At 44.7% G+C, this 71,709-nt stretch overlaps 3 protein-coding genes across 6 annotated transcripts; 1 reads left to right on the top strand and 2 right to left on the bottom strand.

The window, feature by feature from the left end:
* Window positions 1-20,728: 20,728 nt before the first annotated feature.
* On the bottom strand, window positions 20,729-30,463 carry LOC103632725 (MADS-box transcription factor 1-like). Of its 3 annotated transcripts, none has more exons than XM_035960289.1 (8): window positions 30,030-30,463; window positions 24,590-24,662; window positions 22,082-22,143; window positions 21,877-21,976; window positions 21,752-21,793; window positions 21,607-21,648; window positions 21,235-21,377; window positions 20,729-20,972 (listed from the first exon to the last, which is right to left on the bottom strand). In XM_035960289.1, exons 1-8 carry the CDS (start codon window positions 30,212-30,214, stop codon window positions 20,888-20,890), a joined length of 732 nt encoding a protein of 243 aa, XP_035816182.1. In that variant the 5' UTR covers window positions 30,215-30,463; the 3' UTR covers window positions 20,729-20,887. The 3 variants fall into 3 exon arrangements, with proteins under 3 accessions (XP_035816182.1, XP_008652692.1, NP_001288437.1); XM_008654470.4 differs by having other exon boundaries at window positions 21,235-21,371; window positions 21,568-21,648; NM_001301508.2 differs by having other exon boundaries at window positions 20,738-20,972; window positions 21,235-21,371; window positions 30,030-30,306.
* Window positions 30,464-34,022: 3,559 nt separating this feature from the next.
* LOC103632740 (probable methionine--tRNA ligase) lies at window positions 34,023-47,872 on the bottom strand. 2 transcript variants are annotated; one of them, XM_020545578.3, is made up of 17 exons: window positions 46,135-47,872; window positions 44,521-46,035; window positions 39,278-39,431; window positions 39,044-39,196; window positions 38,521-38,751; window positions 38,306-38,449; window positions 37,795-37,885; window positions 36,830-36,936; window positions 36,624-36,738; window positions 36,395-36,513; window positions 36,218-36,283; window positions 36,008-36,136; window positions 35,776-35,919; window positions 35,571-35,697; window positions 34,764-34,993; window positions 34,576-34,677; window positions 34,023-34,447 (listed from the first exon to the last, which is right to left on the bottom strand). In XM_020545578.3, the coding sequence occupies exons 3-17, from the start codon at window positions 39,314-39,316 to the stop codon at window positions 34,217-34,219; spliced, it is 2,028 nt and encodes a 675-aa protein (XP_020401167.1). In that variant the 5' UTR covers window positions 39,317-39,431; window positions 44,521-46,035; window positions 46,135-47,872; the 3' UTR covers window positions 34,023-34,216. The 2 variants fall into 2 exon arrangements, with proteins under 2 accessions (XP_020401167.1, NP_001338602.1); NM_001351673.1 differs by having other exon boundaries at window positions 34,039-34,447; window positions 45,891-46,035; window positions 46,135-46,308.
* Window positions 47,873-50,354: 2,482 nt separating this feature from the next.
* On the top strand, window positions 50,355-55,010 carry LOC100285243 (uncharacterized). The gene is given in 10 exon segments (NM_001158137.3): window positions 50,355-50,512; window positions 52,000-52,085; window positions 52,495-52,560; window positions 52,649-52,819; window positions 52,946-53,116; window positions 53,201-53,356; window positions 53,439-53,585; window positions 53,686-53,757; window positions 53,856-54,499; window positions 54,697-55,010. Coding segments are annotated over 9 exon segments (1,536 nt in total). The 5' UTR covers window positions 50,355-50,406; the 3' UTR covers window positions 54,417-54,499; window positions 54,697-55,010.
* The last annotated feature ends 16,699 nt before the right edge of the window (window positions 55,011-71,709 follow it).

Raw genomic sequence — 71,709 nt, forward strand, 5'->3', positions numbered from 1 at the left:
AAATTAAAAGGAACGAGATGCTTTCTTGTGAATTGTCTACATGCCATGACTCTATTTCTAGCTTAAAGAGCATAAATGATGATTTGAATGCTAAGTTAGAAATAGCCAATAGGTCAACATCTTGTGTAGAACATGTTGCAATTTGCAATAGGTGTAAAGATTTTAATATTGATGGTTGTAGTGAACACCTAGTTTCAATTTCTAAATTGAATGATGAAGTGGCTAGTCTTAATGCCCAACTTAAGACTAGCAAAAATGATTTTGATAAACTAAAATTTGCAAGGGATGCCTACACGGTTGGTAGACACCCCTCAAATTAAGGATGGTCTTGGCTTCAAGAGGGAAGTCAAGAACTTAACAAGCCATAAGGCTTCCATCTCCATCAAAGAGAAAGGGAAGGCCCCTATGGCAAATAGTATTCAAAAGAACCATGCTTTCTTATACCATGATAGGAGATATTCTAGGAATGTTCATCGTGATAGGAGTTGCAATGATGTCGTTTCACATGCTTATGATTCAAATGCAATGTTTGCTTCTAGTTCTTCTATGCATGATAGAAATTTGACTAGGAAAAATGTTGTTCATCATATGCCTAGAAGAAATATTGTTCATGCTCTTAGGAAAGTAATAAATGAACCTTCTACAATTTATGATGCTTGCAATGCTTCCTTTGCTATTTGTAGAAAGGATAAGAAGGTAATTGCTAGGAAATTAGGGGCCAAATGTAAGGGAGACAAGACTTGCATTTGGGTCCCTAAGACTATTGTAACTAACCTTGTAGGACCCAACATGAGTTGGGTACCTAAGACCCAAGCCTAAATTTTCCTTGCAGGTTTATGCATCTGGGGGCCCAAGCTGGATTATCGACAGCGGATGCACAAACCACATGACGAGGGAAAAGAGGATGTTCTCTTCCTACGTCAAGAACAAGGATCCCTAAGATTCAATCATATTCGGTGATGGGAACCAAGGCAAGGTGAAAGGGTTAGGAAAAATTGCTATTTCATTCGAGCACTCTATTTCTAATGTGTTCTTAGTTGAGTCGTTTGGATATAACTTGTTGTCTGTGAGTCAACTTTGTAATATGGGATATAACTGTTTATTCACAAATGTAGATGTGTCTGTCTTTAGAAGAAGTGATGGTTCATTAGCTTTTAAGGGTGTACTAGACGGCAAACTTTATTTAGTTGATTTTGCAAAAGAGGAGGTTGGTCTAGATGCATGCTTAATTGCTAAGACTAGCATGGGCTGGCTGTGGCATCGCCGTTTAGCACATGTGGGGATGAAGAACCTTCACAAGCTTCTAAAGGGAGAACACGTAATAGGTCTAACAAATGTTACTTTCGAAAAAGATAGACCTTGTGCAGCTTGTCAAGCAGGTAAACAGGTGGGAAGCTCTCATCATGCCAAAAATGTGATGACAACGTCAAGACCCCTGGAGTTACTTCATATGGACCTCTTCGGACCCATCGCCTATCTAAGTATAGGAGGAAGTAAGTATGGTCTTGTTATAGTTGATGATTTTTCCCGCTTCACTTGGGTATTCTTTTTGCAGGATAAAACTGAAACCCAAGGGACCCTCAAGCGCTTCCTAAGGAGAGCTCAAAATGAGTTTGAACTCAAGGTGAAGAAGATAAGGAGCGACAATGGGTCCGAATTCAAGAACCTTCAAGTGGAGGAGTACCTTGAGGAGGAAGGAATCAAGCACGAGTTCTCTGCTCCCTACACACCACAGCAAAATGGTGTGGTAGATAGGAAGAACAGGACGCTTATAGACATGGCGAGGATGATGCTTGGAGAGTTCAAGACCCCCAAGCGTTTTTGGTCGGAAGCCGTGAACACGGCTTGCCACGCCATCAACCGGGTCTATCTTCATCGCCTCCTCAAGAAAACTTCATATGAGCTTCTAACTGGTAACAGACCCAATGTGTCTTACTTTCGTGTATTTGGGAGCAAATGTTACATTCTAGTGAAGAAAGGTAGAAATTCTAAGTTTGCTCCCAAAGTTGTAGAAGGGTTTTTGTTAGGTTATGACTCAAATACAAAGGCGTATAGGGTCTTCAACAAATCATCGGGTTTGGTTGAAGTCTCTAGCGATGTTGTATTTGATGAGACTAATGGCTCTCCAAGAGACCAAGTTGTTGATCTTGATGATGTAGATGAAGAAGACATTCCAACGGCCGCAATGCGCACCATGGCGATTGGAGATGTGAGGCCACTGGAACAAAAGGAGCAAGATCAACCTTCTTCCTCAACAACGGTGCATCCCCCAACTCAAGACGATGAACAGGTTCATCAAGAAGAGGCGTGTAATCAAGGGGGAGCACAAAATGTTCATATGATAGAGGAAGAAGCGCAACCGGCACCTCCAACCCAAGTTCGAGCGACAATTCAAAGGAATCATCCCGTCGACCAAATATTGGGTGACATAAGCAAGGGAGTAACTACTCGTTCTAGATTAGTTAATTTTTGTGAGCATTACTCCTTTGTCTCTTCTATTGAGCCTTTCAGGGTAGAAGAGGCCTTGCTAGATCCGGACTGGGTGTTGGCCATGCAAGAGGAGCTCAACAACTTCAAGAGAAATGAAGTTTGGACACTGGTGCCTCGTCCCAAGCAAAACGTTGTGGGAACCAAGTGGGTGTTCGACAACAAACAAGACGAGCACGGAGTGGTGACAAGGAACAAGGCACGACTTGTGGCAAAAGGTTATGCCCAAGTCGCAGGTTTGGACTTTGAGGAGACTTTTGCTCCTGTGGCTAGGCTAGAGTCAATTCGCATATTGTTAGCCTATGCTACTCACCATTCTTTCAAGTTGTTCCAAATGGACGTGAAGAGCGCTTTCCTCAACGGGCCAATCAAGGAGGAGGTGTACGTGGAGCAACCCCCTGGCTTTGAGGATGAACGGTACCCCGACCACGTGTGTAAGCTCTCTAAGGCGCTCTATGGACTTAAGCAAGCCCCAAGAGCATGGTATGAATGCCTTAGAGACTTTTTAATTGCTAATGCTTTTAAGGTTGGGAAAGCCGATCCAACTCTATTTACTAAGACTTGTGATGGTGACCTTTTTGTGTGCCAAATTTATGTTGATGACATAATATTTGGTTCTACTAACCAAAAGTCTTGTGAAGAGTTTAGCAGGGTGATGACACAAAAGTTTGAAATGTCAATGATGGGCGAGTTAAGCTACTTCCTTGGGTTCCAAGTGAAACAACTCAAGGATGGGACCTTCATTTCCCAAACGAAGTACACGCAAGACTTGATCAAGCGGTTTGGGATGAAGGACGCCAAGCCCGCAAAGACTCCAATGGGAACCGACGGACACACCGACCTCAACAAAGGAGGTAAGTCTGTTGATCAAAAGGCATACCGGTCTACGATAGGGTTTTTACTTTATTTATGTGCTAGTAGACCGGATATCATGCTTAGTGTATGCATGTGTGCTAGATTTCAATCCGATCCAAGGGAGTGTCACTTAGTGGCCATGAAGCGAATTCTTATATATATAGTTGCTACGCCTTGCTTCGGGATCTGGTATGCAAAGGGGTCTACCTTTGACTTGATTGGATATTCAGACTCCGACTATGCTGGATGTAAGGTCGATAGGAAGAGTACATCGGGGACATGCCAATTCTTAGAAAGGTCCCTGGTGTCGTGGAGTTCTAAGAAACAAACTTCTGTTGCCCTATCCACTGCTGAGGCCGAGTATGTTGCCGCAGGACAGTGTTGCGCGCAACTACTTTGGATGAGGCAAACCCTCCGGGACTTTGGCTACAATCTGAGCAAAGTCCCACTCCTATGTGATAATGAGAGTGCTATCTGCATGGCGGATAATCCTGTTGAACACAGCCGCACAAAGCACATAGACATCCGGCATCACTTTTTGAGAGACCACCAGCAAAAAGGAGATATCGAAGTGTTTCATGTTAGCACCGAGAACCAGCTAGCCGATATCTTTACCAAGCCTCTAGATGAGTCGACCTTTTGCAAGCTGCGTAGTGAGCTAAATGTCTTAGATTCGCGGAACCTAGATTGATTTATAGCATACATGTGTTTTATGCCTTGATCATGTTCCTTAAGCATTTTGTTGTTTATTTATGGTGCTCAAGTTGTACAAGCACTCCCTGGACCTTACAAGTCCATTTGCAAGTGATGCACAAATTTAGGGGGAGATGTGCTACAACTTGACCCTTTGAGACTAACTGTGTGCTTGAGTTTGCTTAATTTAGTCTCAAAGGAGGTTTGAAAGGGAAAAGGTGGACTTGGACCATGCAAGACTTCCACTGCACTCCGATGAAAGAGTAACTTATTCCAAGTTCATCTTTGTACTCTTATTGCCTTTTTACTCTTAGTTGAAGATTTTGGTGAGACAATGGGGTTAAAGGGCCCAAATTGATTCCGTTTTGGTGCTTGATGCCAAAGGGGGAGAAAATAAGGCCAAAGCAAGAAATGGATCAGCTACCACTTGAGAATTTTGAAAATAGTAGAATAGAGCTTTTGCTTTGTCAAAATCCTCTTATTGTCTCTTTTTGTCAAAAGTTGGTCTCTTGTGGGGAGAATGTTTGATTATGAAAAAAGGGGAGTTTATGAATCTTTGATCAATTTCTCGTAGAATACCTCTCTTTATGTCTCTTCAAGTGAATTTGACTTAGAGATAGGAAATTGAGTTTGATTTGCAAAAACAAACCAAGTGGTGGCAAAGAATGATCCATATATGCCAAATTTGAATCAAAACAATCTTGAGTTCTTATTTGAATTGATTTTGCACTTGTTCTACTTGCTTTGTGTTGTGTTGGCATAAATCACCAAAAAGGGGGAGATTGAAAGGGAAATGTGCCCTTGGGCCATTTCTAAGTATTTTGGTGATTTAGTGTCCAACACAAGTGCCTAAGTGTTAAATGGTGGACAAACTACAAATCAAGTATAAAGGTATGTTTCTAAGACTTAGTATATTGTTTTGGAGACTAATGTATTATGTCTAAGTGCTGGAAACAGGAAAAATCAAGTTGGAATTAAAGATGGCTTTGTTCAGCCGAAGTCAGCTCAGTCTGGGTGCACCGGACTGTCCGGTGGTGCACCGGACTGTCCGGTGGTGCACCGGACTGTGTCCGGTGCGCCAGGCTGACTCAGGCGAACTTGCTGCTCTCGGGAAATCGTCGGCGGCGTATGGCTATAATTCACCGGACTGTCCGGTGTGCACCGGACTATCCGGTGAGCCAACGGTCGGCCGCGTAATCCGTGCGCGACGTGTGGCCGAGCCAACGGCTAGAAGGGGGCACCGGACTGTCCAGTGTGCACCGGACAGTGTCCGGTGCGCCAACGGCTCCAAAGCGCCAACGGTCGGCTTCGCCAAAGAAGGAAAGAAATCCGCACCAGACAGTGTCCGGTGCGCCAGGCGACAGAAGGCAAGAATTGCCTTCGTGGAATGCTCTCAACGGCTCCTAGCTGCCTTGGGGCTATAAAAGGGACCCCTAGGCGCATGGAGGAGTATACCAAGCATTCTCTAAGCATTCCTAAGCACCAAGACCTCGATTCCGCGCATTTGATTCTTTGTGATAGCAACTAGAGCTCCATTTGAGTTGTGAACTCGTCGGGTTGTGTTGTGAGCTCTTGTTGTGACTTGTGTGCGTGTTGGTACTCTGATTTCGTATCTTGTGTGCATTGCTCATCCATCCCTTACTTCGTGCTTCTTTGTGAACATCAAAGTGTAAGGGCGAGAGGCTCCAAGTTGTGGAGATTCCTCGCAAGTGGGATATAGTAAAGTGAAAGCAAAACACCGTGGTATTCAAGTGGGTCTTTGGACCGCTTGAAAGGGGTTGATTGCAACCCTCGTCCATTGGGACGCCACAACGTGGAGTAGGCAAGTGTTGGACTTGGCCAAACCACGGGATAAACCATTGTGCCATCTCTGCGTTGATCTCTTTGTGGTTATCGTGTTGTGCAAGCTCTCCTCTCTAGCCACTTGGCTTAATTGTGCTAACTCCTAATCAAGTTTTGTGGATTAAGTTTCAAGTTTTTACAGGATCACCTATTCACACCCCCCCTCTAGGTGCTCTCAGCAAGTTGATCTTGATGAGCTAGATGATGAAGAGGCTCCGTGTGTCACGCTAAGGAACATATACATTAGGGATGTGTGTCCTAAGGAATCCGAAGAGCCTCCACAAGCACAAGATCAATCGTCATCTTCCAAACAAGCATCTCCACCAACTCAAGATGAGGATCAAGCTCAAGATGATGAAAATGAAGATCAAGAAGAGCCACCTCAAGAGGAGGACAATGATCAAGGGGGTGATGCCAATGATCAAGACAAGGAAGATGATGAGGGTCCATGACCGCCTCACCCAAGAGTCCATCAAGCGATACAACAAGATCACCCCGTGAACTCCATCCTCGGCGATATTCATAAGAGGGTAACCACTCGATCTCGTGTCACACATTTTTGTGAGCATTACCCTTTTGTGTCTTCTATTGAGCCATACCGGGTGGAAGACACATTGAGAGATTCGGATTGGGTGTTGGCAATGCAAGAGGAGCTCAACATCTTCACGAGGAATGAGGTATGGCATCTTGTTCCACGTCCTAACCAAAATGTTGTAGGAACCAAATGGGTATTCCGCAATAAGCAAGATGAGCATGGTGTGGTGACAAGGAACAAAGCTTGACTTGTGGCCAAGGGATATTCACAAGTCGAAGGTTTGAATTTCGGTGAAACCTATGCACCCGTAGCTAGACTTGAGTCAATTCGTATATTACTTGCCTATGCTACTTACCATGGCTTTAAGCTTTAGCAAATGGACATGAAAAGTTCTTCCTCAATGGACCAATCAAGGAAGAGGTCTATGTTAAGCAACCTCCTGGCTTTGAAGATAGTGAGTACTCTAACCATGTGTATAAACTCTCTAAGGCGCTTTATGGGCTCAAGCAAGCCCCAAGAACATGGTATGAATGCCTAAGAGATTTTCTTATCGCTAATGGCTTCATGGTCGGAAAAGCCGATCCTACTCTCTTTACTAAAACAATTGTAAATGATTTGTTTGTATGCCAAATTTATGTTGATGGTATCATATTTGGGTCTACTAACAAATCTACTTGTGAAGAATTTAGTAGGATAATGATTCAAAAATTCGAGATGTCTATGATGGGGGAGTTGAAGTACTTCTTAGGATTTCAAGTGAAGCAACTCCAAGAGGGCACCTTCATGAGCCAAACTAAGTACATTCAAGACATACTCACCAAGTTTGGAATGAAGGATGCCAAGCCCATCAAGACACCCATGGGAACCAATGGGCATCTCGACCTCGACACGGGAGGTAAATCCGTAGATCAAAAGGTATATCGGTCGATGATAGGATCTTTACTCTATTTATGTGCATCTCGACCGGATATTATGCTTTCCTTATGCATGTGTGCAAGATTCCAAGCCGATCCTAAGGAAGTTCACCTTAGGGCCGTGAAACGAATCTTGAGATATTTAGTTCATACACCTAAGTTTGGTCTTTGGTACCCCAAGGGATCCACCTTTGATTTAATAGGTTATCCAGATGCTGATTGGGCAGAGTGTAAGATTGATAGGAAGAGCACATCAGGGACTTGTCGGTTCTTGGGAAGATCCCTGGTGTCTTGGGCTTCAAAGAAACAAAAGTCAGTAGCTCTTTCTACCACTGAAGCCGAGTACATTGCCGCAAGCCATTGTTGCACGCAATTGCTTTGGATGAGGCAAACCCTTAGGGACTATGGCTACAAATTAACCAAAGTCTCTCTCCTATGTGATAATGAGAGTGCAATCTGCATGGCGGATAATCCCGTTGAGCACAGCCGCACTAAACACATAGCCATTCGGTATCACTTTTTGAGGGATCACCAACAAAGGGGGATATCGAGATTGCTTATGTTAGCACCAAAGAACAATTAGTCGATATCTTTACAAAACCACTAGATGAGAAAACCTTTACCAAACTTAGGCATGAGCTAAACATTCTTGATTCTAGGAATTTTGATTGATACTTTGCACACATAGCTCATTTATATACCTTTGATCATATCTCTTTCATGTGCTATGACTAATGTGTTGTTCAAGTGTATTTCATGATAAGTCATAGATTGAAAGGGAAATGGAGTCTTCGGCGAAGACAAGGCTTCCACTCCACTCCATCGAATTATTTATCCTTCGTCGTCACTCCACTTTGGTATAATCTTCACTCATATTCATTTGTACTATTGGGGAGAAAGTAAAAATGGCTCTAAAAACTCCGTTTTTGGTGATTAATGCCAAAGGGGGAGAGAGTAACCCAAAGCAAAAGGACTGCACCACCACGCTAATTTCAAAATTTTTCGAAAAGTTGTTTTCAATTGGTATTTTTCAAACTAGTATTCCTCTAAGAAATTCTATCTCAATTGGTATATTTTAAGGAGGGGTCTTTCAATTGATAAAACCCTCTTGAACACTAAGAGGAAAATTTCATTAAGGGGGAGTTTTGTTTAGTCAAAGGAAAAGCATTTGAAACAGGGGGAGAAAATTTCAAATCTTGGAAATGCTTCTCAAAATCATATTCATATACCTTTGACTTTTTGCAAAAAGACTTTGAAAAGAATTTCCAAAAGAATTTGCAAAAACAAAACAAGTGGTGCAAGCGTGGTCCAAAATGTTAAAAGGAAGAAAGCAATCCATGCATATCTTATGAAAATGTAAATTGGTTTAATTCCAAGTAACCTTTGCACCTACCTTATGCAAACTAGTTCAATTCTGCACTTATATATTTGCTTTGGTTTGTGTTGGCATCAACCACCAAAAAGGGGGAGATTGAAAGGGAAATAGGGTCAAACCTTTTCCTAAATGATTTTGGTGGTTGAATTGCCCAACACAAATTATTTGACTAACTAGTTTGCTCTAAGATTATAAGTTCTACAGATGCCAAAGGTTCAACACAAACCAATAAAAAGTCCAAGAAAGGGTTCAAATAAAAAAGAGCAAAACCAACCGAAGGCTGCCCTGGTCTGGCGCATCGGACAGTGTCCGGTGCACCAGGAAGATCCACTCTGAACTGCTCAGCTTCGGGTTTTTGGGGAGCCACTCCTCTATAATTCATAGGACTGTCTGGTATAGCACCGGACTGTCCGATGTGCCAAGCGGAGCAACGGTCGCCAGCGCAACGGTCGAGTTCAACGGTCAGCTGACAATGCTACAGTGCGCGGACAGAGCGCGCAGGGTCAGAGCAGCGCTAGAAGGCGCACCGAACAGTGAACAGTGACTGTCTGGTGCACCACCGGACTGTCCGGTGGCCCCACCTGTTAGAGCTCCAACGGTCGAACCCTAACGGTTGGGTGACGTGGTTGGTGCACTGGACAGTGTCCGGTGGCACACCGGACTGTCCGGTGCACCCATCGACAGCAGCCCCTCCCAACGGCCATTTTGGTGGTTGGTGCTATAAATACCCCCCAACCACCACACTTCAATGCATCCAAGTTTTCAGCCAACACATTCAATACAAGAGCTCTAGACTTCACTCCAAGACATAAAAGCAAAGCTCAAATCCTCTCCAAGTCCCAAACACATTCCAAAGATTTAGTGGCTTGTGAGAGAAAGACATTTGTGTTCATTTGAGTTCTTGTCGCTTGGTTCGCTTTTCTTCTTCCCCATTCTTGTTCCCAAAATATTTGTAATCAAAGCAAGAGACATCAAGTTGTGGTGGTCCTTGTGGGGACTAAATGTCCCAATTGATTGAGGAGAAAAGCTCACTCGGTCTAGGTGACCGTTTGAGAGAGGGAAAGGGTTGAAAGAGACCCGGTCTTTGTGACCACCTCAACGGGGAGTAGGTTTGCAAGAACCGAACCTCGGTAAAACAAATCATCGTGTCATCCGCTTTCATTTGCTTGTGATTCGTTTTCTCCCTCTCTTTCAGACTCGATTATATTTCTATCGCTAACCCCGGCTTGTAGTTGTGCTTAAAGTTTGTAAATTTTAGATTTGCCTATTCACCCCCCCTCTAGACGACTTTCACTTATCCCCGACATCTAATGCTTGTCGGCTTAGCACCGACGGGAATTAACCATATACCGACGGGAATTACTAATTCTCATCGGTTTAGGGCTTATTCCCGTCGGTTCTTAACCGATGGGAATTAAGTGGATTCCTGTAGTGGAGAGAGACAGGAGAGAGATAGAGGGATAGAGGGAGGTACAGGAGATGAGAGAGATAGGAGACAAGAGAGAGGGATAGGGGAGGGAGAGGAGGGAGAGAGAGGATGGAGAGAGGGGGAGAGAGAAGATGGAGAGGAAGGGAAAGAGAATAGAGAGGTAGAGGGAGAGAGGAGAGAGAGAGAGGAGGGAGAGGGCGGAGGGAGAGGAAGAGGAGGGAGAGGGAGAGAGAGAGGAGGGAGAGGAGAGAGAGATAAAGGGATAGAGGGCGAGGATGGAAAGAGAGATGATGGAGAGGGAGGGAGATAGAGGGATAGAGAGAGGAAGGAGAGAGAGAGGGAGAGAGAGGATAGAGAAAGAGGATGGAGGGAGAGATATAAGGTAGAGGGAGAGAGGAGGGAGAGGAGAGAGGAGTGAGAGGGAGAGAGAAAGAAGGGAGAGGAGAGAGATAGAGGGGTAGAGGGAGAGGACGAAGAGAGAGGTAGAGGGAGAGACAGAGGAGAGTCACGGAGAGAGGAGGGAGGGAAATAATATATATATATGGTAGATCTATTCATCACGCTCCCAACGGTCCATCACCTAAACCACTCTTGCCTGCTCGCTCGCTCGACATGCGGCTCGCTCTCGCCCGCCCAACAAGTCGACTGAGCTACCCCCCCCCCCCCCCCGCGCCCGCCCCAGCCAGCCAACCGAGCCGTCCCCCGCGCAAGAGTTGAGTCGAGCCACCGTGAGCCGAGCCCCCTTGCCTAAAATAACTTAATGTTTTTGAATGACTTAATGTAGCATAAATGACTTAAATGTTACTTAGACTTTGGAATGACTTAAAATGTTGTATGGACGCTAGAATGGCTTAATATGTTCTGGAATGATTGAACCAATAACATAAGAAATGTCTGAGAAAAACCAGGAAAAATGCCTGAAAACCATAATAACTTAATTTTTATTGAAAATGACTTAATATTTATGTCACCTAGACTTTGGAATGACTTAAAGTTATCGACTTAAATGCTATCTGGACGCTAAGATGACTTAATATTTTTTGGAATGACTGAACCAATAACATAAGAAATGTCTGAGAAAAATAGAAAAATGATTGAAAACAATAATAACTTAATGTTTTCTAGAAAAATGACTTAATATTTTTTATAATGACTTAATTTTGATTGGAATGACTTAATATGGCTAGGAAATGAGTCGCACGGGGGCGGAGCCGTGCGGGAGGGGGGCGGTCAGGCGCGTGTATAGGTGTACATTTGGGTTGGGCCTGATGGGCCGGCCCGAAGCACGGAAAAAAAAGCACGGCCCAAGCAAGGCACGGCCCGAAATAATTTAGTGTCGGGCTGGGTTTGGGCCGAGGTCACGGGCCATGGGAAAAGGCCCATATATTTATTAAAACCACACTTCATTCCACACTTTCATATACTTGATAAAGAACACAAGATAATGCTAGTTAGATGTTTTTTTGTAGCTTTGAATTAGAGTGTGTGATATAATTTTGCTTTTGTTATGAACATTAGACAATAAACTGAACTTACAAACTTTGTATAGAGCTGATTATACTCTCTTTCCTTCTAACAAAATGATTTATAAACGAGGTAGTCATTGCATAGCTGTGGTAACTTTAATACAAATATTAAGTTTAATTTTGTTCAAATTTATTTGTATTATCTTTTATTTTTTTATTATTTTTTGAATTTAGGGCTCTAATGTGAATTTTCCGCCAAAAAATGAATTTCGGGCCCTAATGTGAATTTCGGGCTTTTATAATTTCGGACCACCCGAAATGAGCCCGGCACGTTTAAGCAATTACAGGTCGGGCCGTGGGCTGAGGGCTAGGCCCATGGGCCGGGCCGGCACGGCCCGAAATTCAAACAATACGGGCCTTTTCGGGCTTGGGCCGGGCCGGGCCAGGCGGCCCGAATGTACACCTATAGGCGCGTGCACCATGATGGTCTAGGTGATGGACCGGTATGTCCATCACGCTAGGTGATGAATAGAGTATATATATAGTTTATATATTTGGAGCACAGGGCTTCCAATAACTAAAGGAAGCCCTAGCCCAACGGTGTCATCCGGTTCAGCCACACCAGGTTCGGACGGCTATAAAAACACTCCAAGGCTGTCAGGGATTAGGTTTTAGCGGCGGCGACAGTTCCCTCGAGCGTGCAAGCAGCGAAGATTCTTGGGGCCAGCGGCGGTGGTGCCCCAAGGCGGGCGACCGGTGGCAGCGTTCCCTTAGGACCGAGCGACGGCGACGCTCCCGAGGTGGGCGGGCAAGCAGCGACAGTGCTCCTGAAGCGAGCGATTAGCGGTGGCGCACCCCGGGCTTGATAAGCTTCGACAATGGTAGTGGTGGCCACGGGAGACGCGGGTCGCTCTAGCGCTCGGGCGAGGTGCGAGTGTCTCCCGTGATGATGGTCAAGCGAGGCGTAGGTGGCTCCGGCGTCCTTCGATGACCAACTCCTCCGATCTGTTGGCCTCGGTGGCGTCCTCCGACTACGACCTCCTCCAATCCTTTGTTTATGCATGCGACTGTTGGTTGAGCCCAAACAAATAATTTTTTTTATTAATTATGATGTACGGTGTAGGTATTTATGCGACTTTCTGCAACGATTTATGCTTTGCGCGATATCAGTCATCTAACTTTTGCGTGTATACTGTGGGAACAAAAATGACATTCAAAATCTATGCGTGTGCAATGGAAATTTCTACGACCTGCCATAATTTTTGGATCTGCATAATAATAGGAACCACATGCATATGGTCGGTGGTTGCCACATATTATTTAGATCTACAAAATAAATAGGACCGCATGCATCATCTGGTGGGGGGACGCGTCTGAATACATGTTCCTAGCGGAGGGACGACATACAATCGCTTACATATTTTTATGTCACTTTGTATACATATCTATGCCAATCGCATGCATCGTCTAGATTGCAACAACTTTTAGGTTGGATCAGTATTTTACGCTCATAACTTCAGGTTTTTACGCTCAAAACTGAAGGTTTTTACGCTCGAACATGGAGATGCGTCCACTAGTGCACCACATGACAGATTTTATGCAGTGTACCACATTGCATAAATACCTACGCTATGTAGTATAATTAGTATCAGTATATATCGTAAACTAGTTCTAACGAGCCTAGTTGCTTGACTATTTGAGAGATCATATATTTATGGAGAAAATAAAGCATTTAATCAGATTTTTTTCATGCATGACAATCCATTTGCTTTCAATGCACATTATTGTCATCCTAAATTTGTGTGCATGCATCAGGAAATAGATTTTATGCAGCGTGCTATATTGCATAAATACCTACACTATGTACCATAATTATTATCAGTATATATCATAAACTAGTTCTAACGAGGCTAGCTACATGGCTGTTGAAGAGATCCTATATTTATGGAGGAAATAAAGCATACAAATTAAATTAGCCGCATGTAATGGAAATGAAAATACCTTCCAAAATTATCGCACATGCAATGAAAACTCACACAATCTAACATAATTATCGGATCTGAAGAAAACAGGTGACGTCTAAGAGGGTGTGAATTAGCACTTCTAAAACTTCCTCTAAACCAGGCCATAAATAAATCCCTAGAGCAAAACCTTGCAAATAATCAAACTAGAATGTGCAAACTAGGTTTTGTCGAAGTGTTGTTATCTCTACCGCAATGTTTAAGTTTCAATCCTTAATAATCTAAGTATAAAGATAAGATTGAAACTTAAATACTTAATATAAATGTGGAAGCTAAAGAGTAAGGTAGAGATGCAAACTCTCGTGGATGACGCCGGTATTTTTACCGAGGTATCCGGAACCACGCAAGGTCCAGACTAATCCTCGTTGGTGCCCCTACGCAAAGGGAAGCCCACGCGAGGGCCAAGCACCACAGTCGAGTAACTCCGTAGAGAGTCGCGGGCCTTCTTCACGCGCAAGTGGTGCTCTGATTCCGGCTCCTCTCGGACGCTCCCCGTCGTCTCCACTATCGAGCTTCCGGCTAAAAACGTCGTGGACCTCGTTCCCTCCGATAGACTGTGGCGGTCATGACAGAAACACGGTTGTCACGGTCTCACAAGACTCTCACCCCACTCGGTACAATTACAACGGATCACGCACGAGCCGAGGGGTTGTGTGGTTTTTCTAAACTCACTCAACTAATCATTGTTCTCCTCCTCTTCTACATTCCGGTTGGGTATTATCTCACCATAATGTTCTCACACCTCATATCCGGGCATAAATCCAAACTGACAAAGATCTAGACTAACTCTTTCCTTATTAAGAACTATACTGTTTTCGTGCCGCCTACAAGGGCATCTGATAGTGTCGGTTAATGGCAAAGAGAATACGTGGTCCACAAAATCTTTGGCCTTGGCTACCCAATCATCGGAATGACGTCCATTCCTACTCCAACCAATGTACATCCATGCACAATCTTCAGCCATGCCTGAGACTGTTAAACCGAACCATATCGTGAAAATATTATTCAACTTCGTCAAGGGTATCTGTCCTACATGTATAGGCAAGGATAGGTTCTAAACCCACATCAAGCTAGTAGAACCAAAAAAAATTCGACAGCATAATATTGCTACCAATAAACAATATAAGAATGAACCACATATACCACATATGCCTTCCCTAAACCACATATACAATATGCCTCGAACTAAACAATAATACTAATCACACGCACTAATCAACAAACACATATACCACTAATACGTTAATGAACCACATATACCACATATGTCTTCCCTAAACATATAACACATATACAATATGCCTCGAACTAAACAATAATATTAATCCAACGCACTAATCAAAAAACACAATTACAAAAATATACTAATTTTGGCGGCAATTAAATAAAAGGCCACCGAAAATACAAAATAAAATACGCAAAAAATAACCTTAATGGGAGCCGAGGTCGACAGCGGACATGACCGGCGGCGCGTCGGCGGGGCGCGTGCGGCGCAGCTGGGGGCAGCGCGCGCGGTGGGAACGGGTGGCGCGGCATGGCGACGTGCGGGCGGGCCGAGGCGGCGGGGGAGGGTGGCGCTGCTGGGGCGGCGCCCCGTGGGGTCGGCGACGGTGCGGCGGGGGCGGGCTGCGACGGCTCGGCGGCTATTGGGCACATGAGTGGAGAGCGAGAGCGAGAGCGAGAGAGAAAGAGATAGAATAGAGAAGCCGACGGTCGGTTTTAAATACACTATTTTCGGTGGCCACTGACACAGCCGTCGAAAATATCGTTATTTTCGACAGCCTCCTCGGGCCGCCGAAAACAACTTATTATTTTTGGCGGCTACACCCTGACCGCCAAAAATAATACTGGCCGCCGAAAATGGTATACAGTGCTGTTGTGTAACTAGGATTCACCTACAGCAAGCGCTAAAGCGGTCTAACTAACTTAAGCACTTCGCAAAGCACCTACGCTAATCACCGAGTGATTCTATTAAGCACTTGGGTGTATGAGCACTTGGGAATATCTACTATATGCCTTTATATGTTGCTTGGTCTCCCACACTTTGAAAGGGTCGGTTGGGGGTGTATTTATAGCCCCCAACACAAAACTAGCCGTTGGAGAAAAGTTGTGCTCTCTGCGGCACACCGGACAGTCCGGTGGTGCACCGGACAGTCCGGTGCCCCTGTTCCGGTGCGCCTAGCCGTTGGACTGACACCCCAAGTGACCGTTGGCGCGCAGGCTTTTTACACCGGATACTCCGGACGTCACATCGGACAGTCCGGTGGTCTTCTCTCCACAGTGCCACCTAGAACTAGCCGTTGGGCTACTGTTCCCTGGTGCACCGGACAGTCTGGTGCTCCAGACTAGACAGTCCGTGGGCAACACTTTCTCTGGTTTATGGACTTCACTTGATCTTCATAATGTCTTCTTTTGAGGTGTTGCTTTCCTCAATGTCTTGGTCCAAGTAACTTTAGCATCATGTGAACAACAATCATAAACACTAGCAAATTCATTAGTCCACAGGTTATATTGATCATCAAACACCAAAACCTATTTAGCCAAATGGCCGAGGGTCCATTTTTCTTACAATCTCCCCCTTTTGGTGATTGATGACAACACAACCAAAGCAAGCAAATATAACAAACATTTGAATAAAAATAAGCAATCTACTTGCTAAGATGCATGATTGTCCCCACAATGTGATATTATGGACTTAAGCCTCCCCTAACTCCATAATTCACTTACTTCCTATTTTAGACCAAAGAACCAAAACCACTTGAAGGAACAAGGATTGAAAAATTTTAATGTGGTGGTGTTTGATACAATTTTCATTGCTTTGTTCCCTAAACTTCTCCCCCTTTTGCATCAACCACCGAAAAGGAAGACATTAAAAGCATGTAGGAAGCAAATAAGACTTGCTCTCATAAAAGATTTATCAATTAATACCAATTGAAGCACTCAACATTATTACTCCCCCTAAATGAGTGTTCTCCATTTGGAAAGAATCTTCTCCCCATTTAGAGACGAAGAAAGACCCCCTGACAGAGATCTTCTACTTAGGAAAACCCATGTGAAAAATAGAGGTGCGAGACATGATTTGATTAGACTGACTTCCCTTATGCATAGGTAACAGAATATGATTTAGCAACATATGCATGTATAGCAACAGGGAAGTATAAGATATGAAATATAGTCTAATCAAATGATGGAGAAGACATGTAAATGATGGCAAATGTAGTCTCAAAGATACCAATTGAAAATCAATGGCGGACCACTTAAAGACAAATGGTAGGCTTGTGAGACATAAGAGTTCTTATAGATTTGCAGTGGGAGCTTGTTGTCTTTCTCCGGGGGCTTCATTTTCCTTACAATGAGACTACTACATGAAATAGACTTGAAAAAGGTATTAGTCTCAAAGACTTAGATTATAGAGTAACCTCCCCCTGAAAGTGTGCATACAAGCTTTGAATACTTGTAGGAGACATGCACTTTGATTTGATATCAAGAGGGGCAAATTATCTATAATCCGAGCTTTGGAACATATAAGTTAAATGATACCAATTGAAGCATACCAAATGAAGTATAATTGAAATGTTATACCACTTGAAGTATTTCACCATATCAATTGATGTATCATTTTGTTCGTGCTTATAATTTTAAACCATGTAGATTTGCTCGAGAGTATGAATTTAAAGCGAGCAATCCTACCATATGATTTACCTAGTATGCATGCTTTCAAACAAAAGTAAATGCCAATTAAATACTACACATGAAAAGTAAAACTAGATACAAGGAAAAAAGATACACATATCTAAAAACAAGAAATACAATAATCTAGTTACATTAGTCATGGGTGGGGAAATTTGGGTCCAAAGTATTCTCTAACTCACTTGGCAATAGACTTGATCCATTATGATGTATCCCATGATATACATCCCAATTTTGCCAAGTCTCCAAATTCCCCGCAGTCCTTCGGACATCTCACTTCCCTCTCGGGATCTAAACCTTCTTGGTGCTTTTCATGGTTGAAATAATTTCCTTTGGCACCCATATGTGTTTGGCCCCCTTTCCTATATTGGCTTGCTTATTGGCATTGATTGCTATCACCTTTCCATTCTTTTTTTTCTTGATCAAATATGGTGTAGCAGCCTTTTTGTCCACTTTGTTGATGTAGGTGTTGGAGATTTTGCTTGTTGGCTTTTGCTTGAGCTTTTGCCTTTGCTTATCCCCGGTCATCGCCTTGCATTGGAAAGACTTGTGGCCTTCCTTGTGGCATAACCTACAAATCACAGTTTCTCCCTTCATAGGCTTGTTCACTCCCACAGTAGTGTTATCCTGTGGAGGTTGGATTCGTTTGGCTTTGCCTTTCTTGCCATACAAAGCCTTGCCAAGGTGAGCCACCGCTTGCCTTAATTGCTCATTTTCCTTTGCAACCTCATCCAAACATGTTTCTATAACAATATTCTCAACAAGAACTTGGTTGCATGAGTTAGAATCATCAATTAAATCAAAGCAAGAAGTAGAAGCATCTTTCTTAATAATTTTAAAAATTTCAAATAAACATGTCCCTGGGTGCTACCAATATTTTCTAGCTTAGTAGTTAGCTCATTATTGTGAATGCTAAGAATTTCCATTTTTCCTAGCAAGTTTTCATTAGCTTCTTCGGAGCCAGCTAACTTAGCCTTAAGTTTTTCATTCCTTTTAATAAGGTCATCATCGGTAGCAATGGATGGATCACTAGATTCTAATTGCTCAATTTTAGTTGATAGCTCATAATTTAAATTTGCAAATGTTTCAAATTTTCCTAGCAAATCTTTATAATTATTTTGAGAGCTAATCAACTTATTTTTCAAAGTTTTAAGTTAATCCTTTTGCTTAGTGCTGACATCCTAGAAAAATTTAACGGCTTCTGCAAGCTCATCTACGGAGGGCTTTCCCTCACCTTCATCATCACTACTACTTTCATCACTAGAGAATAGAATACTCATTTTATCTCTTGCCATAAGGCACTTGTGTGATGACCGTGATGAGTGTGATGAGGACCGGTGGTTGCGCGTCCTTGGAGGTTCATCTTCGCTTGAAGAATCATCCCAAGTTTTAACACTTGTTAGCGCCTTGCCTTTGTTCCTCCCCTTTTTGGGCACAACCATAGTTGGACAGTTGTCCCTGAAGTGACCCTTCTCCTTGCATGCGAAGCATCCTCTCTTTCTTTGCTTTTTTCTGTCAATGTTAAAGAGAAGATCCTCTACCTGCAGGGGCACACCCATTATATTAATCTTGTGGATCATCCCCATTACCTTTTCGACGCGTCGGATTGTTTCTTCGTCCTTGGAGGATGATGTTGATGGTTGATTATCTTCATCATCATCACTTTCTTCTTCTTTCTCTTCTTCACTTGAGGAACTTGGAGTGGGAGCCTTCTTTTTACCTTTCCTTTCATCACATGCAAAAGCATATGGACTTGAGTAAGTTGGCTCCTCTCCCCGACACATTTTTCGCGACATCTCGAAGGCCGCAATTTTCCCAATCACAATGGTTGAGGTCATTGTACTCAAGTCCTCCATATTGTGAAGAATAGTGATGATGCTCCCATATCTTTGTTGTGGTAGGAGGGAGATAATCTTCCTCACAATGTCTGCATCACCTAGCTTATTAATGACGATTGAATTGAGCTCATTGATGATTATATTCAAATGAGAATACATGTCTCTGACAAGCTCATTATCCTTCATAGCAAAAGAATTATACTAATTTAAAACTAGGCAATGTTTTTGCTCACGGGCGTTTTATGTGCCGTCATGGAGCTCATGCAATTTTAGCCAAATCTCATTAGCAGTTTTCGATGTAAAAACTTGATTAAATATATCCTTGCTAAGAGATTCATATAAGCAATTTTTGGGCTCTAGCATTTAAATGAATTTCTTTTTCCTCAGTCGTGGTGGGTTTCTTGGGATTTTTGTGAGGTTTCATCCTGTCGCGAGTGACTCTCCAAACACCTAGATCAACGGCCTCTAGGTAACGAGCCATTGTAGCACTATAATATGGGAGGTTAGTGCCGTCGAAGTGTGGTGGCCTATGGGTATCCATCCCCTCTCTCTAAAAGCATCGGCTCTTTTAGCGGTGAAGCTAAAGCGCTTCAAATGAGCTAAACCAGGCTCCGATACAAATTGAAGGAAACAGGTGACGCCTAAGAGGGGGTGAATGAGGACTTATAAAACTTTCTCTAAACAAGTACACAGATAAATCCCTAGAGCAAAACCTATGCAAATAATCAAACTATAATGTGCAAATTAGGTTTTGTCTAAGTGTTGCTATCTCTACCGCAATGTCTAAGTTTTAATCCCAAATAATCTAAGTATAAAGACAAGATTGAAACTTAAATGCTTAATATAAATGTGGAAGCTAAAGAGCAAGGTAGAGATGCAAACTCTTGTGAATGACGCTAGTATTTTTATCGAGGTATCTGAAACCACACAAGGTCCCGACTAATTCTCGTTGGTATCTGTATGCAAAGGGAAGCTCACGCAAGGGCCAAGCCCGAAGGACTCAGCGCTAAATTGAGGCTTTTGGATTTTTACACAGCAAGATTCTTTTTACAGCCAAATTCTTATTAAAAGAATCAGAAAAAACTGAACCAAACATGTGGCAAGTGACCCATGTGCGATGGGTAGGGATACACACGTGGCAGCGATGACTCGAAGCCTGGAGGACTCAGCGCTAAATTGGGGCTTTTGGATTTGTAGGCCGGCGCATTTGGTATTGGGCTGGCGAGCTCGCTCACTCCTTCCTGGGCCAGGAACATGCCGAGTAGTAGCCTCCATGAGTCCATGACATGAGAGCTAGAGGACCAGACGATCGGAGTCTGGAGTTCACAGTCAGGCTGCTGGCCAGAGGGAGTGAGACAGCCTATGGATCTCCTAATAATTCGGCCCAGGCACCACGCGCACGCGGGTTAGGGCTCAGAAATTTCTGGCAAATAAAAAAGGATTTGGGACGCGTTTTCGCTCCTGCGCGGATGTTGAAGCCTGGAGCAGAGGAGATGAGTGCGGAACAGAGTTTTTGGTTCCGGCTTCCCGCGTCCAGCTGTCCTGAGAAGCCCAGAAATGGAGACGGTTTTGCGCAGCTCCGAGAAAGAAATAGAAAGCCATGGGCATGACAACGATTTATAAAGTTCCAAGCTTCGCACACAACACAACACACACGAGGTCTTAGCTTCAATACATAGTCTCGCGTCCTGCAGGGTGAATCCCTGCTGTGCATCAACTTTATTTTGGGTCATCAGAGCATTTCATATCCATCCAGATCGACCATGCTCATTCGGGTCCACCAGGTCCTCGTTGTTCAGCTGATCCATGTAGGCTTGATGATGGTACCTTTGCCCAGGACGAACACACACACACACTCATTAACGCGGCTAAGATATGATGAAAGCATGCTAAAGCTCAAGTGCTGAATGTGGATTCTATTTCTCAACAGGAAATTGTGATGGTGTCATGGACTCCGGACTCGTCCATGCGAGGCTGGCTCCGATGCGATTGTGATTGCTTAAGTTCAGGTAATATATAGTTGTGTGTGTTTTCATCTATGCATATTTTGTTCTATCTATCATAGTCATTGTCACCTGGAAAAACTTACCCGAACTGCAGGGAAGGATCGTTGTCCAGGTGCTGAAGGAGCCCCTGATAAGGATCAAGAACATTCCCACTTGCGCCACTGTGCCCACCTTCCTCCCAGGAGACACGGAGCGCGTTCTCTGGCCTTGTTTCTTGCAGCTGCCACTTGCAAGAAATCAGTAACGGACCAGTAAGTTTACGTCAAGCAGGCATGTCGGAACAGAGACAAATATAGCATCAGTTTAAAAGTTTTTATATAAAAAAAAGGTTTAAAAGCTGTTCCAAGTTCTCATGGAGAGTACAGTAAGAACTAAGAAACGTATGCGTGTAAACAACTCAACATCAAGGTACGTACGTATGTATACACAGAGATGTTTGGAGGCCATTGCATTACCTGCTTCCTTAGGTCTTTATTGAGATCCAGCAATTCTTGTTCCTGCAAAAACATAACCGTTAGCTCGGCACTACAAGGTTTTGGTACGGATGCATGGAGCAGAAAGAAAACTAGGCAAAAGGTAAGAGGACCTCGTCATTGCTACCTTGCTTTTGAGGTCAAAGAGCTGATCAAGTAGCATTTGATTCTGCAAACATTTCAGCCCTTGTCAATTGCGAGCCAAAACAGCGCACTGAAGAAATATGTAAGCCACGCAGTCAGGTGTTCTACCTTTCTTGAGCTGATATGCTTCAGAGATATCTCTATTTGGTCCTCCAGCTGCTCGAGCTCCTTCATGCTAAGTGGACCCAGATCCTCCCCAAGAATATTTCTGCAGAAATGAATTGGTGGTAGATGTCATACATCATTGGCTCATTAGCAATTGTTGTGCACCTCAGACAAGCAATCAGTAGCTCAGTGCCATTTTGAAGAATACCTTTGTGTAGTTTGGAGGAATTCAACCCTTGTCCTCAACTTGAGATAATCCTGGTATTTAATCTAGTTTTGAAAAGAAAGAGCGCAACGAAACAGAGTAAGTCAACGTGAGATCCTGCTTGGAAAAAGGGAATACGCAAAGTTCAGGTCAGTACATAGATCGTGTTTGCCAAACAAACCGACAAACCTAGTTCTAAAGAAAATAGAAGATAGCGTCTACTTTTTTATATAAAAAAAGAATCCAGTACCACTGAACTACTTTAGAAATCAGTAGAAACCGAGTGGAGCTTAATATTACTAAGTTAAGACCTTCAACAAAGCTTGTACATGGATCCTCACGATGCATGCTATAGGTTAAAAAAGATACAAATAAAATCTTAAAATTTTACCACAAAATCAGCAGCACGCATCCATTACTTTGATAAGAGAGATGGGCCGGAATTGTATATGATGGGCTCCGCCAGAGGAAGATAGGTATGTTTATATCTGGCTCAGTTGTCCAGCCCCCAGCCCAGTCTCTTACTTGCAAACCAAAATAAAGGCTCAGCCTGTCAGGTTGATATCAGGGCCACAAATGGTAGCTAATTTGAGCCCCCATCTTCATTGCAATATATATTTATATATGTTATCTTAGATTTTTAAACTCTACTATAAAATCTATCTCGGCATACAAGCTCTACATGACTACATCATTTCTCACTAACTATCCATACCATCTTCCACGGATACCACGTGTCCAGTAACTTTAAACCTATGAATGCAAGACATCTGCATCACCTCTACTAAGTCCAACACTATTTTTAATACTCCCCATTCTAAAATAGTATTCGCTTTAGCTCTCAATTTTTATGTCTATATCCAAATAGATGATGATAAATCTAAACACATATATAAAACATATAAATCAAGTATGGTATGAATCTATTAGTTTTTAAAAACGAATTTTAATTTGGGACAAAGAGAGTATATGAGAATTACAAGAACATGTGCAATGGTTTTAATTTTGAAAAAAAAAGATCCACAGCAACAAAGAAGTTATGCTTCTAGTTTATTCTATTCTATAGAGAGAGAAATTCTAAGCTGACATGTAAAAAATGTTCACTTTCGCGCCTTCGTTTACTCATTGATGACAATCAAACCAACGACCAACCCAAGCCCAACTAAGTGAATCTCTACAGCGCTGGAGATATACTTCGGCCTATTTGAATGCACTAGAGAGCTAGTTAGCTCAATAAAAAACTAGTAGTAGAATTAGCTGGTTAACAAATAGTTGGCTAGCTATTGACGACTTTACTAAAAGGCTAGCTAATACTGAATTATTGGTTGAGCTGTTTGAATGTCTACAATTTATTTTAGCAGTTAATTATTGGCTATAGTGCAATTAGGACCTTCCTCCTTTCCAAAATGTGAACATTTCTAATTACTTTGAGTCAAATTTCTCTAATTTTACTATGCCACTGGCCGGAGTGCTGCTGCCCACGGTTCTATGCTCTAATTTTAACTACGTCTGTTAACAAAAAGAATAGTTTCTTTTCTGATAGCACAATTTGTGCATACTTGCGCATTCACGTAGAAACATCGCAAACATATACTCTCTCAGTTCTAAAATATAGTTCTTTATAGTCCTGTTTTTTCAGTCCACATTCAAATAAATGATAATAAATATAAAAATACATATAAACTACATTCATAAGTTAATAGATGAATATATATGTTTAGTCTAAATAAATTATATTTTGAAACAGAGAGAGTATATGTGTCCATATACAACATTCATAAACATTTTTTAGACAATGACTTGCACCCATAAACTAGCACATGTCCAGCACGAAAACACACATACATTTGTGTCTACAAACGGGGAGGTACGAGCACCCGCACAAGTCTATCTAAAAACATAAACTCGGATAGGACAAGATACTTCAATGCCATCTAAACCAATTAGCTAGATTATAGGAAATATTTGCTTTATAGTAATTCAGATTATTATAGAATAACCTTATATATATGTTCCTACGGTTCTTTATGACTATATTCGATCCTGCTGCTAGGCCAATCCTATACGGCTATACGTCTATCCCTGGTATAGACAATACTGAGCAAGGATGTCTTCACACTTGTTGGAGTGTTTATGATGCGAAAAATAAATCTACCTGAATTCAAAAAACAGAAATTTAAACATAAGGTATGGTATCAGTTAGCTTGGAAAATACATGAATATAATCACTTGACCGATGATAAAGCAGATCGCTGGTTTGTTCATTTTTTGAGCGATTGGTGGCTCTGGAAGCAAGCAACATATTCCCTTCGTTTCTTTTTAGTTGTCGCTGAATAGTTCAATTTTGCACTATACAGCGACAACTAAAACGAAACAGAGGGAGTATTTTATTAGCTTGCTACAATATTCTTGTTTATATAAGATATTACAGGTGATTTATGTGCTCACAGAAATAAATTTACAAATGCACTGTTACGTCGAAAAAGGATGTCAAGAACTCATTACACTTACTTCAGTGTCCAGTGGAGTTTTTACTTCTTGTGAGTAGTTGGAGCTGCGGTATCTCTCGAGTGTTTTGTACATGCTGTTGGCACAAGGCAAAAGTGATCAATGACAGCATTTGAAAAACGACAGCTAGTAGCACAAACAAACATTCTTTGATTTCAAGGCCGGCCACTGTCATTCATAAAACGATTAATTGTTGCACCATTTCTAAGAAATAATGCCATATTGTACTATATGTTGTAAATTGTAAGTAGCATTTGCTCTTTAGAAGACATGGCGTGTTTGACACCACACGATACAAGAATAGGGAATAGGCTTATAGTTTCATAGTTCAGTCCATTCACACCTCCCGTGTGTAATGTAAATGTACGCTTATATATGATAAATCCTAGGTTTGAGTCTAAGTTGCAAATACCCTTGCACAATAATTGAAATATATAGTTAGTTATTATATATTTGGAAACTCGTTCCTTTTTGTGCCACTCTTGGGTGTGACTTGTGAGATTGCAGCAGAGTGAGAGATGCTGGGCCGGGGGTGCTAAATGCAACTATGTAACGCATGCAGAGAGAGTGTTTGCAACTTAGACTGATTTACAAACTACAAGGGCTTCGTCCATTCACCTTTTTTCCCTTCTCTTTAATCTTCTCATCATGTGTCTATGTTCATAGATAATCCTTTTATCTATTTATGCCATTGACAGCTATAGAAAAATAGGTTGCACCCCTTTACAGGACAAAAAAGAGAGACCATATATCTCCCGGGGGGCCATCATGGTCCAAATTTGGGTGTGAAACTAAAACAGAAAATGTGTGATCTTGTGCATGTTAGCATGTCATAGGGCTGATATAGCACCATTAACCAAGGGGTGAGAGAGAGAGAGGCATTGCATCATTGCATGGTAGTGGAAACGCTGCTTGCATGGTAGACTGGTAGTGGAAACGCAAATATAGGAACTAAGTTGAGGGTTCATATACTCCTACGTACTTGCAAGTGCAGCACAGCAACCGATGTTATAGCATAGGGCCATAGGCCATGAGTGGCAAACTGGCAATGACGTTTCGTTGTATTGTGAATTGAAGGTTTAGTACCAGACTACCAGTGAATTGAACTTTTAGTATCATAGCATAAAATACTTAAATACTGAATGTAAAAGCACAAATGATGTATTGTATGCCACACAAATATTATAACGAATTTACTTGTGAAAGACCATGGTAATGGAATAATGGTATATAGTTCATAAAAATATCTAAGAAAATGACTACAATCTCCACTAAAGAACCTACATATATTGGACTGAAACTCACCAGAGAACTCCACTACGTGTTAGCAGCCTTTTATCCATGAATGAATCCAAAGGTAAATATCTGTACTATTGAGCTCTATTGTAATTTTAGAAAACTACTAGGTCTAGAAACTCCGGAGACTAATAACTCTTCCATGAGATTTATGTCAAGATTTCATGTCTGCTAAATCTATCCATGAATCTATAATGCATATTTAGACAAAATGCATTTAATTTACCCATTAGATTTGTGGTGTTTCAATTAAACACCTAACCGATGGATTGTCTTGTGTTTACAAATTGTATATTTAATATTGAGTGGAAGTAAATAAGGTAATGTAACCCGATCCATAGCATGATTAGTTAATATAACTATATGAACTTTTTCTTCTTCAAACAGTCATATAGATCGATAGCTGCCATCTATTTTAAAGTCTTAGATATGCTAAAGTATCTTCTCAAAATTCTTGAGACCTCAATCGTAATATAATTTATGTAGCAAAAACATACCTGAGGAATTGAGGATGCTAGCAAAAACAAAACAATATACTTTACTTTGGAAACCAATTTATTTGTTTTTGTTGGAAACTAGAATAAATATTTTTAGATGATTCTTAGAATAAAACAAATTATTTGGTTGTTTATTACTCTAATCATAGTAATACAACATTTATGCTTATGTCCATGTAGTCCCGTGTTTAAATAATTAAGTCACCTTTCAGATGTGGAAGACCATGCAATATCAAATATAATATGGCGGGTGTACTAGAATCCATTAGTTAGTTTGGAGTTCCTTTTGTATATTCTAATGCATGACGCTCTAAGGTTGTGGGTCGTCCACATTAAAAACATATAGTTAAAGAGATTTTGGATAATTGTATTTTCTAACATGTGAAAAACAAAGTTGAAACAAAGAACTCTAATAATTAGTGCCACTAGGATGTCAGTTAGTCAGCACCACACACCTAATTACAGGGGAGGATCTTGGTTAAGACCAAACTAGCTAGCCCATAGCCACCCTTTCTCAATGTGATCCCCATTGTCTAAATAGTGATATTTTAGTGTTTACTCCTCAATTATATAGACTGCTCCCCTTGTTTGGTCAAGCTCCATTGTTGACATAATATATGCCACCACATGGCCTATAACCACAACATTGCCTTAAACAATTAATTACAATAGTTGTACAAATATGCATGCTTACTCTATTATCTAAATTTATAAATTACATCTTACAACGTAAAGCATGATTTTTCAAAGATCTTTTTGAATTCCTATCATCTATAGTTAGGGGTGGTAATGGATTGTGATCCAAATAGTTCTCCACAAAATGTCAAGGCCCTAAATAAATTATAGCTCAAAAATGACTAGAAATAGAGCTCGATCCTAACCCGCTTCGATCCTTCAATCTTATAGTGCAAAATTTATAGCCCATTATCAGCCCTATCTATAGTGGTTGCATATAATATTTTTATACACATATTAACTATGCTTTGTGGCTAGCTCCACACAATAATTTAACAATCATAGGAGAATTACAATAAAATATGAAGATGTATTGATGGTACAAAGCTCTCTATATACTATATATTACTATCTTGTGTGGATAAAGTTGTACATATATACATATTTCCATGTCACACCGGTATTAATAGGTAAATTATTATGTTATGTTTTTTCCTTTTATGCATTGTTTTATTACTTATGTCAACACTTCTACAACCGAATTGATCAAACTCCCTACATGCACTTAAATACATAATGTTGAAAACGCTTGATTGTTTGAATGACGACATTTCCTATATGGTCTATAAAATATAACTTTGACCATAAATGTTATATATTAAAATGTATTAGAAAAATCTAGTAAACTTATATAGTATCATGAAAGTAAAATTCAAAATAAATATTCACAAACTATTTCATGATTTGATCTAGCTAGTAAAACCTTCGATAGTCAAAGGTTGTAAAATTGAAGTTTGACCATAAACATTTTATTTGTGATTAGAGAGTATATACACATGCATGTATAGTAGTTCGTCCAGCCAAAAGTAGTTGGTCGTTATTATATTTTTATTCAAACATGGTTATACATATAAGTTTATGATTATGAATTTTCTTTTCAAGCAAATTTCTGTTACTTTTACATTTTAGACTACAAATGTCGTTCTAACTTATTGATGGACATTCTTTCAAGAGTTTGACTGCATCTTGCTTAAAACATCAAGAATTTTTTACTGGATGAAAAAATATATATTACTAACGAATCACCTATAGGCAGGGATACAACCATACATTCTCCACCTATGGAGTCACTAAAAAGGATGAAAATCTGTGAAAATGGCAGAGAAAACCAGAGAAACGATATTGAACAGAAAACTGAGAAAAATCTTGAATGCATAAGATCGAAAAGACAAATAGAGGAAGACGAGATATATATGCTACTTTCTACAACTTCGATAAAACACTGATATGATAGACAAATCTTCTTCAGGAAAAAAAACTATGAAATGAAATGCTCCTGCACATCTGTTCATGCAGCTAGCTTACGCACATGGATGAAAGCATGACGTTGAACCTTCGTAATATTGCATGCTGTATATGCTGAGCTGCTTGATATGACTCTGCACGGGACTCAAGAAAGATGCGAGATAGCATTTCGAGGTCTCGAGCATCAGCTACCGTTCCGCCCATGTACCCTCTATGGAACAGTAACGAATGAAACAGTAGCATATAGATCAGCAGCTGAGGGCTTCATACAGCTCCAGTGACTGAACCTACAGCTCTAGTGACTGAACCGGTGAGCTAAGCACATCAGCTTGTTTGGAAGATAAAATGAGTTGACAAAAATAAAGGAGATGAAATATGAAGTAAAAATAAAACTTGGGATTGGATAACTGGATATGGAATGTGGCAACACTGTCAGTCTGGCAACAATGCTAAAAAGGGAAGGAAGAAGGTAGTAAATAATGCACTGATGTTTTTTTTTACTCTTGCTTCTTATTGCAAGAGAACAAGTTGAAAAACTCAAATCTTGTTTGAGGTACAGGTCTACTATACGACAAGTTCACGAGATCTACCTTGGTAAATGGAAGAACTGTATGCATATTTAGCAATTATAGACATAGTTGTGCTGAAGAAAAAAGTTTGTTTTGTGGAAACTATCCGGTGCATATTAGACTTTGGTGCACATATAGTGCACATAAACTAACAAAGTTTACAAAAAAATCTGAAAAAATCATACATATTCTTTCCATTTTACTCTAATTATATACAAAATTTCAAGTTTAAATTCGTTATACTTCAACTGTAATAAAAAAGATAAATTTCAACAAGTTTAAATTTGAAAATCAGCTAAAATGTTCTCTTTTTTATTATAGCTAAAGTATAACGGATTTAAACTTAAAATTTTGAATATAATTGGAGTATGATGAAAAGAATATGTATGAATTTTTAAAGATTTTTTGTGAACTTTGTTAGTTCATGTACACCATATGTGGACAAAAGTCTAATATGCACCGGATATGTTCCCTTGTTTTGTTAGGTGATGAGCTGTAAGCAACAAAAGCGAGGATATATATGCTACTAATTCTTTTGGTGAACAAAGGATGGTCGTGATATCGTGTTTTGGTGATGTATATACATAAGTAATAGGACACAATTAATAGAGGAAGATCTAGGTTCATGTGCCCAGATCTTGGTTACCTGGCCCACGGGGACCAAACGAGATACGTAAGAGTAGCTGTCAAATAAATGATGAGCAGCCAAGAAGGAAAACGAATCAGCACAGACCAAGAAGGAAGAGAGCAAATTGTCCAAAGAGGGCGACCATAAATTCCAAACTAAACAAGGACGAACAGAAAGACAGCATCCATCCATGACTAAAAGGAGAAGAGATCTTTCCAAAGAACAAGATCTATGAGCAATTGCGAGACTTACAAGCCATAAATTAAGAGAGCAAATCTAACAATAAAAAACGTGTTCTTAAAGTGAAAACGAGAATGAGGAAAATAAACAAAAAAAAGACCCAAAGTGCAGGTGCTCCCCTTTAGTATATATTAATATCGTTCATTTGGGGGGGGGATGCGTGTTGCGGGCTACACATAGATCAGATGCATGCAGGGCAGGACAAGGCTGGCCGGAGCGCGCGTGCGTCGTACCATGAGGAGCTGGAGAACTCAAAGAGGCGGCCGCGGCCGGAGAAGATGATGAGCGCGACCTCCGCGTCGCACAACAGCGACAGCTCGTACGCCTTCTTGAGCAGTCCGTTGCGGCGCTTGGCGAACGTCACCTGGCGGCTGATCTTGTTCTCGATCCGCTTCAGCTCCACCTTGCCGCGACCCATCTTCCTCCTAGCTTAGCTAGCTTGTTTTGCGTCCCTCTAGCTTCGTCTCTCTCTACCTCCGTGTCCTCTCTAGCTCTAAGCAGCAGAGTCCTGGGTTGCTTTAAGCAGCAGAGAGAGATGCTTATATTGCGTGATCGTATTCGTACCCTTTGTTGGGGCGAGATCTTTTTACTCGGCGCTTTTGGAGACTTTTCAACCTTCTGTGTCGCCCTCTCTCTCACACACACTAAGTACATAGGCATCTCTCTCGCCCCATGTTAGATCACTTCATTTTCGCCTCTGCCGCTCTAGTGCACAGCCTGCAGTAGGTTATAGCCTCAGTCTATAGCCACATCAGCTTTTCTATTTTAGAAAATAATTCATACACAATTATTTTAACGCTAAAAAATCGCACAACTAATTTTTTATTTAATTAAAAGTACAAACTACATACTAATTAAAAGAAAAGTACATGATAATTAAAAAAATACATAATACTTAATACAAAATTACATAAATCTAATGATTATTATGTCTCTATACATGTTCAACTAAATCATTTAGGAGTTGTGTATACGTCCATGTGTCTGTCATCTCGTTGTCCATTTGAATCCTGGTTGCTAGGCTCGGGGTTGCATTGTAGTAGATGGATCCACCAAAATTAATTTGGAGGATACACAATCATCGGCGAAGTAGTCTTGATGAAGTCGAGCATGGGAAGACTCACAATCAAGATTGATGTACCGTCGACGACGCTTGGGCTGGCTCGATGACTCTTCACTGCGGTTGAGCATAGCCTCCTCCATGGCTGCTTGCAATGCATTCCACATTGCACCTTTGGCTCCTTCACTTGAGTTTGTGCTCGAGGAAGGCATGACGTGAAGATGATTAGAAAAGGCGAGTTTAGGAGAGAGAAATCAGATGAAACGATGTGTGAAATGAGCTCCACCGGGTAGGGATATTTATAGAGGGATTGAGAATGAAATTTGTGGTTTTTTGCATTTGTTTGAATTTTTTGGACTTCAAACGGCCAAAAAAGGCTAGTTGCAACAGTTAGCACATGTGACGCCACATGGACCAATCAGATCGCGCCAACTTGCTCTTGCCCGCGCACCCACCATCATCAGCGCCTCGCCTCCCTCTCGCCCGCTTGTCGCCCAGGCACGCGTTCCAGCGAGGGTGAGAGCAGTGTGATACCGCTCGCTCTCGCCGGCGCGAGCTGCGGCGCCCGAGGGGCTCCCTCCATTGGCTCTTGCCCACGGCTGGGCGTAGCAGCACGCTCTCGCCCACACTGCCGCCCCATTGGCACCAACCTTAGGCTATATACACTAAGAGATTGTATGTCCTATGCTATCGAAGATAGGGTTGCTCGAAACAAAAAAAAAATCTGCAGCCGCAGACTGTATGCCCTACGCTATTTTGCCGTAGGAGAGTTGGAACCTTTGATGTAGCGTTTGTACTACTCGGGGTACGCTATCCACTATTTGGTTGAGGTATGGTGGGAAAGAAATGATAAAATATATGGTTGTTGGTGTAGAGTTGATATATGAAATAAATATGACTGCAGATGATTATTGTGATATATGGTAAATACTTTTGATGATAAAAATAAAATATTTTTTTAGAGTAGTACGGATAGCCTTATCGACCTATGTACCTGGCAGCGCTGTGATCCATCAGCTAGCGACCAATCACTCGCCCACCACGGCATCGCCAGGAGCTGTTGCTTTTTGCGAGCTGCATGGTGGGGGCCTCCATCGAAGGCGAGGGGACGGGGCAGAGCGCCCTGATCGACGCGTGATAACCGATTGATGTGCCCCCAGTTCGCCCGTACCAGCGCGCGCCCCCTCGGCCTCGTCCTGCGTCCGCCTGCGTGCTGGTGCGGCGCGCTCGCGCTGGCGGACGTCCAGACCGCAATAATCTCGCGGCCTCGCGCGAGGAGGACCGAGGACAGGAGGTGCGATGCGATGCAATAAAGGTTGCCGTACGCGAGTGAGTCGGACAGAGAGAGAGAGAGAGAGAGAGGCGCAGGAGCACTAGGCGAGGCAGGCACAGCACATGTCAGGAAGTGGGCGACGCGTGTCGATGCGCGTGCGGCTGGAGAGCTGGCTGGAACCGACAGGACTGGCCCCACGCCCTGCTGTGTCTACGGCATAGGTGTTCGGCTCTAGGGCTCGTAGGACTTCGGCTTTCTTTCCTGTCAGGGTTTTTTCTTTTGGCTGCTCTCTGCTACAGTGTCCACTCCCCCCCTCCCCCTTGTTTTTTTTTTGTCCAGGAAGACAATTGGAGCCTCGACGGAGTCATGCATGTACGTAGTATAGCTCAATTTCAAAATGCCTGCGGAGTTTTTGCTTTGGGTCCTCCTCCGTCCTAGTTTACACAAGTTTCATCCGTATTCCGTTGGATTGGATTGTTTTGCGGATTCAATCAGATTTTAGTTACCATATCAACAAGGGTTCCATGCATACGCATGTTGTTGTAGCCGCACGTTTTTGTTAGATTCACTTGTAGGAGGAACTTCATGCTATATATGAACTATAGTTGACTGCACTATGGATGATTATTATTCATCATTTGATGAAGGATGATGGGGAACTTCATGCAATAATATACAATGATCGATGCAAAAGGTAACGTTGGGGAGACGAACGACCGAAGGCAAACCTTGATCATACTCCACGTTAACAATAACTGGCCCATGCATGGTTGTGAGATTGGATTCCACACCGTTTATTAGCTAGGGCGCGAGATTGGATTTGTAATATCGTACCCTATCCGGCAATCCAATCGAAAGGGGTTATAATAATGAAGCCATACTATACGATATCCCGACAGGGACTACCAAAATCTCCTGCCAGTGGAGAACGACGACGATCAAAATCGTGTGTATGATTTCAGGTAAACCAGTTGTTTTTATTTCGGGATCCGTTTACAAGTCCGGCGTGCTTTTCAAATAAAACACCATGCAATCTCGCGCAAAAAGGACACCTGCAAAGTAAATATGTCTCTTTCCGTTCTCTAACATACTTGCATGCAGGCCTTCTCAAAGTAGTACTGTAGGTAACTGTGTCTTAGATGCACGGCACAGTACATCGCGCGCGTTAGGCTGGATGCCGGAAGGGAGCTCTCCTCTTTAATCATATGGAGAAAAGGTGGTAAAGGAACAAAAGAGACGAGTACTTAAGCTTGTTGGCGCCGCGTGTTCTTCTCTTTTTGCGTAGGCGGGGCGGGGGAAGTACTTGGCTGGACGCAGACGCAGTCTGACTCGCTGTTGCATCACAGGACCCCCGTCCTAGATCCCCGAGCAACTGCTACCAGCTCGTGGAGTGGGGGTGTGTGAGTGTGACGGGCGCCTGGCACTGGCACAGCAGCAGCCCAGCTGCAGTATTCGTTTTTACGTTATCTCTATATTCCTATTTGATTTTAACATAAATACTATCTGAATTTATCCGAATTATTTTCCGTTGTTTTTTCTCTAGCTCCACATCTGTATTATTTTTTTTAAACATATAATATTAGATGTTATATTAATTTTATCAATATTAAAGATATATATAAATATCTATTTTTACTAATTTCAATATAACTAATCATATTGAGTTTAAGTACTTTAGTTATTTATATATCGATTATTTTTTATATTTTTAAGTATGTATTTGTAGTTTATCGATTTTTGGTATATTACGTTATTAAAATATGTATTATATATTATTTTATAAGTTTTTCATTATTTAAATTTGCCAAATAATCGTATTTTCTGTAAACATAATAATTGTGTTTTACTAAACTATCAGCGAGTGCTACCTATATTTGATCTATGCTTAGGACATGTATAACCCCAATTAATATCGGTATTTTTTAGGAGTCTCTAGTAGAGTAAGTAAAAAAAAAGCATCTCTTCACGGAGAGTTTGTCTTGTACACGACTTTTCAAACATAAAAGGCTTTAGGCTTGTTTAGGTTCATGATGCTAAAGTTTAGCACTTCCCAGATTGGGTCAGCTGGCTGCAGTTCGGAGATGTGCCTAGCGAATCTCTCCGTTTGCTATTGTCTTGACCTTGCAGATTCCAGCCGAGGTTGTGAAGGGCACATCTTTGTAGCACGCCACGAGCTCACCGTTACTGTGCAGCTCGGCGGCCAGCTTCTCCCACGTCTTGCTCTTGCCACTGAGGGAAGCCTCAGGCTCCCCCGAGTACCCAGCAAAGGTAACACGCTCGCCCACGGCAGCAGATTCGGGTGGCTCCACCAACTCAACCTTACAAGCGTAGTCGGAAATCAAAATGACTGGTACTGTGCTGTCTTACATTGATGGTTTCCAATTGAGAGCTAAAAATGGTTCGGTGTGAAGTTAACTGTATTTGAAGGTTAATATAGATGACTCACCTTCGTGTGGTCCTCATTCGATGCAGCCAAAACCATTGCATGTGATTTTATACCACGCATTGCCACAGGTTTCAGATTGCAGAGTACGCAAACTTTCCGGTTCTGCTGATCCATAGTAGATGTTAAGTGATACAGGGCATCAAAAGACAGTATCTAGAAAGATCAAAATGATGCTTAGAAAGGGCAACCTGCATTTCTTCGAGAGGTATGAATTTGACGAGGCCACTGACCACTGTTCTTGGTGTGTCCTCTCCAACATCAATCTCCTCCACGTAAAGGGAATCAGCATCTGGATGCTTCTCTGCTTTCCTGATAAGGCCCACTCTAATATCCAATTTTGCAACCGTAATATCAGCATCAGCTGTCTTCGATTTCGAACCACCAGATTGTTTCTTTGGTCCCTTTTTTGTTCCTCCATCTGAAAGGGAACCGAGAAAAAAACTAAACAAAAAAAACTTGGCTGGGGGAAAGACCGCCCCCACAGCATTTCAATAAGAACTCAACCGGAGCCTGGCCAAAAAAAAAACCACAAAAGCTGGCGCCCTCATACATGGAGATGCCGCCCCCAATGGTTCGGACCTTGACCCATGCTTTGAGACCTCATCCACACGACCAGCCCCTTACACGAGGGCCCGCCCACCATAGGTTGGTTCACCCATGCCGACTAAGAGAACCAGCGAGTAACTTTTATTAACCTCATCCGCTCCCACGGGGAGTCGAATCAATGACCAGAGGAGTGCTACTCAGACCACTTAACTAACTCAGCTAGATCGTTAAAATTTGAAAATAGCTTAGCAGAATATAATCCAAATAGGGCTCAAATCACCTCAAACAGAAAAAAGTTGCAATCTGTCATGGAAACATGCACTCCAGTCATAGTAGTTTAAGGAAATATGAATACATGATAAACCAAAGAATAGCATAACAACGAAGATTTTTCTGTTTGTCACCCTAACCAGCATAAGGAGAATAAATAAGAATGTCCAGATCAATACCGGATAATTTTGTGCCCTTGAGCTGATTAGCAACTTTGTTGGCTTCAGCATCAGCTGCTGCTTTTGAGCTTCTCTCAGCTTGACTCCCTGCATATTTTTCTCTATGGAGAGCTACGTCTTCATCTTTCTGTATTCATATATCAAGTGAAGATATGTAAAATTATGGTCAAGTGGTGAAAATATTTATAAAAAAGAAAAAACGCACCAATTCCTTGAACAGAGGTGCAGGCTTCCCTATTCTGTGCCCTGCTGGTACAAAATCCCAAGGAGATTTTGCCTTTGCAATTTCTCCCTTTTCTTCACTTAATGACAAATTTTCTTCTGGAGATAAATTTAATTGACGTAATACCTTTGCAAAAGGATCGCATCATGAGATTCAAGTGAAAAACATTAGTCCAATTAAATCATACAAGATACAGTGACAACTAGGACCATACTTCATCAGAAAAGGAGGGCATGAAAGGTGATAGCAGACAGGCAAGCAGGTAGACAAGGCCAACTGAAGTTTTCATCACGATCGCACATGCTGCAGGATCTTCCTTGTAAAGTTTCCAAAACTGGCTCTCCTACATTGATTTGATAACAAGAGATAACTAAAAGTCACTATAGTCTACAGGGAAAAACTAAACAAAAACAACGAGATTTACCTGCAGATACGCATTTCCATCACTAGAAATGCCCATTGCACTCTTCAGTCCTTGTTTCAGTTTAACCTGTCATGAAAAGAAACAATTTTGTAAAAAAATAGCAGTTTGCACGACCATAGATGACTAAACAGGGCTGGAACTGTTCTGTTGATACTTGATAGTTCAAAAATAAGCTACCTTTTCCATTGCGTCGAGATATTGTTCAACCCATTTACTTGTTTTTTCTGCAAGTATCTTTGTCAATGTGTGTTCACCCGCATTAGGAGCATCAGGTACAACAGAATCATATCCAGCTCCTACAAAAAACTGAAATGTCAAATAAGAACAATGATGAATCACAGATGATTAATCTATCGATAGATAATCCTTGTACACATAAAGATGTATGATTCAGAGTGTGACTAACCAGCTTCTTTTGCAATAAAACTTAGCACACGATTAATGAAGTTCCCCAAGTTGTTCAGCAACTCGCTGTTCAATTTGGCTTGCAAATCAGCCCAAGTAAAAAGTGTATCTGATACCTGAGTAAATCACATCAAACATGTTACATGTCAAAAAAATGTGCATACTACCATAAACCTGAACATCAACCAAACAGCCTTCTATACTGACCTCAGGACGGTTCATAAGCAAGTAGTATCGCCATACTTCAGGAGGAATATTTGTATCCTTTGCATCATTACCAAAGACTCCAATACCTTTACTCTTGGAAAATTTTCCTACAGATACAACAATTTCCATGTAACAGACGTTGATGCATATACATCAGAATCTCTTTTCTTTATGAAGCATAACAAAATTCAAAAGCAAATTGATATTAGTGAATAAGCCATGCTCCTATACAGTAGACCATCTAAGAAAACAACGTAAATTATATTGATCAGAAATAATTGTCAAATAGACATTGTATATTGTGTAACATGCACACATTTAACAAAACTCTACCGCAGGAGGGGGGACACCCCCCCCCCCCCCCCCCCCCGGTAGGCATTGCAATAAGAAACTACCAGGATTTGAACGTAGACCAGCAAGGGTAGATCCCCAAGCACACTGCTCTAACCAGTATAACTCGCACATTTACATAAGAATCAATTTTATGAAGCACAAGCAAAAAGTTCATTGGATCATAGCGAATTAGCCACGCTCCTATGCAGTAGGACGTTTAAGAGAAACCATTCAAATTGTATTTATCCGAAATAATGTTTAAATTGGCTGCTTGCTACAACTGTACAAATTAAGACTACGAGAAGCATGTCTGAAGGCAAAAGCCAGAACAACAAGAAGAATGAATCACTACAGTAACTTAACATATCAAGCAACTTTGATGCATAAGCATAAATCCAGCCTCACGTCACTATTTTCTTGCACAAGTTCAATGAGTTAAACAACCAAATGGGAAAATGCTTAGTATTTAGTGCAAACAAAACAAATTTGGTTTTATCAAAAGACCAAACATATTCTCAAGACCAGAGGAACCCCACTTAAAATAAATAAGCATATAGTAAATAGTAATGATCCACATAAACTGAGCACAAATCAACATTAGGCAAGAAATATGTAACCACCATGTCATGTACCTGCTTCATAATTTAAATATTCAGTAACACTTATTGTCTTCATCATTGTCCACTTTTCCCCAGTTCCAAGTAGCGTTGAAGGGAACATGATCTAAAAAGAGCATTTCATCAAATAAAAACATGATCCAAAAGGAGTACAAACATAAGGAAAAAACTGCACTAGTCATAAGTGCCAACAACAAACTTAAAAGCATGGACATTTTTTTGTTCAAATTCTTAACTTGATGCTGGAATCTCCCTTAATGATAATAAAGAATTGAATTTGATCAATTATACAACAAAAATTGAATAAAGACTGGTCAACCATTCGCTTTTGGCTAGAATTTATAGTTTAATATGCATGCTATGTTATATGTTGAAACCCAACCAAACTGTACCCAAAGTATGGCAATCTGTAATGAGCAATTACAATTCATAATTGTGATAAACCTTAACATCATAAAAGGGCAAAAGGATCTAGTTGTTTAGAGATCCAATCATACCAAAACAATATCAAAGTTAGTCATTTTACCGTGTGAAACGGCACATTATCTTTGCCCATAAACTGAAACAACTCTACATTATCAGGATTCTTCCACCACTTCTCCCATTCAGGTGTATAGGATGCCGTAATAGACACATATCCGATAGGTGCATCAAACCAAACATAGAAGACCTGAAATTAATCAAAATGGGGAAAGTGGATATTCCGGTAAATGCAGAAATGCAGAATTTCTATGCACAAACCTTGTCTTTATACTTCTCATGAGGAACAGGAACACCCCATTTAAGATCTCTGGTGATGCAGCGTGGCTTTAGCCCTTCCTTCAACCATGCATTTGTTGCTTGAATAGCATTTTGACTCCACAAACCAGCAACTGAAGTTTCATTGATGTAGTTTACCAGCTTGTCTCTCAATAGAGGAAGCTCCAAAAATAAGTGATCCGTGTCACGAATACGTGGAGTATTCTTACAAACCTACATGAAAAATCACAAGACAAGGCAATTTATAATTGACAATCTTATGATAGATTATATGCTTGCTTAAATCAATTATGCTGACCATGGTTTTAAAGCGGTAATGGCGAGACTAGGCGTTAGACCGCCGCCTGGATGCCTAGGTGGCGCCTAGGCGAGGTAGGTGCCCAAGGCGCCTAGGCGTTGGACCACCGCCTAGACGCCTAGGCGTCGCCTAGGTGCGACGCCTTTAAAAAAGTGATGCTGACAGAGACAAACATGGCAGAGCACAATAAGTAATGTGCATGCTTACCTTGCACTTTGGGTCAATAAGTTCTGTTGGATTCAACAAGGTGCTGCATGTTTCACACTGATCTCCTCGTGCTGATGCGTTGCAGACTTTGTTTGGGCATGTTCCTTCAACAAGCCTATCGGCTAGAAATTTTTGGCACATATCGCAGTAAAGCTGCAAAGCAGGTAAAACTCGCAAAACAGAAACAACATACAAAGATAAATATACAAGTACAGCGCCAGGAATAAGTTATACCTGCTGCATAGTATTTTCTGTGAGCCAATTGTTTTCCATCAATTTATGGAAAATTGCATGGCAGATTTCTGTCTGCTCTGGAGAAGATGTCCGCCCAAACTTGTCAAATTTTATGTTAAACCACTTGTAAACTTCATTGTGGATAGCATGGTACCTACATTTTTCAGAAGGGCAAGCTTCTTATGAAGAAAGTGATTTTTTATGTATTATAAGTACGTTTAGAAGAAATGAATATGGCAAAGCACAAGTGTAACGTTTATGTGCAAGTTACAAAACAAAGTAAAAACAGTGGATATCTGTTATGGGCGCCTTTCTAGGGCGTCAGTACAGGCGCCGACGTCCCTAGTTAGTTAGGATAGTATCCAGAGTTTGTTGCAAATAACAGAGAAGGGCTTATGGTTATCCCTGCAGGGCTTATCTCTTTAGATTGCATATTAGTTAGTTGAGAATATCAAGCTCCTCTGATCTATAAAGAGGGCGGTAGGATGTACTAGGGGAATTATCAAAGAAGTCATACCTGCTGGGTGGCTCCTCTGGCAATCGTGGCTGACTCCCAGTCCAACTCCGGTGACCCTGGGAACCTTCCCAGCCGACCCCCATACCCACTATGTTCCCTTCTTCAATCACATATACTCCTCCACTCCCCTCTGAGATCCCCAAAGAGGCCACACCATATCAATTTGGTAACGGAGACAGACGACACATCGACCATTATGTCTGGCGCCACTAATGATCCTAGCACCTTGTGCGACTCAGCTAAGCTGGACAGAATCTTAGCCCAGCTCACCATTGTGAATTCCCAGATGGACTCACATGACCAGCGCGTAGCAAGGTTGGAGGACAGTTCAGTGGGGATTACAACAGCCGCACCACAGGACACCACGGCATCGGCCCAGAACGAGGTTGTCCACCCCCGAGGCGCAGGCGCTTGTCACCAAGGCCGTGAACCGTGATGCCAATATGGGCGGTAGCGGCATCAACAACAGACTTCATGCCACCGGGAACGTCTGGAGGATGACGCCCCCAAGACCCAAGATCAACTTCCCACATTATGATGGTGAGTCCGGTCCCTTGCCATGGCTCAGCAAATGTGACACCTATTTCAGAGGCATGAGGACATGGGAATATGATAAGGTGTGGCAGGCGTCCCTGCACGAGGGCGTCGCAGCAAAATGGTTCTACACCCTCGAACGCGACACTGGTGGTGTTCTCACGTGGACACGCTTCTCTGAATTTGTCCACACGTGGTTTGGGCCTCCCCTACGCACTAATGGCATGGCCGATCTAAAGGAACTCCACCGAACCGGCTCTGTTGAGGAGTACCAGCGACAGTTCCTCAGGTTGTTGTGCCGCTGTGTGACATGTCCCAGCAGCAACAGACGGACATGTTCACAGACAGTCTGGGGGAGCCTCTACGCACCGACGTCGAACTACAACGGCCAACCAACCTGCAGCACGCCCTGCGCCTGGCTAGGACCTAAGAGCAGTGTATGCTCACCACCACGAGCTCCACCAACCCTCTCATTCGGCACCAGCAGCAGCGCCCAAATCCCGGGTGGTTTCAGGGGCCCGACCAGCGACCTCGACACCGAGCCGACCATGTCTCTGTCGCCTCTCCCCCGATGAAATCGCAGCCAAGCGCGCCAGCGGAGAATGCTATAATTGTTCAGAGAAATATTCTCCGGACCACAAATGTGCAGGCCGCGGCATGTTCCTGCTCGAACTGGAAGATTAAGCTACACAAGCTGAGCTTGCTCTGCCAGAGGACCTGGGCATCTCTCTTCATTCCTTGACCGGGATTGACGTCACCGACACACTCCACTCCCGGTCACCATCAACGGCAGCACACTCATCGCACTGGTTGACTCAGGATCCACCCATAACTTCCTCTATGTGATACTACTGCTGCACGACTTGGTTTGCAGGTCACTCCATTAGCCGGCCTCTCGGTAAAATTCGTGAACAGTGAGCAAATATTCAGCCATGGGCACACCATAGCAACTCTCACCATCAGCACCAAAGACTTCACCAGCACATGCTATTCTCTACCCCTGGACAGCTTCAACATAGTACTAGGGGTGGAGTGGTTGCAATCACTGGGCCCCATCGTCTGCAACTTCGATACACTCACAATGGCGTTCTAGCATCAGGGCCGTTTGGTGCGCTGGACCGCCGTTGAAGGCACGCCAACCCGCTGCACAGCCATGCCTGTCGGACATGAAACTCCTAGAGGCACTCCTGACCTCCTCCGACTTGTTCGAAGAACTACAGGGCCTTTCCCACCACGCCGTCACGACCATCGGATCAGACTACTGCCAGGAACAACACCCATGGCTGCTAGGCCATACTGGTACCCCCAGCTACTCAAAGACAAGATCGAGTGCCAATGTGACCAAATGCTTCGGCAAGGCATCATCCGTGAATGCACATCGGTGTTCTCCTCCCTAGTGCTGCTGGTAAAGAAGGCCGACAAGACATGGCATTTCTGCATCGATTACCGTGACTTGAATGCGAAGACCGTCAAAGACAAGTTCTCCATATCCGTGGTGAATGAACATCTCGATGAACTGTGTGGTTCCCACTTCTTCACCAAGCTCGATCTCCACAGTGGGCACCACCAAGTTCGCATGCACCCAGAGGATATTGACAAGACTGCATTTCGGACTCATTGCGGTCACTTCGAGTTCCTGGTCATGTCATTCGGCTTGACTAATGTGCCATCCACATTCCAAGCATTAATGAATGAAGTCCTCAAGCCCTTCATCCGGAAATTCGTATTGGTCTTCTTCGACGACATCCTGATCTACAGTTCTTCATGGACAGCACATCTACAGCATATGAAACAAGTGTTCCAGCTTCTGCGTGACCACGAACTGGCTCTCAAACGCTCCAAGTGTTCCTTCGCAGCACAGTCTGTGGCATACCTTGGCCATGTGATCTCCAGCCAGGGCGTTGCAATGGATCCCTCCAAGATTGCTGTTGTGGAATCATGGCCACGGCATCGTTCGCTGCGACCTCTGCACGGTTTTCTCGGTCTCACAGGCTATTATCGCAAATTCATAGCAGGTTATGGCGCGGTGGCAGCTCCGCTTACAGCACTGTTAAAGCGTGAGGCATTCCGATTGACTGATGATACTGAAGACTCATTTCAGCGGCTGAAACAGGCCTTAATGACATCTCCATTACTGCAGATGCTGGACTTTGCTCAGGACTTCATAATTGACTGTGATGCTTCCACCTTCCAGGTTGGGCTTTGGTGCGGTTCTACATCAAGGAGATGGTGTGATAGCTTATTTCAGCCGAGCTGTTGCCCAACATCATAGAAACTACCGGCATATGAACGCGAACTGATTGGCTTGGTGAAAGCAGTCGTCATTGGAGGCCTTGTGTCTGGGGTCGCTCGTTCAAAGTCCGTACAGCTCACAATCCCTTCAGTTTGAAGTATCTCTTGGACCAGCGACTGTCAACCATTCCTCAACATACTTGGGTAAGCAAGTTGTTCGGCTATGACTTCACATTTGAATACAGAGTTACAGACCAGGGAAACTCAATGGCGCGGTGGACGCGCTGTCCCGATGTGATGAGGATGGTCTGGCTGTCAACACTATATCTATACCAACCTTTGAGACCTTTGACACCTTACGGGTTGAGGCAGCAGCTGATCCCCAGGTGGCTGAACTGCAGCAGCAGCTGGCTGCTGGCACCGCCAAACCTGGATGGACACAGACTGATGGGCTGCTCCTCTTCAATGGCAAAAATTTTGTGCCCAATGCCTCCACCTTGTGGCCGCACCTGCTGGCCCATGCTCACGACGCTGGTCATGAAGGCATACAAAAGACGTTGAACAGATCCGTATTCTATAATCCATAGGCGCTCCGACGTGTTCATGACTTTATTCGCAGCTGCGCCATATGTCAACGAAACAAGACTGACCACATACATCCAGCCAGTCTGCTTCAACCTTTGCCGGTGCCCTCGGCCATTTGGAATGACATCTCCATAAATATCATTGGGGGTTTCCTCGAGTTGCTGGCAAATCTGTGATTTTGACTGTGGTGAACATTCTCTAAGTTTGCTCATTTCATACCTCTTGGCCATCCATATACTGCTGCATCAGTGGCTAAGGCTTTCTTTGATGATATTGTTCATCTCCATGGGATACCTTGTTCAATTGTCAGCAATCGGGATACAATCTTCACAAGCGTTTTTGGACTAAGCTCTTCAAGATGGCCGGTGTGAAACTGCATATGAGTTCAGCAATCCACCCACAGACAGATGGCAGTCTGAGGTGGTGAATAGCGTCATTACCATATGCCTACGCTGCTTGGCAAGAGACCGACAAAAATCATGGCTCTGGTGGCTCCCCTGGGCGGAATTCTGCTACAATTCCTCCTATCAAACAGCCATCCGGTGCTCTCTCTTCAAGGTAGTATATGGCAGAGAGCCGCCGGCTTTGCTGCCCTACCAACCAGGGTCTTCCTATATTGCAGCTGTTGACACACAGCTCCAGGCACGGGATGAGTTACTAGCTGATGTACCGGAAAGGCTCATTCAGGCACAGGTGACTATGAAGGGCTATCAGCGAAGACCCCTTGAGTTTGCTGTCGGAGACTGGTTATGGTTACGTCTGCAGCAGCACACAGCAGTTGGGGTCATCACAGCAGCTCCATCCAAACTCGGACCCAAGTATTTTGGGCCCTATCAGATTCTACAGCGCATTGGCACCGTCTCATACAAACTTCAGCTTCCACCACGTGCTAGAATTCACGACGTTTTCCATGTCTCTTTGCTTAAAAAGTATGAAGGTGCAACCCCCTCAAAGGTTGTTCCAATGCCCGAGCTGCTAAATGGTCGTGTCATCCCTACACCAGAGACAGTCCTGCGTGCTAGGTTAAACAGGAGAGTTTGGGAAGTCCTTGTCAAATGGACTGGACATTCACAGGAAGATGGTTCATGGGAGCAAGTTGAGGACTTCAAGCAGTGATACCCATCGACAGAGCTCGTGGACGAGCTCTCTGTCGGCGAGGGGGGAAATGTTATGGACGCGTTCCTAGGGCGTCAGTATATGCGCCGGCGTCCCTAGTTATTTAGGATATTATCCCAAATAACAGGGAAGGGCTTATCCTTCTCCCTGCAGGGCTTATCCCTTTAGATTGCATATTAGTTAGATGAAAATATCCAGCTCCTCTGATCTATAAAGAGGGTGGTAGGATGTACTAGGGGAATTATCAAAGAAGTCATACCTGCTGGGTGGCTCCTCTGGTCATCGTGGCTGACTCCTAGTCCAACTCCAGTGACCCTGGGAACCCTCCCAGCCGACCCCCATACCCACTGCGTTCCATTCCTCTATCACATCTACTCCTCCACGCCCCTCTGAGGTCCCCAAAGCGGCCACGCCATATCAATATCATAGAAGCCCAATTTTAAAAGATATTGAAGATATATAAATGATGAACTCTAACAAAATTGCAGCATTACATACATTCAGTAATTCCAGATTGAACACACAAAACAAACCAGATGATCAATAATTAAGTTACCAACCAGACAACCAACTTCTTCCTCTGATCACAAATATAGGTCATTTAGAACAGAGGGAGAGGGGCACAGTCTTCAATGTAATGCTTTGACATGCAATTTTTGTTAAAATATACTATTTTAAACATGGAAGATTATGCATTATGAATGTATTTTCCATAATGAAAATAGTAACATCAACCATGTGTTGTAAATCTATGCTAGTTTTCAGTTTCGTATACTAATGGTCCAAGTTAAGAAAGTCTTACAACAAAAAAACAGCAACAAAGCCTTTTGTCCCAAGCAAGTTGGGGTAGGCTAGAGTTAAAACCCAATAGAACACACAAGTAAGAAAGTCTTACTGCATAGTCTCCTAAAACAACCTACATTCGGAATCAAAGATAGTATTCCATACATCAAATCATTTATCAACAGAAATCTAGGCACCAACTAGCTTCTGTACCGCTGGTCCTGTTCAATGTGATTCAGGAAAAGTCTATCCGGAATTCAGCAATAGAATCGATTGAAGAAAACCAATCAACTGATATGCTAAAACTTTACCACTTTGTCCCGCAAGGGCAGGTGCAGCTCATGGCTCTTAACAGACATTATGAGCAGTTAACAAAATCTCTTATCATGGAGTGTGGGCAGTTGCATGATGAATCGGGGCTCTGGCAGGCGTTGGGACCAAGGGCTGGCCTTCTATCCAGACTGCACTGTCGAACGGCTACCCGAGCCAAAAATAAATAACTGAAATATGTTATACATGCTTTGGACAGGTAAATGCTTAAACAAGCTCCTAAATTGAAGCATCTGTCAAATGGTTAGTTCCATTGTAGGCTGGAACTATTGCAGACAAGCTTAAGGACGTGACGCTTGCCCTGTCTCTCTCTTTAAGAGCCCACATAAACATCTTTGCACTGTACTGTACACACCCTGAGTCCCTGCTTATTGGCTTACTGTAGTTCTCAAGTATTATAGTGCGCATTAACATACTTCCGTTCTACTGCAACCTCAGACAGCTCGAGAGGAATTAAACCAAACCAATTTCTCAACAACAAGTAAGAAAGGTGATGACAAACAGAGGCGGGCTTACTTATCGCAGATCTCCTTGGGCGTGCACTTCTCCTCCATGGCCTTCGTCTCGGTGGCGGTGCCATACTCGTCAGTCCCGCATATGTAGATAGCGTTGTAACCCCGGAGCCGGCAGTATCGCGCGAACACGTCGGCGCTGAGCACACCTGCGCACAAGACCGTCGAAATGAATCCCCATCACACGGGAAACAGGAAAGGGACAGAAACGGATGAGAAAAAAAAATCGGGGGCAGGCGGATGCTCACAGCCGATGATGTTCCCGAGGTGGGGGACATTATTGACATAGGGAAGTGCGCTGGTGATAAGTATGTTGCGCCGGCCGGGAATCGGCAGCTTAGGCGGCGGCGGGGACGACGCCATCGGGAAAGAAGAGTTTAGGGCTAAGCTAACAGGATGGCTAGTTGTGCGAGACTGCGAGTGGGTCAGTCAGACAGTCACTCGGTCTCCTCTGAAGCCTAACCCGGTCTCCCGCTGAACACGGGTCCCACCTGTCAGAACTCAGAAATAGCTCGAATCGTAAAGCATCCTCTGGTGCTATGCTCAGCTCTGCCGCGCTTGTCGTCTGCCCGACTACCGTCGGCTCTCTCCGCCGCCGTTGACACCTGGCGAAATAGATGAGTCCCCTGTCTCCGTCAATCCCACGGATGAGAAAAGTTAGGGGATAAGATGCAGCTGATTAGGGATTTCTTCGTTTGTGGGTAAGTTCTAGGTTGGTAGTTTGCATGTTTTGATCAACTAGTCTCGACCCAGTCCTTGGATTGCATGTTTGCCAGCCAGTGGATTTTGAGCATTTCAGGACGGAGAAGATCATATCAACGCTGAATATCTTGCTTTGCTGGTTAGTAATCTCTGTGTGTGCAGTGCAATTAATCCTGCTGTGCCGTATCCTTCTGGTTTGAAGAATTTTGGTTTGTGGTTGCATTGCATCGAACCGAGCAAGTTTCTATAACTGAAACCTGAAGGATTCCAGACTCAACTTTTTGCGCGGCAATTGTGCTCGAATTTGCCAGTATGCCATCAGATAGTTTTGTGTTGCTTTTTGACTTTTTTTCAGATGAACTTTAACCTGGAATTAAAATGGTTTGGTACAGAAAACTCAAGCTTTTGATGCAGGCGTCCACAGCAAGATAATGTTCCCTTCGCTTCGTTCAGTCTCCGGTACCTTCAAAAGCTGCTTAATGAACTTCACTTTATTCTTCGGTGTTGAAAAAAAACTGTCAAAGATAACAACGAAGCCTTTTATGAAACTGAAACAGCTAGAAAAGATCAGGTTTCAGTTTTTATTATTATGGAAAATGGTCATCTAAGAGAAGTGCAGAAGAAGAGTGAGCTTCAATCCTCTGAACAAAATGGTCGCGGCCTTTAGAAACGAGCACACTCTACTGATCAACTAACGTAACCTAGTGGTAGAGTGCAAGTTTTAGTGGTTAGCCTTCTACGTATTCTAGATTTGCTTTTCTGCTGCTGTGTGTGGGCACGTTCTGTTGCTTCCTGAAAAAAAACAGTGGGAGTTCCAAACAAAATGATCCCGGATGATAATGCATAAAAAGGATTACTGAGAACCACACCGTTGTAGCTTAACCTACAATCTAATACCCATTGTCAAGTAGCATTACTTCATAATCATGGGGCACTCAGGAGATAAAGTCCATTGCACATCGGATTGAGAAGGGAAAGGTACAGGCAATTAACACGCCGGTACATCATGTTGTTTGGTTCGTGTCACATTACTAAAAGCTGAGTACATGTGTCCCTGATTCATAGCAAGGACACAACGAGCACTCTGCAGCTTGACCTACAAATTAACGCTCGTGTGGGCTATCACCGCAATAACATTATCGCACATAGGGAATGAAAGGGAAATGCACCGAGACACTCTACATCGTGAGGGGTTAGGTCCGCGTCCAAAAATTCAGAAAAAAATCATGTTCGTGATTGAAATTATTTTTTTGTTTGAAACCATGATTGAAATTATTGGCTCTGGACAAGCATGATTAGTGGGGTTAATCTTGATCTGACTAGTAACAACTAGCACTGACGTTGTGGTATTCTGAATTCTGACCTCCACATGTTTCCAACAACCAATTCATGCATCATCGTTAGCTCAATAGGTGGAAATAATACCGCAAATATTTATTCCAGGCATGTCGGCTCCAATTGGGGATGAAATGAAGCAACAAATTTCATTTCACTGAACAAAGGGTGCATACAATGGGCGGTCTTGAGCTTGAGATGATGAATGTAAAAAAAAATTAAAACACGGATCTTAGCTCTATGCTCGAGATAAAAAGACATAGTTGATTGGTGAATTAAATACTTTAATTGGTGCAATAAATACAGTAAGACACATATTTTAAACACACCCACTGTATTGTATCTTAGTCGTGTCCTGTACAATAGTGCTTAGTTCCTTACAAGGGGTTTAGGGTTGTACATGTCCTAATCAACATCTTTGCTTTACTCCTACCAAAAAGGAGTCATTCTAGGGGTTAGCAATCCAAACCTAGTGCCACTTTTTTTCAGTTTGGATACAGTGGGAAAAATATTATTGCCATTTCCCTTGCAAAAGAGTGGTGGTTCTAGAGTAGCTAAGCTGATAAAGAAAGATTGATTTTGTGCCACATCTATGTTGATCAGACTAGTCAGAAACTCCCAGTTTGTAATAATCAACTTCTTATCCTTACTGCCTAGTACAATCCACTAACTGAAACAGGATACTTGAAGGAGGCAAAAGGCACAAGAAAGCATCCACACGTTTCTAAGACCCAAAGATTGATCTGCTCAGATCTTATCCGGAGCTTTCACAATAAATAAATTGACTATTGAGTAAATTAAAGTAACTACTGTCCGGTCCTCTAAACATGTTTTAATAACAAGAAAATATGCTCAAAAGCTAACTCAAGGACTATATGTAATAAGGCAGAAGCCATTGGAATTCGGAAAAAAGGGCGGCAGTAGAGACCCAAGAACAGGTCCACGCGTTCTGGACACCCAGAATAGAGTGGATTTCTCCCGACTTCATCTATAATTTCCAAACTGTTTTTGACTTCCATGAGTGAGCTGGTTACTAACTTTATCTTGGAAAAAAATATATCTTTGAAGAAGACGTATACATAAGCCCTCTCAAGGGAAAAAAAGAAGATATTTCCCAACCATATTGACTAATGATTACTTTCCAGATCACCTATATACATACATAGTCACCAGCTTTTTATCTCGGAAATCGACTCTGACAGCAAAACATATATGGGCACGACCTGGCTCCCTTCGGAAATAAAATATGGGCATGAACTACCACTGACTGATAATTAATTTAGAGCAGGAGTAGATCACACAGAAGAGAAGGGGTAGGTTAGCGCTCTGTTGGCTCCTCCACCTTTTGCTAAGAGTTTTTTTTTCCTTTAGTGTCCTGATAAAGAAGCAAAACCCGCGGTGCTTCTCTCCCCTCTGCTGCCATTTGGAACCTTGGAGTCCATGCCCACCCAATAATCCAATGAGTAATTCTGCGGCGAAGCAGACGACAAAGGGACGGCTCCTTCCCTCGTCAACATCAGCAACGACATATAGTGGGCCGGGGCGTTACACGCCTTCAGTGTGCAACAACAATGTATCTCTCTCTCTCTCTGGCCGTTTGTTTCCTCGGTGACGGTTACGAACGCGGCGCGCACAGCTGCTAGCTTCTGGGGTTGTGATCAGGTGCAGCGTATGCAGTTGCAGTTGCAGTGTGCCTTGGAAGAGACGAGTACGAGACGACCCTTTCCTCCCCCTGCTATGCTAGTAGCTACTAGTAATAATCCCTAACAATATCCGACTGCCCAATCAACGTTGCATTTAACGCATCGTCCTGTCACCCCTGCTAGCTGTGCATGTTCACAGAGAAGATTGATCCTCGATCGTCTTCGGTTGATCATCATACCCGGCCTTTTAATTAACTGCGCGATGCCTTTTTCTTTTTTCTTTTTTTTTTGAAATATCTAGCCAGGACAACATAGTTAGTCTGGTGCGAATGATGCCACAGTTTACCGACCTGCACTGGACCTTTTCGCCTGTATGTAATAATAATCTAGCGGTAAAAGATCGATGCTCACTCGCTTGCTTGGAGCAAACGGTTGTTTGCGACGCGACACGGGCACACGGCTCCGAAGAAAAGGTCCATCGATCGCCGAATTTTGCAGTCGCTCTCGTGCCAGGTCGACCGGTGTCTCTGTGCTCTTACTGGTGATGACTCCGGGACACGGCTCCATTTGTCACCCCGGCCCGGCCGCGACCGCGATCGTGCCGCCGCCTTCTCTTCAACAGCACTCATCTATCGCGCTAGCTCCACTTCACACGGTCAATTCCCCTCGCGTAAGCCAAGCGTTGGGGTGATCCTGAAGAAACCGGCCGGCCTGCAGGCGCCATATAATCCCAACCACACCGCATCGTTTGGATGTGCAGTTCTTCGTATCCACACCGCATCTAGCTAGCTTGTGGCCAAGTGTTCGAGATAGCATTGCCGGCCGGGGGGAGCAAGAGATATGGGTAGCTTGGGAGAGGTCGGTGATGGCAAGGAGATATTCCATGGCCATGGCCATTCTGACCCTGTCGTCGACGAGCTCAACCGTCTGCAGAATCTCCTCAGAGGTTTGTTTGTGTTTTTTTGCATAGCACATATGCATGCATATATGACGATCGTTCAGTGAGCTCACGCGTCGTCTCAGTTAGGCTACTCTTTTCTTCCATAACAAACGCTAGCTAATGCCTAATGGTTAATTATTGTGCAATTCGAATCATGGGTAAGTTACGGTTTTGATTCCAATTACTATGGGCTATGGCCTAACTGTTTCACCATTATATATAGACCGTGTTAGCTTATATATGTAGTCGTCTGACACGTGCCAGTGCTGCAGTGCAACTATGTATACACACGTTGGAATTTGCACACGTACTTCACAGGTCACGGCCTTGTTACACAGGTTATATAGAGCCTGCGAAGAAGCGGCTTTCACCTCTATGAAAAAAGTCTAATGAAAACGAGTAGTGCAGTATTCTAACTCATCTGTACGAATGAACTCGCTTAATTTTATTCCAGCGAAAAGATTATATAGGCGTGTGCTATTAAATTTATCATATGCCATGGCGCAGCTCACCTGGATTATTACTCTATAGTACTAGCTATTGAAATTAACTTAGTAGTGATCTGAGAGCTAGGGTGCCGTATGCTGAAAATAAATTTGGAATAACGACGCATAAATATTAGCTATTATATATGTTTCGGTGAAACACTCAATATACTCTAGAAGTACGATCACTTTATCTACACACACACACACAAAGTCTTATCTTGCATGTTTTGAGATGTGCTAGTCAACTTTAATCGGATGAAACTACATTTTCTACTGTACATAAGGAAGCACGAAGAGTGGTGCAAGTAACCGCATTCTTGTGGGTAGGTAGGTGGAGAGATTTGCTCAGATTCTAAGTAACAGGCGTGACAAAACCTTGGAAATTTTTCAGTCTAGATGTGGTTGGTAGGACGTCAAGGGATTGAACGGAGAATAAGTAAGCACGCATAGTTGGTAGGGTGTCTATTAGCACCCGCCATTCTGCCTTCTAAATATGTCCTCTCTTTTCTATTAAATATGACTGGCCGGAACCATAGTTTGTAGCTCAGTTATATCATCAAAGAACTGAGGACAGTTGTGTCTGCTGTCGACGGTACAGGTTCCTGGTTTTGTGGCCTATATATGAATTAGCCGTTTGATTCATAGTGCGAATAATTTTAGAATTTGTTTTTTTACTGCTGTCGAGTTTAACCCTTTTTACGGTGGTGGATTCACCCAATCTCTTTTCTGAATTATTGTACTGCGTGAACCATCATGTCTAACTTTACTTTTTTTATAGTGACCATATATACTCTAACATTTAGTAAGCCTAGAAACTGCTTTCCAAATATTTAGTTGAGACACACGTCACTAGCTTTTATCGAATTACTTTTCAGTCACGCCAAAACGACTGTGAAAGAAATTTTGTGGACCTTTGGCTGAAGAATATCTTTTCTAAAGAGTATTTATAGAAATGAAAAAGGGCTGTTACGTCTATTTGAAACTAATGTTTGGTGTTTCGTGCAGAAAAGGAAAGAGAGCTAGGACATGCATACAGTGAAATCAAAGGCTTGAAGGTGACGGAAGCTCTGAAGGACAAGGCTATTGCTGAGGTGAATTTTTTAACGTTTTACCATCGGCCAAAGGTGAAAACCCTATAAGGAAAATACAAGACACATATGCACCACAAATAAAACAATTCTTGGATCTTAACACAAAGCGAATTCTATAGTCTCGGAGTGGGACGTGCCATGGTCAATACTTTTAAGTTTGAACCTTGATACATCGACCAATAGATATGATAAGTCGATCAGTACCTCCCATCCCACTACGGAAACATTTTCATGGCTCATTGTGGACTAAGAGAATACCTAGCTACTCGACTACTTGCCATCCCTTTTAATTTGCTTGAACTCCTTTGCATTGTGCGTTGCTAGTTAACTTCCACTTCCCACTGCAAAGTGAATGCAACTTTGAATAAAGATGCCTAATCCTTACATTACTATTGTTCATTTCTTGTAGCTGAGCAAGGAACTAAAGAGACAGGACGAGAGGATGAGAAGTATGGAGAAACAACTTGAGCAGAAGGTTAATTAGCTCTATCATTTTGTGCTTTTAATGTCCTTTTAGATCTTACTATTTACCATTTTTCATACAAATCTATTTGCACTCGCAGAATCTAGAAGTGAAAAGACTAAATAACGAGCGTAAAGAAGCATTGTCTGCGCAGTTCGCTGCAGAGGCGACACTTAGAAGGATCCACTCTTCTCAAAAAGATGAGGAATCAGTTCCATTCGACGCCATCATAGCGCCCTTGGAGTCAGACATAAGAAAATACAGACATGAGGTAGTCTCAACACACAATTTTCACCATCAAAGCACAAATAGAACTTTTGCAGTTTACTTAAATTAGAAAATATAGACATAGTTTACTTAAACTTTTTTTGTATATGGATGCTTTTCTGTACACCAGATTGCAGTGCTACAAGATGACAAGAAGGCACTAGAACGACATCTAAAGTTGAAGGAGGTGGCGCTTGTTGAAGCAGGCAACATTTTGCACACCGCGCTTGAAAGGGCACTCATAGTAGAGGATGTTCAGAATCAGAACATTGAATTGAAGAAGCATATGGAGATATACCATGTAAATACACTCATTACCTGATTTTTTGTGTGTGCTTTTGTAAAGTTGTGGAACTAATTCTTTTTTATTATAATGTGTATGTAGGAAGAGAATAAATTGTTAGAGAAGGCTAACAGACAGAAGGTGCTAGAGGTTGAGAAGCTCACACAAACAATTAATGAGCTTGAAGAGTCCATTCTCGCAACCGGTGAGGTTGCCAATGTGGTCCACTTCTACCAGAATCAAGCTACAAAGTTGAATGTACATGCCATACTTGTGCTCAAGTCATTTAAATGTTGGATTCCATGAATTTTACTTATTTATAAGATCTTTACAATTTTAGGAGGAAAAGAGGACCCTTGAGAGGGAGCTAGCTCGAGCAAAGGTTTATGTCAATCGTGTTGCATCCACAGCAGCAAATGAATGGAAAGATGACTCTGACAAGCTCATGCCAGTCAAGAGATGGCTAGAAGAACGAAGGCTCCTGCAGGTACCATATTGAGTCATATTTGAAATGATGGCCATTGTCCATGGCCTGATGTTGTTATAATTATTGTATATGGTGAATTGATGGATTAATAATCATGCAGGGAGAAATACAGCGATTGCGTGACAGGATAACAGTAGCAGAGAAATCTGCAAAGATTGAAGCCCAACTTAATGTAAGCAAGCTAGTGTTTATATAAAAGCAACTATTTTAAGCAATTTAAATCGAACAAACCTTAAAGTATATTTTCTTTAATGTTGGTTTGTTTCCTAGGATAAACTCAAAAGGAGGCTCAAGTCGCTTGAAGAGGATATGAGAAATAAAACATCCAATTCGTCTACAAAAGAAATTAATAAACAAGCCACTCCTAAAAGATCATTGTCTCAACCAAAACAACCTAAAACAATGAGAGTGTTACCTCAACTATATTCACCTGAAGTCGTTGACAAGAGAAGGCCTATATCTCAACCAAGGGCATCAATGGTAGGGAAAGTATTGAAGCAACCTAATTCAGAAATCGAGCCTACAAAGAAAAGTACAGTTGTTAAGCGATTTGATAGCCCTGGAAGGAGAACAATTTCTAGTAAAGAAGAGTGTCCCATGAAAAATCAACTATGGGCATCAAAAACCAAAACAGATGTTATTGTTGGGAAAGAGAACAAAGTACAAAAGCCAAATTCCAAGGCACGTTTAAATGCTTCACATTCACAAGGCCATGTGGACACAAAAGTATTTGATGGAAATGATGAATATGGACTTCAAAATAGTGAACATCATGAAGCCATGGCAAATGAGAGAAATGGGAATAGCTCGAGTGATGAAAGTAGCCCTTAGAACAACAAGACAAGTTGGAGTGTTGGGGTTTACTTTTGCATGAAGACACAAAATGGAAGCACAAATAACATTATTATGTACAGGTAAATGTTCTAAATTCTCCATTATATGCTTGGTACTTCTTGAATAATTCATTTACTAGTTGTCTTTGAAGTTGATGTCTCTTTTCCCTTTTATTTTGGGACTGTGGAAGCTGAAATTCTTCAAGTCATTTTATATAAAACCTTATGACACCTAAAACATTTATCTAAAACTATTTATTTATCTCTCTTCCTTACAGATGTAGCATGACTTATTTTAAAGGAAGCGTGTGCCCATCTACATCTATTTTATTCTGCCCGGGAGATTGCTTGAACAACAAAACTAGTTGTGGTGTCATCATTTTGTTTTGTCTCTTTGTTCTCTCATGTACATACAAACTATACCTCAAACTTTACAAATGTAATTTTGTGCGACTATTGAAAAAATCAATATGTGCTTTTTTGAGGAATTGGTTACTTTATAAAATAAAAAGGTGTCTAATGTAATAGAAGCAACAGAGAAAAAAGTGAAGGGTGTGAATCAATAAAACCATGGATGTTGAATGTTGATGTTTCTCGTTAGCTTTCTCATTTGTAACCATGTTTGAGTCTGTCCTATCCTATTTGCCTGTCTTTGAGTTCCATTTAATATAAAGCCACACAAATCCAAATGTACAAGAGTGTGTGACTACTATTAAATTAAGAATTTAGTAAGATTTAAATGTGAATGACCTAAGTAAACAACCATCTAAAGTGTCACAATATCATTTTCTATTCAACAACATCATTTTCTATTCAATTGCTATATAGTTAAGAAATCAAACATATTTTTTCTATAATATTCCTTTATATTTAATGATAAAAAGAGTTAAATTAAGTTTTGTAGGTTTTGTAAAATAATATTCATAGGCACGACATGATGTATATCCATCATTTGGTTGCAAGAATCTTATGTTCATAATTGGATTGCTTAGATGTTTGAACTATTTAAGCAAAAATAATATAATGATTATATTATGAATTTTTCATTCCTTGAAAAGAACATTCCTTGTCCCACCTCATGCAATCCCCCATCTCAATCCAATCTCAGTCTTAACGAATTTTGCAACATTTCATTCACCATAGCACTAGCATTGGACGGATGGACATTGAGAAGGCTAATCACCAGTCTAATCTAGACACAAAAGTAGCAATTAAGACAACATATTGTGACCAAGAGATGTGCTCAGCTCAGACAATTACTGATATTTCTCTAGAGCTCATGCAAAAATAGTCTTCCATGGAGGCATATAAGTAATGGTAGTCCAAGCAGTTGTATAGAAGCCAAAAATGTCACCAAACATTAGCATCATGTTATAAACAATATTCATCGAATATATATTTTATAGTGTTAGAAAAAATAATTAGACTTGGTCAAATCCACCAAACTATGTTGTAAGTGTTAGAAATTAATTGGACTTAGTCAATTTTAATTTTAATTCAAATAAATCTGAAGGCATATATTAATATTTTGACAAAATATTAACTCGATAATAGGTTGCTACTATGTATACACATGGTAAAGCTGAGAGAGGTGAAAAGCATGATTGATGTGCTGTGCCGAGCTTGGTCATGGTATAATATGTACAAATAAGCATCTAGTAGTGAGCCCTAGTTAGTCATGATGGTTAGCTAGTTCAAGAGGGGGAATTGGCGAACTAGGTTAGTCTTTGCTGCTAGGGATGGGAGTGATGCTTGTTACGACAAGGTTGGTGAGTGTACTGGATTGTCACCTTTAAAAAAACAACAGCCACTTCCCACCCCATTAAACTCACTCCACCCAAATCTTCCACCAAAGCTATGAGAGATGGAGTGTTTGAGCAACCTCTAATAGCCCCCACCTCAAAACAAGTGTGGATTCTCAAACCTAACCATTTTAAGCGCCCACTTGATGCTTTGCCCAACGTCTCTAGTGTCCCCTTCCTAGAGCACCACTACCATCCAAAGTGAACCATGCCCACAAAAAAGAACTCCACCCACGAGAGAGGTGAGGTACCACTATGTGTATTGCAAGATGGATGACCATTTGGTTGAGTTTTGCTTTAGAAGGAAGAGAGATAAGTGATGGGGTTTTGAGGGAAACAAGACGAGTGTGTACCACATTTCTCATGGTATACATAGTCCTTCTATTCAAAGATGTGTTGCTAGGCCTAGAGGTGCTTTGCCTTAGGTTCATAGGTCTCAAGAAACAATATCATGTGGTGGTTGAGTCCAACGGGGTGTTGGTTCATGAACCGTATGAACAAACACCCTGTCACAGAGGCTTTGGTTCCCACAACTCTAGCATACCACTATTTCCTTCTTGTGGAGATTGCTACCCCTATGAGACTTGGGATGTTTGGTGTTTTTCCTAACGCTTTTCATGGTCAAATGCAACGACACTAGTATCCTTCACAGTTTTCTAACCTTAGTGTTGTGCTATTTTCTCACTCATTGTCCTTTTATTGATATAGAATAGAGGCCTAGAGAATCTATTTCTCATGGATTCCAGTTGTCCACACCACATAACCAGAAACACAAGATAGTTCTCCAACCCCGACCCCATAATTGGAAAGGACATCTGTCGGGTACCATAATTAGGGGTACCCCCAACACTCCTAAACACGGCTGGTAACCACCATCAGTGCAAGCTGCAGAGACTGATGGGCGCAATTCAGGTCAAGGCTCCGTCTACTCAAGGGACGCGATCTCGCCTCGCCCGAGCCCAGCCTCAGGCAGGAACAGTAGTCCCAAACGAATTCACGCCTCGCCTGAGGGCCTCCTCAAGCAACGGGCGCACCCTCGACTCGCCCGAAGCCCAGCTCGGGCAGGCTTCGTTGTGAAGCAACCTTGGCCAAATCGCCTCACCAACCGACCGTGTCGCGGGCGCATTCAATGCGAGGATCGCCTGACACCTTATCCTGACACACGCGCCTCAGTCGGCAAGGTCGAAGTGACCGCAGTCACTTCGCGCTCCCACTGACCGACCTGATAGGAAAACAACGCCGCTCGCCCCTCTCCGACTGATGTGCCACCCGCCAGGGTGAGGCTGACAACGGCTAAGTCCAGCCTCAGGCGCAACAGGAAGCTCCGCCTCGCCCGACCTTGGGCCTCGGCCTCAGGAGGAGGTCTCCGCCTCGCCCGACCCCAGGGCTCGGCCCCCGCCTCGGCCTCGGAAGGTGGTCTCCGCCTCGCCCAACCCCAGGGCTTGGCCTCAACCTCAACCTCGGAAGGTGGTCTCCGCCTCGCCCGACCCCAGGGCTCGACCTCAACCTTGACCTCGGGAGGAATCGCGTCCTCGCTTGACCCCGGCCTCGGCCTCAGCAGGAGTCTCCGCCTCGCCCGACCTTGGGCTCGGACCAATCGCGCCGTAGGGGATACATCATTACCCTACCCCTAGCTAGCTCAGGCTACGGGGGAACAGGACTGGCATCCCATCCAGGCTCGCCCCGGTAACAAGTAATGATGGCTCCCCGCGTGCGTCCATGACGATGATGGTTCTCAGCCCCCTACGGAAGCAAGGAGACGTCAGCAAGGTCCCGGCAGCCCCGACAGCTGTGCTTCAACAGGGCTCAAGCGCTCTTCCGACGGCTACGACACCGCGCACACAGGGCTCTAGCACCTCTCCGACAGCCATGTTGGCATGTACATAGGGCTCTGGCTCCTCTCTGCCGGACACGTTAGCGTATAGCTACACCCCCATTGTACACCTGGACCCTCTCCTTGCATCTATAAAAGGAAGGTCCAGGGCCCTCATGCGGGAGGGTGGTCGCGTGGGAGGACAAGCTGACGAACAGGCTCGCTCTCTCTCTCTCCCTCGCGAACGCTTGTAACCCCTACTGCAAGCGCATCCCCTCTGGCGTAGGATAACACGAGCCGCGGTTTTCCCCCTTGTGTTCCATCTCGCGCCAACCCATCTGGGCTGGGACACGCAGCGACAATTTTACTTGTCGGTCCAGGGACCCCCCGGGGTTGAAACACCGACAGTTGGCGCGCCAGGTAGGGGCCTGCTGCGTGTTGACGAACAACTTCCCGTTGAGCTCCAGATGGGTAGTCTCCAGCAACCTCTTCAGCCCGGGACGCTGCTCCGTTTTGGGAGTCTCGAGTTCATGTCCCTCGACGGCAGCTACGACATGGTACTCCTTCCCCCGCAGCGCGGCACCGACAACGACGGTCGTCAGCCCGCTCGGCGGTGGCGGACTCGACGACGTCTTCCCCCCGTGGCGGAAGAGCAGCATCCGGGTCTGTCCCGCCACCTTCCTCGCCGCAGGAGGAGGAGGCGGGGCAACCGTGGCCAAGCAGGAGGCGGCACCTCGTCGGCTGTCGAGCGAGTCGACAACGCCGGCACCCCAGCGGGGGACATGTCGGGCGTTGACCTCGCGCCTGAGACGACGGCGAGTGTCGTTTCCCCGCAACGTGCCAACCCCAAGCGGATAAATGACGCCATCACTCTCGTGGAGGGCTTGCTGGGCATTAGCCTCGTACCTGAGATAACGGTGCAGTCCATCCCCGGCGCGACTTCGTCACCGTCCATCGATCGAGAGGTACCGTCCGTTTTCCACCCTGTGCCTTTTAAATTCAGCTTCGATCCACCAAGCGACCCCGCTTCGGTGAACGCTTTCATAAAGGCATATCCTAACCTTCCGGGGTACCATATGTGGTCAACCTGGGACCGACTGACGACCGTCTCGACCTACGGGCCCCCGGGTTCCAAGGAAGAGGACGAGTCCGACTTTGGTTGGAATTTCTCCAGGCTCGGTAATCCCAGTGCCATGCGAGACTTCATGACCGCATGTGACTACTGCCTCTCCGATTGCTCCGATGATGGCCACAGCCTTGACAGTGAGGGCTGTGGCCCAAGTCGCGAATGTTTCCACGTCGATCTAGGGGGTCTCGACGAAGGCAACCACCTTGGTATGCCGGAGGATGACGATCCCCCTAGGCCTGCGCCTCGCGTTGACATCCTGCGGGAGCTAGCTGTGGTCCCAGTCCCTGCGGGGGGTCAGGACACACATCTCGAGCAAATCCGCGAGATGCAGGCCAAGCTCGACGAGGAAGCAGGACAACTTGTGCAGCTCCGGCAAAACATCGAGCATGAATGGGCAGGTCGAGCACTCGCCGGAGAAGCACGTCATCAGGCCCAAGACGTCCAGCACCGTATCGCTGACGATTCCAGGGCAAGGCTGCCCCCGGCCTCCATTGGGGTCGGCTAGAATCTAGCTGCAGCGGCAATACTACTCCGAGCGATGCCGGAGCCATCCACCACCGAGGGGCGGCGTATCCAAGGAGAACTCAAGAATCTCCTAGAGGATGTCGCGGTCCGACGGGCCGAGAGCTCTGCCTCCCGAAGGCAAGGGTGCCCCCCGGAGCATCACGCGGCAACTTCCCGATTCATGCGGGAGGCCTCGATCCACATCGGGCGCACGCGGGACGCGACGCCTGCAGCCCCGGGTTGCCTCAGCAACGAGCACCGCCGCCGCGACCGTCGAGCTCGCCTCGACGAGAAGGTGCGCCGAGGCTACCACCCCAAGCGTGGAGGACGCTACGATAGCGGGGAGGATCGGAGCCCCTCGCCCGAACCACCAGGTCCGCATGCCTTTAGCCAGGCTATACGACGGGCGTCGTTCCCGACCCGGTTCCGAGCCCCGACTACCATCACTAAGTACTCGGGGGAAACGAGGCCGGAACTGTGGCTCGCGGACTACCGGCTGGCCTCCTGCGCAGATCTCCAACTGGGACGACCTGGTCAAAGCCTTCGCTGGAAACTTCCAGGGCACATACGTGCGCCCTGGGAACTCTTGGGATCTCCGAAGCTACCGCCAGCAGCCAGAAGAATCCCTGCAGGAGTACATTCGGCGGTTTTCGAAGCAGCGCACCGAGCTGCCCAACATCACCGACTCGGATGTCATCGGGGCGTTCCTCGCCGGCACCACTTGCCGCGACCTGGTGAGCAAGCTGGGCCGCAAGACTCCCACCAAGGCGAGCGAGTTGATGGACATCGCCACCAAGTTTGCCTCTGGTCAGGAGGCGGTCGAAGCCATCTTCCGGAAGGACAAACAGCCTCAGGGACGCCAGCAGGAAGACGTCCCCGAGGCGTCCGCCCAGCACGGCACGAAGAAGAAGGCCAAGAAGAAGTCACAAGCAAAGCGCGACGCCGCCGACGCAGATCTTGTCGCTGCTGTCGAGCACAGAAACCCTCGGAAGCCTCCTGGAGGGGCCAACCTGTTCGACAAGATGCTCAAGGAGTCGTGTCCCTATCTCCAGGGCCCCGTCAAGCACACCCTTGAGGAATGCGTCATGCTTCGACGCTACTTCCATAAGGCTGGGCCCACGACGGAAGGTGGCAAAGGCCAAGACAACGACAAGAAGGAGGGCGATAAGGCAGAGGAGTTCCCTGAGGTCCACGGCTGTTTCATGATCTACGGTGGGCAAGTGGCGAACGTCTCGGCTCGGCACCGCAAGCAGGAGCGCCGGGAGGTCTGCTCGCTAAAGGTGGCGGCACCAGTCTACCTAGACTGGTCCGACAAGCCCATCACCTTCGACCAGGGCGACCACCCTGACTGCGTGCCGAGCCCAGGAAAGTACCCGCTCGTCGTCGACCCCATTATCGGCAACGTCAGGCTCACCAAGGTCCTCATGGACGGAGGCAGCAGCCTCAACATCATCTACGTCGAGACCCTCGGGCTCTTGGAAATCGATCTGTCCACGATCCGGGCCGGTGCGGCGCTTTTTCATGGGATCATCCCCGGGAAGCGCGTCCAGCCCCTTGGACAACTCGATCTGCCCGTCTGCTTCGGGACTCCCTCCAACTTCCGAAAGGAAACCCTCACGTTCGTGGTGGTCGGGTTCTGAGGAACCTACCACGTGGTGCTTGGGAGACCATGCTATGCCAAGTTCATGGCCGTCCCCAACTACACCTACCTCAAGCTCAAGATGCCGGGCCCCAACGGGGTCATCACCGTCGGATCCACGTACCGACACGCGTACGAATGCGACGTGGAGTGCGTGGAATACGCTGAGGCCCTCGCCGAGTCCGAGGCCCTCATCGCCGACCTGGAGTGCCTCTCCAAGGAGGTGCCAGATGCGAAGCGCCACACCAACAACTTCGAGCCAGCAGAGGCGGTTAAGTCCGTCCCCCTCGACCCCAGCAACGACGCCTGCAAGCAAGTCCGGATCGGCTCCGAGCTCGACCCCAAATAGGAAGCAGTGCTCGTCGACTTTCTCCGCGCAAAAGCCGAGGTTTTTGCGTGGAGTCCCTCGGACATGCCTGGCATACCGAGGGATGTCGCCGAGCACTCGCTGCCGAGCTGAAGCCCGACCCGTGAAGCAGCCTCTGCGCCGATTCGACGAAAAAAAGCGCAGAGCCATAGGCGAGGAGATCCACAAGCTGATGGTTGCAAGGTTCATCAAAGAGGTATTCCATCCCGAATGGCTAGCCAACCTTGTGCTTGTGAAAAAGAAAGGTGGGAAATGGAGGATGTGCGTAGACTACACTGGTCTAAACAAAGCATGTCCGAAGGTTCCCTACCCTCTGCCTCGCATCGATCAAATCGTGGATTCCACTGCTGGGTGCGAAACCCTGTCATTCCAAGATGCCTACTCAGGTTATCACCAAATCAAGATGAAAGAGTCCGACCAGCTCGCGACTTCTTTCATCACACCTTTTGGCATGTACTGCTATATTACTATGCCATTTGGTTTGAGGAATGCAGGTGCGACATACCAAAGGTGCATGAACCACGTGTTCGGAGAGCACATCGGCCGAATGGTCGAGGCTTACGTCGATGACATCGTAGTCAAGACGAGGAAAGCCTCCGACCTCCTCTCTGACCTTGAAACGACATTCAAGTGTCTGAGGGCGAAGGGCGTGAAACTCAATCCCGAGAAGTGTGTCTTCGGAGTCCCCCGAGGCATGCTCCTGGGGTTCATCGTCTCCGAGCAGGGCATCGAGGCCAACCCGGAGAAAATCGCGGCCATCACCAACATGGGGCCTATCAAAGACTTGAAAGGAGTACAGAGGGTCATGGGATGCCTTGCGGCTCTGAGCCGCTTCATCTCGCGCCTTGGCGAAAAAGGCCTACCCTTGTACCGCCTCTTAAGGAAGACCGAGCGCTTCACTTGGACCCCCGAGGCCGAGGAAGCCCTCGGAAACTTAAAGGCGCTCCTTTCAAATGTGCCCATCTTGGTGCCCCCCGCTGCGGGAGAAGCCCTCTTGATCTACGTAGCTGCAACCACTCAGGTGGCCAGCGCCGCGATCGTGGTCGAGAGACGAGAAGAAGGGCATGCACTGCTCGTCCAGAGGCCAGTCTACTTCATCAGTGAAGTGCTATCCGAGACCAAGATCTGCTACCCGCAAATTCAGAAGCTACTATACGCAGTAATTTTGATGCAGCGGAAGTTGCGACACTACTTCGAGTCTCATCCGGTGACTGTGGTGTCATCCTTACCCCTGGGGGAGATCATCCAGTGCCGAGAGGCCTCGGGTAGGATAGCAAAGTGGGCGGTGGAGATCATGGGCGAGACAATCTCGTTCGCTCCTCGGAAGGCCATCAAGTCCCAAGTCTTGGCGGACTTCGTGGCTGAATGGGTCAACACCCAGCTACCAACAGCTCCGATCCAACCGAAACTCTGGACCATTAACTTCGATGGGTCGCTGATGAAAACAGGAGCATGCGCGGGCCTGCTCTTCATCTCACCCCTCGGGAAGCACCTCCGCTACGTGTTGTGCCTCCATTTCCCGGCGTCAAACAACGTGGCCGAGTACGAGGCTCTGGTTAATGGGTTGCGCATCGCCATCGAGCTAGGGGTTCGGCGCCTCGACGCTCGTGGCGACTCGCAGCTTGTCATTGACCAAGTCATGAAGAACTCCCACTGTCGCGACCGGAAGATGGAGGCCTACTGCGACGAGGTTCGGCGCCTGGAAGACAAGTTCTACGGGCTCGAGCTCAACCACGTCGCTCGACGGTACAACGATACTGCGGATGAGCTGGCTAAAATAGCCTCAGGGCGGACAACAGTTCCCCCGGATGTTTCTCCAGAGCATACATCAACCCTCCGTCAAGATCGACGACACGCCCGAGCCCGAGGATGCCTCAGCCTAGCCCAAGGTATCCTCGGTCGCCGAGGGTGAGGCACTGCTCGTCGAGGAAGAGCGGAATGGGGTCACGCCTAATCGAAGCTGGCAGACCCCGTGCCTGCAATATCTCCACCGAGGAGAGCTACCCCTCGACAAAGCCGAAGCTCGGCGACTGGCGCGACGCGCCAAGTCGTTCGTCTTACTGGGTGAAGAAAAGGAGCTCTACCACCGCAGCCCCTCAGGCATCCTCCAACGATGCATATCCATCGCCGAAGGTCAGGAGCTATTGAGCTATTGCAAGAAATACACTTGGGGGCTTGCGGTCACTATGCAGCACCTCGGGCCCTCGTTGGGAACGCCTTCCGACAAGGCTTCTACTGGCCGACCGCGGTGGCCGACGCCACTAGGATTGTACGCTCCTGCCAGGGGTGTCAATTCTACGCGAGACAGACGCACCTGCCCGCTCAGGCCCAGCAGACAATACCCATCACTTGGCTGTTTGCTGTGTGGGGTCTGGACCTCGTTGGTCCCTTGTAGAAGGCACCCGGGGGCTTCTCGCACCTGCTGGTCGCCATCGACAAATTCTCCAAGTGGATCGAGGTCCGACCCCTAACCAGCATCAGGTCCGAGCAGGCGGTCGCATTCTTCACCAACATCATCCATCGCTTTGGGGTCCCAAACTCCATCATCACCGACAATGGCACCCAGTTCGTTGGGAAGAAGTTCCTGGACTTCTGCAAGGATCACCACATCCGGGTGGACTGGGCCACCGTAGCTCACCCCATGACGAATGGGCAGATAGAGTGTGCCAACGGTATGCTTCTGCAGGGACTTAAACCGAGGATCTATAACGACCTCAACAAGTTTGGCAAGCGGTGGATGAAGGAACTACCCTCGGTGGTCTGGAATCTGAGGATGACACCAAGCTGAGCCACGGGCTTCTCGCCGTTCTTTCTAGTCTATGGGGTCGAGGCTATCTTTCCCACAGACTTAGAATACGGTTCCCAGAGGACAAAGACGTACGATGACCAAAGCAACCAGACCAGCCGAGAAGACTCGCTGGACCAGCTAGAAGAGTCTCGGGACATGGCCTTACTACACTCGGCGCGATATCAGCAGTCTCTGCGATGCTATCACGCCCGAGGGGTTCGGTCCCGAGACTTCTAGGTGGGAGACTTGGTGCTTCGGCTGTGGCAAGACGCCCGAGGGCGCCACAAGCTTACTCCTCCCTGGGAAGGGTCGTTCATCATCGCCAAGATTTTGAAGCCCGGAACAAACAAGCTGGCCAACGATCAGGGCGAGGTCTACAACAACGCTTGGAACATCCGACAGCTACGTCGCTTTTACCCTTAAGATGTTTTCAAGTCGTTCATATACCTCATTTTCTATACATTCACAAATAAGGTCTAACCGTCAAGGAAGGGTCAGCCTTGCCTCGACAAAGCCCGACCCTCCCTCGGGGGCTAGAAGGGGGGAACCCCCTCTGCGTCAAAATTTTCCTCGGAAAAAGTCTTTCTGCCAGAACATCTTTCGCGCTTTTCGATTGTTTCGATAGCGGGGTCCTGAAAACGACGGAGTACACGTAAGCGGCAAGGCCGACCGAGCCGAGGGACTCCTACGCCTCTGGGATATGGATACCTCACTCATTGCCTTCCGCGATAAGTAACTCACGCTCGGATAAGCGATTCTGCTGCCGAACAAGTCTTAACGCTCAAAAACTTTTCTGCCAGAACGATTTTCGTGCCTTCTCAACTATATCGATAACAGAATCCTGCGGACGAGCAAGAGTACACGTAAGCGGCAAGGCCGACCGAGCCGAGGGACTCCTATGCCTCCGGGATACGGATACCTCACTCATCACCTTCTCGAAAAGTAACTCTCGTTCGGACAAGCAATTCTGCTACCGACGAACAAGTTCTGATACTCGAAATAAGAGGAAAGGAAACGCAGCTTCATAACACGACAATAATATGTTTGGGCCTCAGCGGCCGCGAAAAACATACGCATACTACAAACAAACTGTTCCTACAGGTTCAGACATCAACAAAGGGAGCAGCAGCACCCTCGGCGTTGTTTCCACCCTCGGCGGAATCTAGCCCGGCCTCGGACGGCAACACGGGCGGAAGGATCTCCACCTCGAAGGAGGATGCCAGCAGCACGCTCGGTGAAAGGGAATTAGGCTTACACCTATTTCCTAAATGATTTTGGTGGTTGAATTGCCCTACACAAATAATTGGACTAACTAGTTTGCTCTAGTCTATAAGTTATACAGGTGCCAAAGGTTCACACTAAGCCAATAAAAAGACCAAGAAAAGGGTTCAACAAAGAGAGCAAGGGATAACCGAAGGCTGCCTTGGTCTGGCGCACCGGACTGTCCGGTGTGCCACCGGACAGTGTCCGGTGCACCAGGGAACTCGACGCCCAACTCTTAACCTTCGGGAATTTTTAGAGGGCTCCGCTATAATTCAACTCTGAACTCGCCAGCTTCGGGAATCCGCTCCGCTATAATTCACCGGACATGTCCGGTGCACACCGGACTGTCCGGTGAGCCAGCGGAGCAACGGCTACTTCGCGCGCAACGGTCGACTGCAACACATTTAATGCGCGCCTGCGCGCGTAGAGGACAGAGCACGCGTGGGTGGCACACCGGACAGTATACAGGACTTGTCCGGTGCGCCACCGGACAGCCAGGCGGGCCCACAAGTCAGCGCTCCAACGGTCGGAACCTAACGGCCTGGTGACGTGGCTAGCGCACCGGACAGTGTCCGGTGGTGCACCGGACTGTCCGGTGCGCCATGCGACAGCAGCCTCCACCAAACGGCTAGTTTGGTGGTTGGGGTTATAAATACCCCCAACCACCCCACATTCAAGTCATCCAAGTTTTCCACCTTCCAACTACTTACAAGAGCTCTAGCATTCAATTCTAGACACACCCAAGTGATCAAATCCTCTCCCAACTCCACACAAAGCTTTAGTGATTGGAGAGAGTGATTTGTCGTGTTCATTTGAGTTCTTGCGCTTGGATTGCTTCTTCTTTCTCATTCTTTCTTGAGATCAAACTCACTTGTAATTGAGGCAAGAGACACCAATCGTGTGGTGGTCCTTGTGGGAACTTCGTGTTCCAAATTGATTGAGAAGAGAAGCTCACTCGGTCCGAGGGACCATTTGAGAGAGGGAAAGGGTTGAAAGAGACCCGGTCTTTGTGACCACCTCAACGGGGAGTAGGTTTGCAAGAACCGAACCTCGGTAAAACAAATCCGCGTGTCACACTCTTTATTCGCTTGCGATTTATTTTGCACCCTCTCTCTCGGACTCGATTATATTTCTAACGCTAACTCGGCTTGTAGTTGTGATTAAGTTTGTAAATTTCAGATTCGCCCTATTCAACCCCCCTCTAGGCGACTTTCAATTGGTATCAGAGCCCGGTGCTTCATTAGAGCCTAACCGCTCGAAGTGATGTCGGGAGATCACGCCAAGAAGAAGATGGAGACCGGCGACAAAGCCCACTACAAGCCACAAGAAAGGTTCATCGGAAGAGTCCCGCAACAAGGGGAAGGGGAAGGAGAAGAAATCCTCTTCCCACAAATCGCATCGGAGTGGCGACAAGAAAAAGAAGATGAGGAAGGTGGTCTACTACGAGACCGATACTTCATCACCTTCCACCTCTGGCTCCGACGCGCCATCCATTACTTCTAAGCGCCATGAGCGCAAGAAGTTTAGTAAGATCCCCTTACGCTATCCTCGCATTCGTAAACATACGCCTTTACTTTCCGTCCCATTAGGCAAACCACCAACTGTTGATGGTGAAGATTATGCTAGGTGGAGTGATTTGATGCGATTTCATCTAACCTCACTCCACAAAAGTATATGAGATGTTGAGTTTGGTGTACAGGTACCATCTGTAGGGGATGAAGATTATGATGAGGACGAAGTGGCCCAAATTCAACACTTCAACTCCCAAGCCTCAACTATACTCCTCACCTCTCTAAGTCGAGAGGAGTATAATAAGGTGCAAGGGTTGAAAGGTGCTAAGGAGATTTGGGACACACTAAAGACCGCGCACGAAGGAGACGAGGTGTCTAAAATCACCAAGCGGGAAACGATCGAGGGGGAGCTCGGTCGCTTCCGACTTCGCCAAGGGGAGGAGCCACAAGACATGTACAACCGGGTCAAAACCTTGGTGAACCAAGTGCGCAACCTTGGGAGCAAAAAATGGGATGACCACGAAATGGCTAAGGTTATTTTAAGATCACTTGTTTTCCTTAACCCTACTCAAGTTCAATTAATTCGTGGCAATCCTAGATATACACTAATGACTCTCGAGGAAGTAATCGGGAATTTTGTGAGCTTTGAATTGATGATCAAAGGCTCAAAGAAGATCAACGAGCTTGACAGCCCCTCCACGTCCGAAGCACAACCAGTCGCATTCAAGGCGATGAAAGAAAAGAAGGAGGAATCAACTCCAAGTCGAACTCCCATCGACGCCTCCAAGCTCGACAACGAGGAAATGGCGTTCGTCATCAAGAGCTTCCGCCAAATCCTCAAGCAAAGGAGGGGGAAGGATTACAAGCCCCGCTCCAAGAAAGTATGCTACAAGTGTGGTAAGCCCGGTCACTTTATAGCAAAATGTCCTATTTCTAGTGACAGTGACAGGGGCGACGACAAGAAGGGAAGGAGAAAGGAGAAGAAGAGATACTACAAGAAGAAGGGTGGCGATGCCCACGTATGCCGCGAATGGGACTCGGACGAGAGCTCCTCTGACTCCTCCTCCGACGAGGACGCCGCCAACATCGCCATCACCAAGGGCCTTCTCTTCCCAAACGTCGGCCACAAGTGCCTCATGGCAAAGGACGGCAAAAAGAAGAAGGTTAAATCCAAATCCTCCACTAAATATGAGTCCTCTAGTGATGACAATGCTAGTGATGAGGAAGATAATTTGCGTACCCTTTTTGCTAACCTAAACATGCAACAAAAAGAAAAGTTAAATGAATTAATTAGTGCCATCCATGTGAAGGATGACCTCTTGGATACCCAAGAGGACTTCCTAATCAAGGAAAACAAAAAGCATGTTAAGATTAAAAATGCTTATGCTCTGGAAGTTGAAAAATGTGAGAAATTAACTGGTGAGCTAAGCACATGCCATGATGTTATCAACAACCTTAGACATGAAAATGCTAGTTTGATTGCTAAGGTTGATTCAAATGCTTGTAATGTTTCAATTCCCAATCTTAAAGATGATAATGTTGATTTACTTGCTAAGATTGAAGAATTAAATGTTACTCTTGCTAGCCTTAGGATTGAAAATGAGAAATTAATTGCTAAGGCTAAAGAATTAGATGTTTGCAATGCTTCCATTTCCGACCTTAGAAGTAAAAATGTTATATTACATGCTAAGGTTATAGAATTAAAATCTTGCAAACCCTCTACATCTACCACTGAGCATGTCACTATTTGTACTAGATGTAGAGATGTTGATATTGATGATATTCATGATCATATGGTATTAATTAAACAACAAAATGATCATATAGCAAAATTAGATGCTAAAATTGCCGAGCATGAACTTGAAAATGAAAAATTTAAATTTGCTCGTAGTATGCTTTATAGTGGGAGACACCCTGGCATTAAGGATGGCATTGGCTTCCAAAAGGAGGACAATGTCAAACTTAATGCCCCTCCGAAAAGATTGTCTAATTTTGTTAAGGGCAAGGCTCCCTTGCCTCAGGATAACGAGGGTTACATTTTGTACCCTGCCGGTTATCCCGAGAGCAAAATTAGGAGAATTCATTCTAGGAAGTCTCACTCTGGCCCTAACCATGCTTTTATGTATAAGGGTGAGACATCTAGTTCTAGGCAACCAACCCGTGCCAAGTTGCCTAAGAAGAAAACTCCTAGTGCATCAGACCATAGTATTTCATTTAAAACTTTTGATGCATTTTATGTTTTAACTAACAAATCCGGCAAGATAGTTGCCAAGTATGTTGGGGCAAGCACAAGGGGTCAAAAACTTGTGTTTGGGTACCCAAAGTTCTTGTGTCTAATGCCAAAGGACCCAAAACCATTTGGGTACCTAAAGTCAAGAACTAAACTTGTTTTGTAGGTTTATGCATCCGGGGGCTCAAGTTGGATCATCGATAGCGGGTGCACAAACCACATGACGGGGGAGAAGAAGATGTTCTCCTCCTATGAGAAAAACCAAGATCCCCAACGAGCTATCACATTCGGGGATGGAAACCAAGGTTTAGTCAAAGGATTGGGTAAAATTGCTATATCTCCTAACCATTCAATTTCCAATGTTTTTTCTTGTAGATTCCTTAGATTACAATTTGCTTTCCGTTTCACAATTATGTCAAATGGGCTACAACTGTCTTTTTACTGATGTAGGTGTCACTGTCTTTAGAAGAAGTGATGATTCAGTAGCATTTAAGGGAGTGTTGGAGGGTCAGCTATACTTGGTAGATTTTGATAGAGCTGAACTCGACACTTGCTTAATTGCTAAGACTAACATGGGTTGGCTCTGGCACCGCCGACTAGCTCATGTTGGTATGAAGAATCTTCATAAGCTTCTAAAGGGAGAACACATTTTAGGATTAACAAATGTTCATTTTGAGAAAGACAGGATTTGTAGCGCGTGCCAAGCAGGGAAGCAAGTTGGGATAACACTCTGCAGAGGTTGTGCACTTTACCCACAAGCCGTGATTCCCTCTTGCCTCGGGCCGATCAAACCCTTAAACACTACCAAGGTGAATAGGCAGGGTTTCACTACGTAGCCTTTACAAAGATTCCCCGGGGCTGTAGCCACCCGTTAGGTTTCCTAAATGCACCGCACTCCTCCCCAAGGGGCGAACCCAAACTTGGCAGAGCGAGCCGCATACACCGAGCCCCATTGACGGCACGACGGCTAAGTGAACTACACCCCGGATCCTCTAATTATTCAGCTAAGGGCACCCCATTCCACCCTCATGGTTGCACTGTTTTCCCGGGTGGTCATCCATAGAACAGGTCCTTACGGAGAGGCACTCGAGAAACCGCTCGAGTCCCCTTGAAAACCACAAGTACAACATCATAATAAGAGAAGGGAAAACAGCGTATCATAGATAATCACATCATGTTCATTGATTAGAGTTGAGCAATAGCATCAGACTAAGTAGTAATAATCCGACCCAAATAGGTAAACAAGGACATGGATAACAAAAGCTAGTCAATCCTTAGGTATAAAGGTGTAATGCGGGGGGTGAATTAAAGAATGAATAGGACATAGATAGGTCAAAGGACACTTGCCTCCACCAACCGATTGCTGCTCAGGGGCTTCTCCTGCGAATTCCTCGGGCTCTTCGACCGGATCGTTCTCTATGCGAGCGCAAACATACATACATACATCCACATATTTAATACAAAAGAACAGTACACCATACAAGATAACAAATAAAGCGAATATGCATCAAGTATGACATTCGATAACGCATTTGTTATGGTTAGAAAGAAACGGGGAAAGGTCTCGCAGGGGGTTAAATCTTATGCACTAATGACACAATTGGTTTTTAACAAAATAATTCTGTTATATATATTTATATATGCTAATGGAAACCTAATCACTTTTAGTTGATCAACATTGCACAGGGTAAACAATTAACTACGTGAATCAATAACATAACGAAATTTTAAATTAAACTTCCTATTTTCCCATAGCATGAACAGTGATTAGCCTACTTAAAATACAGTAATTATGATCACAGAAAGTAAATAAAATAAAATAAAAAAAATAAAAAAAACAGAAGGGGGGGGGCGGTTGAACCGGCCCTAGGGCGGTTGAACCGGCCCTAGGCGGGGCGCGGGCGGGGCTGGCCGGGCGGCTGAGCCGCTGCGCCGGCCGGTTGAACCGGCGGCCAGGCGGGCGCGGGGGGGGGGGGGGGTCGGGCTGGGCGGCCGAGCGGCCGAGCCGGCCGAGCCGGCCGAGCCGGCCATGGGGGCGCGCGCGGGGGGGGCCGGGGGCGCAGCCAAGGGGCCGAGCGGGCGGGGTGGGGCGGGCGGCCGAACCGGCCATGGGGCCGAGCGGCGAGAGGAAGGGGAGGGAGGATGGGGGAGGGAGGAGAGAGGGAGGAGGGGGGGGCTTACCGGCGTCGGGGATCGACGGCGAGGGGCGGCCGGCGGCAGGGGGCGGCGCGGCAAGCAGGGGGCG

Source organism: Zea mays, chromosome 1 (genome assembly GCF_902167145.1).
Source record: "Zea mays cultivar B73 chromosome 1, Zm-B73-REFERENCE-NAM-5.0, whole genome shotgun sequence".
In the NCBI taxonomy this organism is placed as follows: Eukaryota; Viridiplantae; Streptophyta; class Magnoliopsida; order Poales; family Poaceae; genus Zea; species Zea mays.

Excerpts from the sequence above, each read along its gene's own strand:
- LOC103632725 (XM_008654470.4), bottom strand. The coding sequence starts at position 30,214 with ATGGGTCGCGGCAAGGTGGAGCTGAAGCGGATCGAGAACAAGATCAGC. Across the intron at positions 24,663-30,029 it reads GAGTTCTCCAGCTCCTCATG|CATGTACAAAACACTCGAGA; the intron begins GTACGACGCACG and ends TTGTGCCAACAG. Across the intron at positions 22,144-24,589 it reads AAACTCCACTGGACACTGAA|ATTAAATACCAGGATTATCT; the intron begins GTAAGTGTAATG and ends TTTCAAAACTAG.
- LOC103632740 (NM_001351673.1), bottom strand. The coding sequence starts at position 46,249 with ATGGCGTCGTCCCCGCCGCCGCCTAAGCTGCCGATTCCCGGCCGGCGC. Across the intron at positions 36,284-36,394 it reads ATCTCGACGCAATGGAAAAG|GTTAAACTGAAACAAGGACT; the intron begins GTAGCTTATTTT and ends TTTTCATGACAG. Across the intron at positions 36,137-36,217 it reads ATGGAAATGCGTATCTGCAG|GAGAGCCAGTTTTGGAAACT; the intron begins GTAAATCTCGTT and ends AAATCAATGTAG.